General features: G+C 50.7%; 1 pseudogene; it reads right to left on the bottom strand.

Annotated features, from left to right (window-relative positions):
* Positions 1–53,268: 53,268 nt before the first annotated feature.
* LOC122901972 lies at positions 53,269–53,908 on the bottom strand (annotated as a pseudogene).
* Between the last annotated feature and the right edge of the window lie 18,181 nt (positions 53,909–72,089).

Raw genomic sequence — 72,089 nt, 5'->3', positions numbered from 1 at the left:
CCGCAGATCGACCGCCACATTAAGGTCTCCCTGGACACCAAGCAGCATTGTGACCTGTTAGACTGAGAACTTCCATCAATGCAGTTCACTTAGAACTTCGAACGAGAGTCAGTGGATCAATCTTCCCTGTTCCTCGACTGCAATGGTAACAAGAAGAAGGCTTCCCAGGCCTCCATTTAGAGAGCTCTGCTATCGAATCTTTCCATATGGAGGACACTGGAGCCTTCGAAGCGGACTTCCCCTGTCCAGCAGTAGGACACCTTTCTCTTTGGAGCAGCTTACAACCTCCTGCTTGAGAAAACCTCCAAGGCTTTTCAAAGCCATCCCACCATTCTTTGGCAATCATGGATAAAAACTCCAGCGTGAGCAGACATCTGACCCTGACCCAAAGTTAGATTCTGGAGATCTCAAAATAATTTCTGCACATTGGAACAGCTATGTGCTCGGCACTGAGCTTAACCTTTGCTTGCGTTTTCAGACTTCTGTCCTCACACTCCTCGCCTGCAAGTCCCTCCATATTGGGAATTCAGGAGCCACAATGCAGACTTCTGCCAGAAGAAGAAGGAAGTGCCTATGGGTCTGTGTAGAAACCCCACATGAGGATCCACCTGCACGGCTGTCAATGGCACCCCGATATTATAGGCCTCACTGTGCACTAATGTTCTTTCTGACACAGCCTGATCCCCGACCTCCTGTTAGCCACCCAGATATCTTGCCTCATATCCTGCAGGCCCAATATCCTCGGGTCAAGGCAATGTCCTGCCTTGGCCTGAGGCTGTCATCTCGAACCAACCTGTGCATTCAGTTACTTGTACCAGAACATAGCTCAAATTCCTGCCCATAGGGGACACTGAAGCACAAAAGAGTACTCCTCCTTCTCCATGACAGGAAAACTGAATTTTTAGATGGATGTCCAACCCTAAGTGTGGGAGCCAGGTTTATGGCCCATAAAACCATGCCCACTCAGGATGGGCAGCTGGGCACAAACAGACATTGTGACCCTCAGACTGAGACCCCTTTCCAACAAGCACCCTGGGGAGCTGTACCAGGAGCCAACAGAGCATGCCTGTCATGCCGCTAAGCCCAAATCCTAAGCCTTGGTTGGCTTATCCAGGAGCCCAGACCCAGAACCCATCTCTAGAATGCCTGTTTGGACGGGAACCCTGAAATGGAAAACCGCGCTCTCCCCTTCCCCCCAGAAAGACACCAAACTCTTGTATGCCGGGCAGAATCCCCAGAGAGGAAGAATCTCCTATGGACCCATGAAGCCACCCCTCCATTCCGTGGCCATCCTAGATACACAATCCAGAGAGAAAATCCTGTGCTCCTGCCTCCAAGCTGCCAGAATTTCCAGTCCCGAGGATTGCCCTCGGGGTCTGCAGATCGGGCCTGCCATCACCTTGCCCCTAAATATTACCCGAGTTTGTGACTGAAGACTTCGGTCCCAAAGCCCTGACCCACAAGACCTCCCAGATAGGGCATACAGAACCATACCACAACACTGGGCCTGACCTCCCGAGGAAACTCTACCCATCTCAGCTTCCCAAAACTTCCAGATTAGGAGAAACCTGCAAGGCCATTGAGCCCACCCCAATTTCATAAGCTTCTCTGGAAAAAAAGCACAGTCTGACACAGCCTCAGCACCCACCTCCAGAAGGACACGCAGGTCAAAATCATGGAGTCTGAAGACTGAACCTGCCATGACGCTAGGACCTCAACGGAACAATAGCTTACATTTTCAGGCCTCTCTCCCAAGAGGCCTGTTCTGTAAATCCAACATATAGTCAAACCTGTGGTCCATGAGCCATACAAGAAAACCCCATCTGTCCCGAGAAGGAAAACCGGCTCATGGAAACTGGGTCCTACCCTCAATTAGGAGAATCCTGCATGTCCCCAGAGCCACCACCACATTCTAAGGTCTCCCTGGACGCCAAGCAGCATTGGGACCCGTTAGACTGAGAACTTCCGTCAATGCAGTTCACTTAGAAGTTCAAACCAGAGCCAGTGGATCAAGTCTGCCTTGCTCCTTGGCTGTAATGGTAATGCGAGGTTGGCTTCCCAGGCCTCCATTCAGGGAGCTCTGCTATCGAATCTTTCCATATGGGGGACCCTGGAGCCCTCTAAGCGGATTTCACCTTTCCTGCAGTTGGACACTTTGCTGTTTGGAGCAGCTCACACGCTCCAGCTTGGGAAAACCTCCAAAGATTCTCTCGGCCACCCCACTATTTGTTGGCCATCATGGATATAAACTCCAGCATGAGCAGACATCTCACCCCCGCCCATACTCAGGTGCTGGAGATCTCGAAACAACCACTGCACATTGGAGTGACCATGTGCTTGGCACTGAGCATAACTGTACCTTGTGTTTTAAGACTTATGTCCTCACATTCCTTGCCTGCAAGCCCTCCATATTGGGAAATCTGGAGCCAAACACAGCCTGACATCCCACCAGAATAAAGAAGTGCCCTATGGGTCTTCGCAGAAACCCCACATGAGGAGCCACCTGCATGGCCCTCAACAGCACCCCAATATCATAGGCTGACCTCTGCACTAATGCTGTCTGATACAGCCCGATCCCCGACCTCCTGTCAGCCACCCAGATACCAGACCCCATATCCTGCAGTTGGGTCCTGCCTTGGCTCGAGGCTGTCATCTCAAACCAACCTGTGTATTCAGGTACCTGCCCCAGAACCTAGCTCAAATTCCTGCCCATAGGGGACCCTGAAACATAAAAGAGTACTCCTCCTTCCCCATGGCAGTAAAAACTGAATGATGAGATGTTTGTCTAATACTCAGAGTGAGAGCCAAGTCCAGGGCCTCTGAGAGCACACCCACTCAAGATGGGGAGCTGGGCACAAACAGGCATTGTGACCTTCACCCTGAGACCACTTTCCAACAAGCCCCCTCAGGAGCTGGAATAGGATCCCAAGAGTGGCCTTGTCATGACCCTGTTCCCAAATCCTAAGCCTTGGTTGGGTTATACAGTTAACTGGACCCAGAACCCATCTCTGTAATCCCTGATTCTGCACTGAGCTTAACCGATCCTCATGTTTTAAGACTTATGACCTCACATTCCTCGCCTGAAAGCCCTCCATTATGGGAGATCTGGAGTCACAACGCAGCCTACTGCCTGCCCACCAAATGAAGAAGTGCCCTATGGGACTTCGCAGAAAACCCACATGAGGATCCACTTGCACGACCATCAACATCACCCCAATATCATAAGCAGCCCTGTGCATTAATGCTCTGTCTGACACAGCCCGAGTCCCGACCTCCCCTCAGCCACCCAGATAGCTGGCCCCATATCCTGCAGGTGGGTCCTGCCTTGGCCCGAGGACCTGATCTCACACCAACCTGGGTATTCAGGTACCTGTCCCAGAATGTAGCTCAAATTCCTGCCCATGGGAAACCCTCAAGCACAAAAGAATACTCCTCCTTCCCAATGGCAGGAAAACTGAAAGTTGAGATGTTGTCCAACCCTCAGAGTGGGAGCCAAGTGCATTGCCCATGAGATCACAACCACTCAGGATGGGCAGCTGGGCAAAAACAGGCATTGTGACCCTCACCCTGAGACTCTTTTACAACAAGCCCACAGGAAGCTGGACCAGGACCCCACAGAGCAGGCCTGTCATGCCCCTAGGCCCAAATCCTAAGCCTTGGTTGGTTTATCCATGTGTCTGGACCCAGAATCCATCTCTGGAATCCCTGTTTGGAGGGGACCCCTGACACTGAAAACTGCGCTTTCCCTTTCCCCCATAAAGATACCAATATCTTCAGTGCCAGGTAGAATTCCCAGAGAGGAAGAATCTCACATGGATCCATGAGGCCACCTCTCCATACCATAGCCATCGTAGACATATAATCCAGAAAGAAAAGACTGTGCTCCTGACTCCCAGCTGCAGAATTTCCAATCCCGAGGAGCTGCCCTCAGGGTCTGCAGATTGGGAATACCATCACCTTGCCCTAACTCTTCCCATGTTAGTGACTGAAGACTTTGGTCCCAAAGGCCTGACCCACATGACCTCCATGATGGGTCCTCCAGAACCACACCACATCACTGTGCCTGCTCTCTGGAGGAAAGTCTGTGCCATCTCAGTTGCCTATACCCTCCAGATTAGGAGAAACCTGCAAGGTCCCTGAGCCCACCCCAATTTCATAGGCCGCTCTGGAGAAAATGCACAGTCTGACACAGCTTCACACCATCCTCCAGGGAGACATGCAGGTCAATGGTGCTGAGTCCAAAGATTGAACCTGCCATGCCCTTAGGACCTCATTGGAACCCTAGCTTAGGTTTTCAGTCCTCTGTGCCCAGAGGCCAGTTCTGGAAAACCAACATATGGTCCAATCTCTGGTCCGTGAGCCATACAAGAGAACCCCACCTGTCCCGAGAAGGATACCTGGCTCCTGGGAACTGAGTCTAAACCTGCATGGTCCCAGGGCCACCGCCACATTGTAATGTCTCCCTGGACACGAAGCAGCATTGTGACACATTAGTCTAAGAACTACCATCAATGCAGATCTCCTGGTACTTGGAAGAGAGCCAGAGGATCAAGCCTTCCCTGTTCCTCGGCTGCAATGGTTACGCGAGGAAAGCTTCCCAGGCCTCCATTCAGAGAGCTCTGCTATCCAATCTTTCCATATGGGGGACCCTGAATCCCTCGAAGCGGACTTACCCTGTCCCAGAGTAGGATACCTTGCTGTTTGGAGCAGCTCACCAGCTCCAGCTTGGGAAAACCTCCAAGGCTTCTTGAGGTAACTCCACCATTTGTTGGCCATCATGGATACAAACTCCAGCGTGAGCAGATAGCCAATCCTCGCCTATACTCAGGTGCTAGAGATCTCAAAGCAGCCACTGCACATTGGAAGAGTCATGTGCTCGGCACTGAGCTTATTTGTGGCTTTGTGTTTTCAGACTTCTGTCCTCACACTCCTCGCCTATAAGGACTCCATATTGGGAATTCTGGAGCCAAAATGCAGCCTTCTGCCAGCCCACCAGAATGAAGAAGTGCCCTATGGGTCTTCGCAGAAAAACCCCAGATGAGGATCCACCTGCATGGCACTCAAGGGCACCCCAAAATCATAGACAGCCCTGTGCATGAATGCTGTGTCTACAGCAGCCTGTAGCCCAACCTCCTTTCAGCCACACAGATAGCGGGCCCAATATCCTGCAGGTGGGTCCTCCCTTGGCCCAAGGCTGTCATCTCTAACCAACCTGGGTATTCTGGTACCTGTCCCAGAACTTAGCTCAAATTCCTGCCCATAGGGGTTCTTAAAGCACGAAAGAGTACTCCTCCTTCCCAATGGCAGGAAAACAGAATGTTGAGATGGCGGTCTACCCCTCAGAGTGTGAGCCAGGTGCTTGGCCCATGAGACCACACCCACTCAGGATGGGCAGCTGGGCAAAAACAGGCATTGCAAGCTTAGCCTGAGAAGCTCTTCAAACAAGCCCACTCGGAAACTGGACCAGGAGCCCATAGAGCGGGCCTCTAATGCCCCTAGGTCTAAATCCTAAGCCTTGATTCGGTTATCCAGTCACCTGGACACAGAACACATCTCTGGAATCCCTATTTGGACGGGATCCCTAAGACAGAAAACAGGGTTTTCCTCTTCCACAGAAAGACATCAAAATCTTAGGTGTTGGGCAGGATCTCCAGAGAGGAAGAATATCCCATGGATCCATGAGGCCACCCCTCCATTCCGTGGCCATCTTAGACATACAATCCAGACAGAAAAGCCTGTGCTCCAGCCTCTCAGCCACCCAAATTACAACCTCCATAAACTGCCCTCAGTGTATGCAGATCGGGCCAGCCATCACCTCGCCCCTAACTCTTACCCAAGTTTGTGTCTGAAGACTTTGGTCCCAAAGCCCTGAATCACATGCCCTCCAGGATGGGTCCTCCAAAACCACATCACATCAGTGGGCCTGCTCCCCGAGGAATTTCTGCCCGTCTCAGTTGCCTAAACCCTACAGGTTAGGAGAAACCTGCAAGGCTCCTGAGCCCACCCCAATTTCATAGGCCACTCTAGAGAAAATGCACAGTCTGACACAGCCTCAGCACCTACCTCCAGGAAGACACACGGGTCAATGGCTCTGAGTCTGCATATTGAAACTGTCATGCCCCCAGGACCCCATCGGAACCCTAACGTAGATTTTCAGGTCTCTGTGCCCAGAGGCCTGTTCTGGAAAACCAACATACGGTCCAACATGTGGTGTGTGAGCCATACAAGAGAACTGCACCTGTCCCAAGAAGGAAACCTGGCTCCTGGGAACTGGGTCTAACCCTCAGGTAGGAGAATCCTGCATAGCTCCAGAACCAACACCACATTCTAAGGTCTCCCTGGACACCAAGCAACATTGGAAACTGTCAGACTGAGAATTTGCATCAATGCAGATCACTTGGAACTTGGAATCAGAGCCAGGGAATGCAGCGTGCCCTGTTCCTCAGCTGCATTGGTAACGAGAGGTGGTCTTCCCTGACCTCTATTCTGAGAGCTCTGCTATCAAATCTTTCCATATGGGGGACCCTGGAACCCTAACAGCAGACTACCCCTAACCCGCAGTAGGACATCTTGCTATTTGGAGCAGCTCAAGAGCTCCAGCTTGGGAAAACCTCCAAGGCTTCTTGAGGCCACCCCCCCATTCATTGACCATCATGGATACAAACTCCAGCGTGAACAGATATCCGACCCTTGTGGATATTCAGGTGCTGGACATCTCGAAACAACCGCTGCACATTGGAACGACCATGTGTTCTGCACTGAGCTTAACTGTAGCTTGTGTTTTCAGACTTCTGTCCTCACACTTCTCACCTGCAAGCCCTCCGTATTGGGAATTCTGGAGCCACAACGCAGCCTTCTACCTGTCCACCAGAAAGAAGACATACCTTATATGTCTGTGCTGAAACCCCACATGAGGATCCAGCTGCAAGGCTCTCAACATCACCCCATTATCATAGCATGCCCTCTGTATGAATGTTCTGTCTGACACAGATCTAGCACTGACCTCCTGTCAGCCACCCAGATAGCGGGCCCCATATCCTGCAGGTGGATCCTCCTTTGGCCTGAGGCCGTCATCTTGAAGCAACCTGGGTATTCAGGTGCCTGTCCCAGAACTTATCTCAAATTCCTGCCCATGGGGGACTCGAAAGCACAAAAGAGTACTCCTCCTTCCCCATGGCAGGAAAATAGAATGTTCAGATGGCTGTCCAACCCACAGAGTGGGAGCCAGGTACATGGCCCATGAAACCATGCCCACTCAGGATGGGCAGCTGGGCACAAACAGGTATTGTGACCCTCAGATTGAGACCCCTTTCCAACAAGCCCCCTCGGGAGCTGGACCAGGACCTCAGAGAGTGGGCCTGTCATGCCCATAAGTCTAAATTCTAAGCCTTGGTTGGGTTATCCAGGCACCAAGACCCAGAACCCATCTCTGGAATGCCTGTTTGAACGGGACCCCTGACAATGAAAACCACGCTATCCCCTTCCCCCAGTAAGACACCAAGCTCTTGGGTACTGGGCAGAATCCCCAGAGAGGTAGAAACTCTCATGGAACCATGAGGCCACCCCTCCATTCTGTGTCCATCCTACACACACAATCCAGACAGAAGAGCCTGTGCTCCTACCTCTCAGCCGCCCGAATTTCAAATCCCAAAAAGCTGCCCTCAGGGTCTGCAGATCAGGCCTGCCATCACATCACCTCTAATTCTTACCTGAGTTTGTGTCTGAAGACTTTGGTCCCAAATCCCTGACCCACATGACTTTCAGGATGGGGCCTCCAGAACCACAGCACATCACTGGGCCTGCTCTATGGAGGAGATTCTGCCTGTTTCAGTTGCCCAAACCCTCCAGATTAGGAGAAACCTGCAAGGCCCCTGAGTCCACCCCAATTTCATAGGCTGCTCTGGAGAAAATGAACAGTCCGACAAAGACTCAGCACCTACCTCCAGGAAGACACACAGTTGAATGCCCATGAGTCCAAAGATTTAACTTGACATGCCCCAGGACCTCATCGGAAACCTAGCTAAGGTTTTCATGCCTCTGTCCCCAGAGGCCTATTCTGTAAAACCAACATATCATCCAACTTGTGGTGCGTGAGCCATACTAGAGAACCCCACCTGTCCCGAGAAGGAAACCTGGATCCTGGCAACTGGGTCTAACCCCCAGGTAGAAGAATGTTGCCTGACCCCAGGGCCACCACCACATTCTATGTTCTCCCTGGACACCAAGGAGCACTGGGACCCGTTAGACTGAGAACTTCCATCAACGAAGATCACTTGGAACTTGGAATCAGTGCCAGAGGATCAAACCTGCCCTGTTCCTCAGCTGCAATGGTAACGCGAGGTGGGCTTCCAAGACATCCATTCAGAAAGCTCTGCTATCAAATCTATCCATATGGGGGACCATGGAGACCTCGAAGCAGATTTCCCCTGTCCTGCAGTAGGACACCTTGCTGTTTGGAGCAGCTCACAAGCTCCAGCTTGGGAAAAACTCCAAGGTCTCTTGAGGCCATCCCACCACTCTTAGGCCATCATGGATACAAACTCCAGCGTGAGCAGACAGCTGACCCTTGTGGATACTCAGGGGCTGGAGATCTCAAGATCTCCGCTGCACATTGGAACAGCCACATGCTCTGCACTGAGCTTAACCGATCCTTGTATTTTCAGATTCTTTACTCACACTTCTTGCCTGCAAGCCCTCCATATTGGGAATTCTGGAGCCACAATACAGCCTTCTGCCTGCCCACCAGAAAGAAGAAGTGCTTTATGGGTCTGTGCAGAAACCCCATATGAGGATCCAGCTGCACAGCTCAACATCACCCCAATATCATAGGCTGCCTTCTGCATGAATGCTCTGTCTGACACAGCTTAAGCCCCGACCTCCTGTCAGCCAACAAGACAGTGGGCCCCATATCCTGCAGGTGGGTCCTGCCTTGGCCCGAGTGCATCATCTTGAAGCAACATGGGTATTCAAGTGCCTGTCCCAGAACTTAGCTCAAATTCCTGCCCATGAGGGACAATGAAGCAGAAAAGAGTACCTCTCCTTCCCCATGGCAGAAAAACTAAATGGTGAGATGGCTGTCCAACCCTTAGAGTGGGAGCCAGGTGCACAGCCCATGAGACCACACTCACCCTTTATAGGCATCTTGGCACAAACAGGCATTGTGACCCTCAGCCTGAGACCCTCTTCAAACACAGGTCACTCAGGAACAGGACCAGGAGCCCTCTGAGCAGGTATCTCTGCTGGTAAGCTCAAATATTAAGCCTTGGTTGTATTTTCCAGGCGCCTGAACCCAGAACCCATCACTGGAAACCCTGTATAGACAAGACCCCTGAGACGGAAAACAGCGTTTCCTCTTCCCCAGAAAGACATCAAACTCTTGGGTGCCAGACAGAATCCCCAGATAGGAGAAATATCCCATGGACCCATGAAGTCACCCCTCCATTCTGTGGCCATCCTAGACACAAAATCCAGACAGGAAATCCTGTGCTCCTGCCTCCAAGCCACCTGAATATCAAATCCCGAGCAGCTGCCCTCAGGGTCTGCAGATCGGGCCTGCCATCACCTCACCCCTAATTATTACCCAAGTTTGTGCCTGAAGACTTTGGTCCCAAAGCCCTTATCAATAAGCCTTCCAAGATGGGGCCTTCAGAACCACACCACATAACTGGGCCTGCTCTCCCAAAGAAACTCTGCCTGTCTCAGTTTCCCAAACCCTCCAGATTAGGAGAAAACTGCAAGGCTTCTGAGCCCACCCCAATTTCATAGGCCGCTCTGGAAAAAAATGCACTGTCTGACACAGCCTCAGAATATACCTCCAGGAAGACATGCAGGTCAATGGGAAGGGATGAATGGCCTAAGACCATGACGCGTCCGATTTGCTGGGTGTGCAGCCATCTGTCTCTGTTTCTGTCAGAAGGTCTGGGCTCGAGCTATGTAAGATAGAGCATTAGTGCTTAGCGTAGCCTATGCAATTGGGGTGTTGCCGAGGGACGAGCAGACTGATCCTCATTTGGGGTTTCTGGGCAACACCAAAGACAATGTTTTTCTTCTGGTGCACAGGAAGAGTGCTTCATTGTGGCCCCAGAATTCCCAGTCGGGAGGGCTTGTGAGCCAGGATTGTGAGGACAGAAGTCTGAAAACAAAAGCTAGGGTGTGGTTTAGGGTCAAGGGCATGTCAGGCCCACTCCACAGAAGCTGAATCGAGATCTCCTGCATCTGAAGTCAGGGTAATGATCAGACTTTGCCTGAGGCTGGAGTATGTGTCCATGATGGCCACTTCATGAAGTGGGGGCTTCATGAGGCCAAGGATTTCCCACACTGAATTTGTGAATTGCTCCAAACCACAAGGTTTCCTTCTGAGGGACAGTCGAGTCCTGTTGGATGGCTCCAGGATGTCTCATATGGGCAGACTGGAGAGCAGGGTTCAAAAGATGGATGCCTGTACAGCATTTCTCGCATTCCCTTTGGCTATTTGCAACATGACATGTTTGAACTGCTGGCTCTGATGTGAGCTACCCAGGGGGCTGTGTTGAAATGGACTCTCCTGAGGATGGTCATAATGTGGGTTTGTGTCATTGGAGACTTTGGAATGTTCTGGTGGTTTAGGGCTCGTGCAGAATTCGCCTACCCAAAGGGTATGATACAGCTCCAATAAGAAAGCTCCCCATGTGGAGACGAGAGAGGTTCTGTTTGGTGCCTCAGTAAAACCCCAGATGCTGGTCTTAAAAACCAGTCCTCTGAGAATGGACACCTGGAAACCAAAGCTAGGGTTTAGATTAGGGGCTAGAGTCCTGTCCATTTCAATCTCCTGTCTCTGGGGACACTGTCTAAGTGACTAAGTGGAGATGGTTGCTCAGCCAGTGTCAGAGTGCCCCTCTTAATCTAGGGCAGACTACACTATTGGGATGGCCTCGGGGGCCTTGGAGGTTTCTCCTAATCTGTAGGGTTGTGGTCAATGGATTGGGCACAGTTTCCTGGGGGAGAACAGGCATAGTCCTTCAGTGTGGCTCCAGAGGCCCTAGCCTGGAGGATTTGTGGGTCTGGGCTGTTGGCACAGAAGTCTGAAAATACAAACTCAGCTTAAATGTGGCACCGGAGTTATGGCAGGCTGGATCTACAGACCGTGAGGGGAGGTCCTCGGCTTATGAAAGAAGGGTGAGTGGGAGGCGGTCCCTTAGGCTCTTGTCTATGGATGTTGTGTCCAGGATAGCCATGGATTATAGGGGTGTTCTCAGGAGCTATGGACGAGTCACTCTCTCTGGGGATTTGGCCCAGCTCCCAAAATTTGGGGTCAATTTGTGGGAAGGTCGGAGTCTGGTGTCTGGCTCAGGTGTCTTTCCAAGAGAGGGATTACAGAGCAGAGCCCCAGGTACAGGCGACTAGAAAATTCGAACTCTGGTGAGGATTGGAAACATAGGGTCTTGGCAATCCCCATAGGCGGGTTCTTGTTCCAGGCCCTGAGAGGCCTTACATCGACATGGGGCTCATGCTGAGGTTCACAATGCAAGTTTGTGCCAAAGGCGGCACTCAACTTTGGGCGTGGCCTCAGGGGCCATTTAGGTTTCTCCTACCCTGAAGGTATGACTCCATGTCAACAGCAAGATTTACAGCCATGGGGAAGGAGGAGTTCTGATTTGTGCTTCAGGTACCCACCTGTGAGGGAATTTGATATAAGGTCTAGGTTCAGAAGTCTGATTAACCAGGTGGGAAGAGATGACGGCATAAGTCCATTGGCGTGTCCGATGTGCTGGGTGTGTAGCCAGCTGTCTCCTTGTCTGTCAGGACGTCTGGTCTCAGGCTCTGTCAGACAGAACATTAGTGCCCAGGGCAGCCTATCCAATTGGGGTGCAGTCAAGGCCCGAGCAGGTTGACCCTCATTTGGGGTTTCTGGAGAGCCCCATAAGGCAACGTTTTTCTTCTGGTGGGCAGGCAAAGGGCTGTGTTATGATTCTGGAATTCCCAGTCTGGAGGGCTTATTTGCCAGGCATGTGAAGAAGATAGTCTGAAAACACAAGCCAGTGTTAGGTTTGGTGCTGTGGGCACAGCAGGCCCACTCTGCAGAGGCTGAATCGAGATCTCCTGCATCTGAGGTCAGGGCGAGTATTAGATGTTGCCTCAAGTTGGAGTTTGTGTCCATGATGGCTCCTTCCTGAAGGGGGTGGGGGCGTCATGAGGCCAGGAAGGTTTCCCTACGCTGGGAGGTGTGAGCTGCTCCAAACCTCAAGGTTTGTCCCCGGAACCCTGAAGGATTCTCCTAACCGGACGTTTTGACACAGCTCCAATGCACAAGTTTCCCATGTGGAGACGAGATTTGTTCTGACTGGCACCTCAGGAAATCCTCATGAGCTGATATTGGAAACCAGGTCTCTGAGGAGAGATGCCTAAAACCCAAATCAATGGACCTGATTAGGGCATAGGGGCCTATTCATTCCAATATTCTTCTCTGGGGATATCTGTATATGGGTCTGAGTGGAGGTAGGCTCTCAGATGGAGTCAGATAGCCCATGTTTGTCCTGGGCGACCTAGACGATTGGGATGGCCTTGGGGATTTTGGAGGTTTCTCGTAATTGGTATGGTTCTGGCCAAAGAAATGGGCAGAATTACCTTTGAGAGGACAGGCCAGTCCTGAGGTGTGCCTAAAGGGGCCCCAGCCTGGAGGGTGTGTGGGCCAGGACTGTGGGGACAGAAGTCTGAAAACACAAACTCGGTAATTATGGCAGGTCCGATCAATAGACCATGAGGAGAACTCTTCAGGATATGAGAAAAGGGCGAGTTTGAGGAGCTTGCTCAGGCTTTTGTCTTTGCATTATGTGCCACTGAAGGCCGTGGAATGTCCGTGTGGACTCATGGGCCATGGAAGAGTCTCCCTCTATAAAAATTTGATCCGATCCCAAGAGTTTGGGGTCATTCTGTGGGATGGGAGGAGTCCATTCTGTTTTTTCACCACAGGTGTTCCACTAAAAGAGGGATTTCAGAGCAGAGCCCTGGAGAGGGGCATCTGGACAACCTGAACTCTGCTTAAGAATGGGGGCCTAGGGGCATGGCAAGCCCCATATGCGGGATCTTGGTCCAGCAAAGTGAGAGGCCTTACTTGAGGACAGGGCTCACACAGAGGGTCCCAATGCTGTTTGTGACCAACGCTGCCTTCAAACTTGGGTGGGGACTTATGAGCCACACTGGTTTCTCCTACACTGAACGTTGGACAGCATGTCAACTGCAAGGTTTCTTGCCATGGGGAAGGAAGAGTTCTGATTTCTGCATCATGTTACCCCTGGGCAGTGATTGGAAATAAGGTCTAGGTTCCGAATCCTGAAAACCATGGCTGGGAAGAGATGACAACCAAATTCCATGGCGGGTCCAAATGTGCTCAGTGTGGGACACCTGCCTGTGAGTCAGCCGGGAGTTCCAGGCTCAGGCTGTGTCAGATAGAGCATTAGTGCCCAGGGTAGACTATATAATTGGGGGTACAGTCGAGTGATGTGCAGGCTGATCCTAATTTGGGGTATCTGGGTTGCCCCAGAGTGCAACGTTTTTCTTCTGGAGGGCAGGCAGAGTGCTGCATTGTGGCTCTGGAATTGTCAAACTGGAGGGCTTGTGAGCCAAGAGTGTGAGGACGGAAGTCTGAGAACACAACCTGGGTATAGATTTCTGGGCGAGGGCACAGAAGGCACACTCTGCAGAGCTGAATTGAGACCTCATTCATCTGAAGGCAGGGCGAGGATCACATGTTGGCTCAGGTTGGAGATTCTGTCCATGATGGGCCCTTCATAAAGAGGCGTGGGGCAACATAAGACCATGGAGTTTTTCCCTCGAAGAGAGTTGTTAGATGCTCCAAACCACAGGGATTCCTCCTGCGGGACAATTGAGATCTGTTGGATGGCTTGAGGATATCCCATACCGGATGACTCCAGAGAAAAGTTCTAAAGACTGATGCTTGTGAAGTCCGCCTCGCATTCCAATTATCTTCTAGCAACAAGGGAGGTTCAATCTGCTGGCTCTGGGGGAGCAACCGAGGGTGCTGACTTGAAATGGACTCTCCTGATGATGGGTCCTCATGTGGGTTTGTGTCCATCGAGACTGGAATGGGGTGGTGGCACCGGGGCCCTGAAGGATTCTCCTAAATGGAAGTTTTGACAGAGCTCCAATGTGCACGTTTCCCATGTGGAGACGAGATTTGTTCTGATGGATGTCTCAGGAAACCCCCATAAGCTGGTATTGCAAGCCAGTCCTTTGAGGAGAGATGCATGGAAACCAAAGCAATGGTTCTGAATACGGCCTAGCGGCCTATTTGTTTAAACCTTCTTCTCTGGGGATATCTGTCTACGGGTCTGAATGGACGTAGGTGCTCACTCAGATGGAGTCAGATTGCCCCTGTTTGTCCTGGGCGGCCTACACTATTGGGATGGCCTCAGGGACTTTGGAGGTCTCTCCTAATTTATACGGTTGTGGTCAAAGGAATGGGCAGAATTCCCTTTGAGAAGTCAGGCACAGTCCTGAGGTGTGGCTCCAGAGGCCCCAGTCTGTAGGGTGTGAGGGCCAGGGCTATGGGGACAGAACTTTGAAAACACAAACTCGGCTTAGGTTTGGGGATGTAGGTATGGCAGGTCCGATCAACAGACCGTTAGGAGAACTCTTCAGGTTATGAGCAATGGACGAGTTTGAGGCACTTGCTCAGGCTTTTGTCTTTGGGTTTTGTGTCACTGAAGGACGTGGAATGTCCGTGTGGACTCATGGGCTATAGAAGAGTCTCTGTCTCTAGGGATGTAGCCTGATCCCAAGAGTTTGGGGTCATTCTGTGGGATGGGAGGAGTCTGTTCTGTTTTTTCACCTCAGGTGTTCCACTAGAAGAGGGATTCCAGAACAGAGCCCTGCGGAGGGGTGTCTGGACAACCTGAACTCTGCTTAAGAATGGGGGCCTAGAGGCATGGCAAGCCCCATATGCGGGCTCTTTGTCCAGCAACTGAGCGACCTTACTTGAGTACAGGGCTCATACTGAGGGTGCCAATGTATGTTTGTGCCCAACGCTGGCTTCAAGCATTGGCGGGGACTCATAAGCCACACTGGTTTCTCCTTCACTAAACTCTGGACAACATGCCAGCCACAAGGTTTCTTGCCATGGGGACGGAGGAGTTCTGATTTCTGCATCACATTCACCCCTGGGAAGTGATTGGAAATTAGGTCTAGGTTCTGAAGCCTGAGAACCATGGTTGGGAAGAGATGACAACCAAATTCCATGGTCGGTCCTAATGTGCACAATGTGGGAACACCTGTCTGTGAGTTGGTCAGGAGTTCTGGGCTCAAGCTTTGTCATATGGAGCATTAGTGCCCAGGGCAGACTGTATAATTGGGGTACAGTCATGTGGCGTGCAGGCTGATCCTAATTTGGGGTATCTGGTTTGTCCCAGAGTGCAACGTTTTTCTTCTGGAGGGCAGGCAGAGTGCTGCATTGTGGCTCTGGAATTGTCAAACTGGAGGGCTTGTGGGCCAGGAGTGTGAGGACGGAAGTCTGAGAACACAACCTGGGCATAGATTTCTGGGCGAAGGCACAGAAGGCACACTCTACAGAGCTGAATTGAGACCTCGTACATCTGAAGGCACAGCGAGGATCACACGTAGGCTCAGGTTGGAGATTCTGTCCACAATGGGCCCTTCATAAAGGGGCATGGGGCAAAAAAAAAGGACATGGAGTTTTTCCCTCGAAGAAAGTTGTTAGATGCTCCAAATCGCAAGAATTCCTCCTGAAGGACAATTGAGATCTGTTGGATGGCTTGAGGACGTCCCATACGAAATGACTCCAGAGAAAAGTTCTAAAGACTGATGCCTCTGAAGCCTGCCTCACATTCCAATTGTCTCTTAATGAAAAGACAGGTTCGATCTGCTGGCTCTGGGGGAGCAACTGAGGGGGCTGAGGTGAAATAAACTCTCTTGAAGATGGGTCCTAATGTGGGTTTGTGTCCATGCATAACTTGGAATGGGGCGGGGGCACTGGGGCCCTGAAGGATTCTGCTAACCGGAGGTTTGCACACAACTCCAAAGAGCACATTTCCCATGTGGAGACGACATTTGTTCTGATCGGTGCCTCAGGAAACCCCATATGCTTGTAGTGGAAACCAGGCCTCTGAGGAGAGAAGCTTGGAAACCCAAGCCACCTTGATAGCCAATTCTGGAGCCAAAAAGCAAAAATTATGCCTTGCCCATAGAAAGAAGAAGTGACAGATGTGTCTGCCCATAAACGCCATATGAGGATCATCTGCTCAGCCCTCGAGAATCCTCGATTTATAAGCTACCCTGGCCACTAGTGCTGTGTATGCACAGCCTGAGACCCATCCTCGTATCAGCCCCCCAGAGAGTGGGACCCATATCCAGCATGTGAGACTGGCCATGGCCCAATCCGTCCTCTCAACCCATCCTTGATATTCAGACATCTGTCCTCAGACCTTGGCTAGAATCCCTGCCAATGGGGTAATGTGCAGCCCAATAGAGTACAACTTCTTCCACACGGCAGGAAAGCTAGCTGTTGGGATTGGTGTCCAGCCCGCAGAGAGGGAGCCAGCAGCATGGGCAATGAGACCATGCCCACTCCTATGGGGCGCCTGGGGAACAAACAGGCATTGTGACCCTCCGTCTGAGAATGCTTTCAAACAAGCCCTCTCAGTTACACCACAAGGATCCTGCATTGCAGGCCTGTTATGCCCCTGGTCCCAAACCCTAACCCTTGGTGAGATTTCCAGGGGCCCAGACCCAAAACCCGTCTCTGGAATCCCTGTTTGGGGCACCTCTAAGAAGGAAAACAGCACTCTTCCCTTCCCTAGAAAGCCACCAAACTATAGGGAGCTGCAAGGAACTTTAGAGAGGAAAATTCTCCCATGGACCTATGAGACCACAACTATATTCTGAGGCCATCCTGGACACACAATCCAGATACAAAAGCCTTTGCCTTCCAGTCACCCGAATTAAAGTTCATGATGAGCTGCGCCCAGGTCTATGCATTGGGACTGCCATCACCTTGCCACTAACCCTAAGCCGAGTTTGTGTTTGCAGACTACTCTCCCAAAACTATGGCTCACATGCCCTCCAGGATGGAGTCTCTGGAGCCACACCACAGGACTGTGCCTGCCATCCCCAAGGAAACTGTGCCAGTCACAGTTGCCGAAACCCTCTAGATTACAAGAAACCTGCAAGGCCCCTGAGCCCACCCAAATAATTGAAGCCACTCTGGATGCAAATGCGCAGTCTGGAACACCCTGATCACCTCCATGCAAGCAGACATCCTAGTCAATGGTCCTGAGTCAGAAGATTGAACCTGACATGCCCCTAGGACTTCATTGGTACCCTAGATTATGTTTTCAGGCATCTGTCCTCAGGGGCCTATTCTGGAATACCAACTTAGGATATAACATGTGGTCCATAAGCCACACAACAGAACAGCTCCTGTCCCCAGAAGGAAACCGTGCTCTTAGACCTGTGCCAATTTCTCAGGGTAGGAGAATCCTGCATGGTACCTTAGCCACCAGCACATTCTATGACCACACTGATAACAAACCAGCATTGTGTCCCATCTTCAAGAGATCCCATGTCAACTCAAGACCTCAGTACTTCGCCTCAGAAACACCAGAACTATCCCGCTATGTTCCTCAGCTGCAATAGTCAATGGAGGTGTGCTTTCCAGGCATCCATGCGGGAGAGCTCTGCTACCAAACTTTCCACATGTAGGACCCACCCTGGGGTCAACAAACCAGACACCCCCTCTCCAGTACAAGGAAACCTTGCTGTTTGGAGCATCTCACAAGCCCCAGAGTGGGAAATCCTCCACGGTCTCTTGATGTCACCCTTCCATTTGTCAGTCTTCATAGACACAATCTCCAGCATGAGCAAGCATCTGACATCCACCCTTACTCAGGTGCTGGATATTCAAATCTGCTGCTGCACACTGCAACTGCCTTCATCTTGGCACTGAATTAAACTGTAGCTTGGGTTTACAATTCCATCCTCACACTACTGGTCCCCAAGCCCTCTTGATAGGGAATTCTTGAACCACAGCCCCGCATTCTGCTTTCCCCATAGAAAAAAGAAGAGCCTGGTGAGCCTGTCCAGAAACTCGACATGAGGATCAATCTGCTCAGACCTCGAGGACAAGCAGATAGGCTGCCTTGGCCACTAGTGCTGTGTCTGACACAGCTTTAGCCCTGACCTAGTGTCAGCCACCCAGAGAGCGGGGCCCAATTCCAGCGTGTGAGACTGGCGATGACCCAAGTTCTTCATCTCTACCCATCCTTGGTATTCAGGCATCTGTCCCCAGTCCTTTCACGGATTCCCTTCCAATGGGGAAACCTGAGGTACAATAGAGAACTCCTCCTTCGCCATAGCAGGAATCCTGGCTGGCTTACCCTTAGATTGGGATCCAGCTTCATGGCCAATGAGATTACGACCCTCATGAGAGACACCCTGGGCACAAACAGGCATGGCGACCCTCAGACTGAGCATGCTTTCAAACAAGCTCTCTCAGTTGAACCTCCAGGATCCGGCATTGCAGGCCTAGGATGTCTTTTGGTGCAAATCCTAACACTTGTTGGGACTTTCTAGACGCCCAGACCCAGAGCCCGTCTCTGAAATCCCTCTTTTGTGGCAAGCATAAGATGGAAAACAGCACTCTTCCCTACCCTGAGAAATCCACCAAACTATTGGGACCCACCAGGATCCTTAGAGAGGAAAAATCTCCCATGGACCCATGAGACCACACCTGCATTCCGAGGCCTTCCTGGACACAATCCAGATACAAAAGCCTGTGCTACCACCTTCGAGTGTCCTGATTTTCAGTTCCTGACAAGCTGCCTTCCAGGTCTACGCATTGGGCCTGCGATCACCTTGCCACTAACCCTAAGCCGAGTTTGTGTTTTCAGACTTCTCTCCCAAAAACATGGTGTACATGACCTCCTGTATGGGGCCACTGGAGCCACACCACAGAACTGTGCCCATCACAGTTTCCCCAAACCTCCAGATGGGAGAAACCTGCAAGGCCCCTGGGCCCACCCCAATATTAGAGACCGATCTGGACGCAAATGTGCAGTCTGAAACATGCTGATCTCCACCATCCAGGCAGACACCCAAGTAAATGGGCCTGAGTCAGAAGATTTAAATGACATGCCCCTATGACTTCATTGGAACTCTAGATAAGGTTTTCAGGCATCTGTTCTCAGGGGTCTGTTCTGGAATACCAACTTATAATACAACATGTGGTCCCTGAGACACACAATAGAACATCTCCTGTCCCCAGAAGGAAACCGTGCTCTTGAACCTCTGTCAAACCCTCAGGGTAGATGAATCCTGCACGTCCTCTTAGCCACCAGCACACTCTAAAATCCTCCTGGTATCAAACAAGCATTGTGACCCATCTCCATGAGACTCCATGTCAACTCCAGGCCTAGGTACTTCGCCCCAGAGCTACCAGAACAAACCTGCCATGTTCCTCAGCTGCAATGGTCAATGGAGGTGTGCTTTCCAGGCATCCATGTGGGAGTCCTCTGCTACAGAAATTTTCCTCATGTGGGACCCCGGAGCAAACAAACCAGACTCCCCCTGTATGGTATAAGGAAACCTTGCTGTTTGGAGCATCTCACAATCCTCAGCGTGGGAAATCCTCCATGGCCTCTTGAGGCAACCCCTCCATTTGCTGGTCATCAAAGACACAAACTCCTGTGTGAGCAAACATCTAACATCCGCCCTTACTCAGGTGTTGGATATCTCCAATCAGCCACTGTACCCTGGAACTGCCTACCCTTTGGTACTGAATTTAAGAGTAGCATGTGTTTACCTTTCATTCCTCACCTTCCTCGTCCACAAACCCTCTTGATAGGGAATTCTGGAGCCACAATGCAACATTCTGCCTGCCACATAGAAAGAAGAAGTGCCTGGTGAGTCTGTGCAGAGACCCCACATGAGGATCCACCTGCAGGACCCTGAATGACACCCTAATATCTTAGCCCACCATTGGAACTAAGGCTGTGTCTGACACAGCCTGAGCCATGACCTTCAGTCAGCCACCCAGACAGTGGACCCCATATCCTGCAGTTGGGACTTGTTGTGGCCCAAAGACCTCATCTCTACTCAATCTGGATATTCAGTCCTCTGTGCCCACGCTGTAGCTCAAATCCCTGCCTACAGGGAACCTGAAGCACAAGGGTACTCCTCCTTCTCTATGGCAGTAAATCTGGCTAGTGAGATGGGTGTCCAACCCTCAGAGTGGGAACCAGCCATTTGACATAGACCACAGCCACACATGGGAGCCTCCCTGGGCACAAACAGGCATTGTGACCCTCAGTGTGAGCCTGCTTTCAAACAAATCCCCATGGTAGCTGGACCATGAGCCCACAGAGTGGGCCTTTCAGGTCCCTAGGGGAAAATCCTCACCCTCGTTGGTGTTTTTCAGTCACCTAGACCCAGAATCTGTCCCTGGAATCCCTCTTGTGGGGGTCCATTGAGACGGAAAACAGCAGTCTTCCCTTTCACCAGAGACACCAAACTCTTGGAGCTGGGCAGAATCCCCAGAGATGAAGAATGTTCTATGGCCCCATGAAGCCATCCCTACATTTTGCGACCATTCAGGACACAAAACCCGGACAGAAAAGCCTGCCCAACCACCTCCATGATACCTTCATTTCACTACACAATGAGTTTCCCTCAGAGCCTGAATTTCGGGGCTGTGATCACCTCGGGCATCACCCTAACCCTAGTTCACGTTTGCAGGTTTCTGTCTCCAAAACCCTGGCCGTCAGGACCTCAAGGATGGGGCCTCTGGAGCCACACCAGATGACTGTGCCTACCCTCCCGAAGGAAAATCTGCCCTTCACTGTTGCCCAAACCCTGAAGCTTAGGAGCAAAGTATAAAGCCCCTGAGCTCACCTCAATTTCCACGAATGGTCTGCACTCAAGTGTACATTGTGACACACAGTGAGCACCTGCCTCAAGGGAGACATCCAGGTCAAAGACCCTGAGTCAGAAGATTGAACATGACTTGCCCCTGGGACTTCATCGATGCCCTAGCATAGGTTTTTAGATGCCTGTCTGAGAGGCCTGTTCTCCCATACCATCTTATGTTCCAACATGTGGTCCCTGAGCCACACAAAAGAACCCCTCCTGTCCCCAGAAGGATACCTTGCTATTGGTAGCTGTGTCCAAGACTTAGTGTATTAGAATGCTGCATAGCACCTGACCATCCCAACATTCCAGTGTCCTCCTGGATACACACCAGCATTGAGATCGAACAGCATCAACTCCATGTCAACTCAGCCCCCTTGGAATTTTACCCCAGAGCAATGAGATCGAACCTGCCATGTTCCTGAGCTGTAATAGTCAATGGAATAGTGGTTTCCAGGCATCCATGAGGGAGAGCTCTGCTACCCAACCTTTCTATATGGGGGACCCTGGAGCAAAAAAAAAAAAAAAAAAAAAACAGACTCCCCCTGTCCAATAGAAGGAAACCTTGCTGTTTGGAGCAACTTACAAGCCGCAGCATGGGAAATCCTCCATGGCCTCTTGACGCAAACCCCCCATTTGTCCGTCATCCTAGACACAAACACCAGTGTGAGCAAACATCTGACATCTGCCCTTACTCAGGTGCTAGATGTCTCGAATCAGCCACTGCACACTGGAAGTGCCTTCCGCTTGTCACTGAATTGAACCATATCTTGTGTTTACAATCCATCCTAACCCTCCTTGTCCCCAAGCCCTTTTGATAGGGAATTCTGGAGCCACAACACAGCATTCTGCCTTCCCCATAGAAAGAAGAAGTGCCTGGTGAGTCTGCCCAAATACTCCACCTGAGGATCCACCTTCATGGCCCTCGATGGCACCCTAATATCTTAAGAAGCCAAGGGTTCTCAGGCTCTCTCTGACACAGCCGGAGCCACGACCTCCAGGTAGCCACACAGACAATAGGACCCATATCCTGCAGGTGGGACCTGTCGTGGCAGGAAGCCGTCATCTCTACTCAACCTTTTTTTTTCAGCCATCTGTCCCCAACCGTAGCTCATATCCCTCACTATGGGGGAATCTGAAGCACAAGAGTACTCCTTATTCCCAATGGCAGGAAACCTGGCTGTTCAGATGGGCACTAAGACTCTGTCTGACACAGCCTGAGCCATGACCTAGAGTCAGCCATGCAGATAGTGGACCCCATATCCTGCAGGTTGAACTGGTTGTAGCCCAAGGCTGTCATCTCTACTCAATCTGGATATTCAGGCATCTTACCCAGATTGTAGCTCAATCCCTGACTACAGGGGAACCTGAAGCACAATTCCTGATGGCAGGAAGCTTAGCTGTTGGGATAGGTGTCCAACCCTCAGAGTGGTAATCAGCTGCATGTCCCCTGAGACCACAGCCACTCATGGGAGCCACTCTGGAAAGAAGCTGGCATTGTTACCCTCAGCATGAGTCTGCTTTTAAACAAAGCCCCACGGTAGCTGGACCAGGAGCCCTCAGAGCACGTCTGCCACCCTAGGGCCAAACACTCAACCTCATAGGTGTTTTCCAGGTGCCCACACCCAGACTCTGCCTCTGGAATCCCTCTTTTGGGAGTCCCCTAAGACGGAAAACAGCAGTCTTCTTTTCTCCTAGAAACAACAAACTCTTGGGAGCTGAGCAGAATCCCCAGAGCCGAAGTATCTCCCATGGCCCCATTAAGCCACCCCTACATTTTGCAACCGTCTTGGACAAACAATGCAGACAGAAAAACCTGCGCTACCACCTCCATGACACCTTAATTTCAGTACACTATGAGCTGCCCAAAAAGCCTGCAGATCGGAACCGTGATCACCTCGGCTCTCACCCTAACCCTAGTTCCCATTTGCCGATTTGTTCCCCAAAGCCCTGGTCCAGAAATCCTCCAGTATGCGGCCCCTGGAGCCAAACCGAACGACTGTGTTTACCCTTCCGAAGGAAACTCTGCCCCTCACTATTGCCCAAACCCTGAAGATTAGGAGCAATGTACAAAACCCCTGAGCCCACCTCAATTGCGAGGAAAACTCTGGAACTAAATGTGCATTCTGACACAAAATGAGCACCTGCCTCCAGGCAGACATCCAAGTCAAACGCCTTGAGACAGAAGTTTGAACCTGACATGCCCCTAGGACTTCATCGATGCCTTATTTTAGGTTTTCAGGCGAGAGTCCCCAGAGGCATGTTCTCCAATACCAACTTATATTCCAACATGTTGTCCCTGAAACACAACAGAACCTCTCCTGTCCCCAGAAGGATACCTTGCTCTTGAGAGCTGTGTCCAAAATTCAGTGTAGGAGAATCCTGCATGGCCCCTGACCACCCCAACATTCTAACCACTCTCTGGATACAAACCAGCATTGTGATCCAAGAGCATGAAACTCCATGTCAAGTCAGGCCACATCAAACTTCGCCCTAGAGCCACCAGATCGAATCTGCCATGTTTCTCAGCTGCAGTGGTCGATGGAGTTGTGCTTCTCAGGAATCCAGGCTGGAGAGCTCTGCACCAAACTTTCCATATGGGGTACACTGGAGCAAACAAGCCAGATGCCCCCTGTCCAGTAGAAGGAAACCTTGCTGTTTGGAGCATCTCAAAAGCCCCAGGGTGGGAAATCCTCCATGGCCTCTTGACGCCACCCCTCCATTTGTCGGTCATCATAGACCCAAAATCCAGTGTGAGCAAGCATCTGACATCCACCCTTACTCAGATGCTGGATACCTCGCATCAACCTCTGCACACTGGAAGTGCTTTCCGCTTGGCACTGAATTGAACCGTAGCTTGTGTTTACAATTTCATCCTCACCCTCCTTGTCCCCAAACCCTCTTGATAGGGAACTTTGGAGCCACAACGCATCATTATGCCTACCCCACAGAAAAAAGACGTACCTTTTTTTTTTTTAAGATTTTTTATTTATTATTTATTTGACAGACAGAGATCACAAGTAGGCAGAGAGAGGAGGGAAGCAGGCTCACCACTGAGCATAGAGCCCGATGCGGGGCTCGATCGCAGGACTCTGGGATCATGACCTCAGCTGAAGGCAGAGGCTTTAACCCCCTGAGCCATCCAGGTGCCCCAAAGACGTGCCTTTTGAGTCTGCCAGAAATGCCACATGAGGATCCACCTGCCTGGCCCTCGACAACACCTTAATATCATAGGCCACCATGGGCAGTCAGGCTCTGTCTGACACAGCCTGAGCCATGACCTCCAGACAGCCATGCAGACAGTGGGCCTCATATCCTGTAGGGGGGACCTGCCATAGCCTGAAACCATGATCTCTACTCAACATGGTATTCAGGCATCTTTGCCAGGCCATTGCTCAAATCTCTGCCAATGGGGGAACCTGAAGCACAAGATTACTCCTTATTCCCGATGGCAGGTAACCTGTCTGTTGGGATGGGTTTCCAACCCTCAGAGTAGAAACCAGTTGCATGGCCCATGAGACCACAGTCACTCATGGAAGATACCCTGGGCACAAACAGGCATTGTGATTCTCAGTGTGAGCCTGCTTTCAAAAAAACCCCTCAGAATCTGGACCAGGAGCCTGCAGAGCGGGCCTACAGGTCACTAGGGCCAAATGCTCACGATTGTCCATGTTTGCCTGGCGCCCAATCCAAGAACCTGTCTCTAATGCCTCCTTTGGGGGATCCCCTGAGACGGAAAACAGCAGTCTTCCCTTCTCCCAGAGACACGAAACATTTGGGAGCTGGGTAGAAACCCCAAAGATGATGATTCTCCCATGACCTCATGAAGCCACCCCTACATTTTGTGACCGTCCTGGACAAACAATCTCAACAGAAAAGCCTCCGCTTCCACCTCTATGACACCTTAATTTCATTACTTGATGAACTACCCTCAGGGGCTGCAGATTGGGCCCGTGATCACCTCAGCCCTCACCCTAAGCCTAATTCGCATTTGCAGATTTCTGTACCCAAAGCCCTGGCCCACATGCCCTCCAGGGTGGGGCCCCTGGTCCCATACCGGACGAGAGTGCCTACCCTCCCACAGCAAACTGGCTTCACTTTTACCCAATCCCTGAAGATTAGGAGCAAAGTACAAAGCCCCTGAGCCCACCTCAATTTTGAAGAACGCTCTGGACCTAAATGCATATTCTGACACACAATGAGCACCTGCCTCCAGGCAGACATCCAAGTGAAAGGCCCTGAGTCAGAAGATTAAACCTGGCATGCCTCTAGGACTTCATTGATACCCTTATTGAGATTTTCAGGCGCCTGTCCCCAGAGGCCTGTTCTCCAATACCAAGTTATATTCCAACATGTGGTCCCTGAGACACACAACAGAACCCTTCTTGTCCCCAGAAGGATACCTTGCACTTGATAGCTGTGTCTAAGACTCAGGGAAGGAGAATCCCGCATGGCGCCTGAACACCCTAACATTCTAACCACTCCCTGGATACAAACCAGCATTGTGATCCAACAACATGAAGCACCATGTCAACTCAGGCCACTTGGAATTTCGCAACAGAGCCACCAGATCGAAACTGTCATGTTCCTAAGCTGCAATGGCCAACGGATGTGTGCATTCCAGGCATCCATGTGGGAGAATTCTGCTACCCAAACTTTCCATATGGGGGACACTGCCACAAACAAACCAGACTCCCCCTGTCTAGTAGAAGGAAGCCTTGCTGTTTGGAGCATCTCACAAGCCCCACCATGGGAAATCCTCCATGGCCTCGTGACGCCACCCCTCCATTTGGCTGTCTTCATAGACACAAACTCCAGTGTGAACAAACATCTGACCTCCGCCCTAACTCAGGTGCTGGATATCTCAAATCAGCCACTAAACACGGGAACTTCCTACTGCTTGGCCTGAATTGAACCATAGCTTGTGTTTTAATTCCAACCTCACCCTCCTTGTCCAAAAACCCTCTTGAAAAGGAACTCTGGAGACAAAACGCAGCATTCTGACTACCCCACAGAAAGAAGACGTGCCTGATGAGTCTGCTCAGAAATCCCACATAAGGATCCACATGCATGGCCATCGACAGCACCCTAATATCATAGGCCGCCATGGGCACTCAGGCTCTGTCTGATAAAGCCTGAGCCACGAACTCTAGACAGCCACGCAGACAGTGGTCCCTATATCCTACAGGTGGGACCTTCTGTGGCTTGAAGCCATCATATCTACACAACCTGGATATTCAGGCATCTCTCCCCAGGCCGTAGCTCAAATCCCTGCCTATGGGGGACACTGAAGTAAAGGAGTACTCCTCCTTCCCGATGGCAGGAAACCTGGCTGTTGAGATGGGTGTCAAACCCTCAGAGTGGGAACCAGCTGCATGGCCCATGAAAACACGGTCACTAATGAAAGCCGCCTTGGGCACAAAGAGGCATTGTGACTCTCAGCTTGAGCCTGCTTTCAAACAAACCCCCTCGGTAGCTGGACCAGGAACCCACAGAGTGGGCCTTCCAGGTTCCTAGGGCCAAATACTCACACTTGTTCATGTTTTCCAGGTGTCCATACCCAGGATCTGTCTCTGGAATCCCTCTTTTTGTGGTCCCCTGAGATGGAAAACAGCAGTCTTTCCTTCCCTCAGAGACACCAAACTCTTAGGATCTGGGCAGAATCCCCAGAGACGAAGTATCCCCCATGGCCCCATGAAGACTCCCCTACATTTTGAATCTGTCCTGGACACGCAATCCAGACAGAAAAGCCTGCACTACCGTCTCTATGACACCTTAATTTCAGGACACTATAAGCTGCATTCAGGGCCTGCAGATCGGGTCTGTAACCACCTTAGCCCTCACCCTAACTCTAGTTTGCATTTGCAGATTTCTCTCTAAAACCCTGGCCCACATGCCCTCCAGGATGGGGCCTATGGTGCAACACCAGACGAATGTGCCTATCCTCCCAAAGGAATGTATACCCTTCACTGCTGCCCAAACCCTGAAGATAAGGAGCAAAGTACAAAGCCCCTGAGTCCACCTCCATTTTAAGAAATCTCTGGACCCAAATGCGAATACTGACACAGAATGAGCACCTGCCTCCAGGCAGACATCCAAATCAAAGGCCCTGAGTCAGAATATTGAGCCTCACATGCCTCTAGGACTTCATCGATACCCGAGCTTAGGTTTTCAGGTGCCTATCCCCAGGGACCTGTTACCCAATACCAACTTATATTCCAACTTGTGGTCCCTTAGCCACACAACAGAACCACTCCTGTCCCCAGAATGATATGTTTCTTTTGGCAGCTGTGTCCAAGAAACAGTGTAAGAGAATCCTGCTTGGCCCTCTGACCACACCAACATTCTAAATTCTCCGTGGATACCAACTAGCACAGTGATCCAACAGCATGAAACGCCATGTCAACTCAGGCCTCTCGGAACTTAGCCCCAGAGCCACCAGAATGAACCTGCCATATTCCTCAGCTGCAGTGGACCATGGAGGTGTGCTTTCATGGCATCCATGTGGGAGAGCTCTGCTACCCAATCTTTCCATATGGGGGACCCTGGAGCAAACAAACGAGAATCCACCTGTCCTATAGAAGGAAACCTTGCTGTTTGGAGCATCTCACGAGGCAGTGTGGGAAATCCTCCATGGCCTCTTGTGCCACGTCTTCATTTGTCAGTCATCATAGACTCAAGCTACAGTGTGAGCAAACATCTGTCATCCGCCCTTACTCAGGTGCTGGATAGCTCGAATTAGCTGCTGCACATTGGAACTGCCTCCCACTTGGCATTGAATTTAACTTTCAGAGAGGGAGCCAGCTGCATAGCCGATGATTCCACGCCGCCCTCTCCTGAGGGCTGCTCTGGGCCCAAACAAGCATTGTGTCCCTCACCCTGTGCATTCTCTCAAACAGCCCTCTCATTTTCACCATCAGGATCCCGCAATGCAGGCCTGGTACGCCCCTAGCCCCAAAACCTAACCATTGGTGGGATTTTCCATAAGCCCAGACACAGAGGCCGTCTCTGGAATTCCTGTTTTGGGGCACCACTATGATGGAAGAAAGCACTCTTCCCTTCCCCGAAAAACCGTTAAAACTATTGGGAGCCACCAGGATACTTAGACAGGAAAAATCTCCCATGGACCAATGAGATGACACCTGCATTCTGAGGCCATCCTGGATACACAATCCAGATAGAAAAGCATGTGCTACCGCTATCCCATCACCCTAGTTACAGTTCCTGACGAGCTACCCTCCAGGTCTATGTCCTGGACCTGCTATCACCTCACCACTAACCCTGACTGGAATTTGTGTTTGCAGACTTTTTTCCCAAAACCATGGCTCTCATGCCTTCCAGGATGAGGTCTCCAGAGCCACATCACAAGACGCTGCCTGCCATCCCCAAGAAACTGCCTGTCACAGTTGCCCAAATCTACAATATTAGGAGAAACCTGACAGGCCTCTGAGCCCACCCCAATATTGGCGGCCACTCTGGATGCAAATAGGCAATCTAAAGCAACCTGACCACGTACATCCATGGAGACAGCAAAGTCAGTGGTCCTTAGTCAGAAGATTGAATCTGACATGCCCCTAGGACCTCATTGGAAACCTAGATTAGGTATTCTGGAATCTGTTCTCAGAGGTCAGTTCTGGATTACCAATTTATGATACAACATGTGGTTCCTGAGCCACACAACAGAACATCTCCTGTCCCCAGAAGGAAACCGTGCTCTTCGACCTGTGCCAAACCTTCAGGTTTGGAGAGTCCTACACTGAACCTTAGTCACAAGCACAATCTAAGATCTCCCTGGTAACAAACCAGCATTGTGACCCATCTGCAAGTGATTCCATGTCAACTCCAGGCCTTTGTACTTCACTCCAGAGCCACCAGAATGAACCTGCCATGTTCGTCAGCTGCAATGGTCAATGTAGGTGTGCTTCCCAGGCATCCATGTGGGAGAACTCTGCTACCCAACTTTCCACATGGGGGACCCTGGAGCAAACAAACCAGGATCCACCTGTCCAGTAGAAGGAAACCTTGCTGTTTGGAGCATTCAGAAGCCTCAGCGTGGGAAGTCCTCCACGGACCCTTGATGCCACCCCTCCATATGTCGGTCATCATAGACACAAATTCCAGTGTGAACAAACATCGACAACTGCCCTAACTCAGGTGATGGATATCTCGAGTAAGCCGTTGCACACTGGAGCTACCTTCTTCTTGGCACTGAATTCAACCCTAAATTGTGTTTACCATTCCATCCTTACCCTACTGGTCCTCAAGTTCTGTTGAAAGGGAATTCTGGAGTCACCACCCACCATTCTGCCTTCCCCATAGTAAAATGAAGTGCCTGGTAAGTCTGCCCATGTACACCACTTGAGGATCAATATGCTCGGCCCTCGAGAGTACCCCAATTTATAGGCTGCCCTGGACACTAGAGCTTTGACTGACAGAGCCTGAGCCCAGATCTAGTGTCATCCACAAAGAGAGCAGTCACCATATCCAGCATATGAGACCAGCCATGACCCAAGTCCGTCATCTCTACACATCCTTGGTATTCACGACCCTGTCCCCAGACCTTTGCTGGAATTCCAGCCAGTTGGGGAACTTAAAGCAGAATAGAGAAGTCCTCCTTCATCATGGAAGGTAACCTGGCTTTTCGGATGGTTGTCCAACCCTCAAAGGGGGCACAAGCTTCATGGACAATGAGACTACGCCCAGTGCTGAGGGCTGCCCTGGACACAAACAGGCATTGTGACCCTCAACCTGAGCATGCTTTTAAAAAATCCCTCTCAGTGGCACCACCAGAATCCCGCATTGCAGGCCTGGTACGCCCCTAGGCCCAAATCCTAACACTTCATGGGATTTTCCAGGGGCCCAGACAGAGAGCCCGTCTCTGGAATCCCTGTTTTGGGGCACCCCTAAGATGGAAAACAGCACACTTCCCTTCCCTGAAAAAGCACCAAAATATTTGGAGCCACCAGGAAACTTAGGGGAAAAATCTTCCAGGGAACCATGAGATCACAACTGCATTCTGAGGCCATCCTGGACACACAATCCAGATAGAGAAGCCTGTACTACCGCTTTCCAGTCACCCTAATTACAGTTCCTGACAAGCTACATTCCAGGTCTACACATTGGGCCTGCTATCACCTTGCCACTAACCCTAAGCCGAGTTTGTGTTTGCAGACAACTCTCCCAAAACTATGGATCACATGCCCTCCAGGTTGTGGTATCTGGAGCCACACCACAGGACTGTGCCTGCCATCCCCAAGGAAACTGTGCCAGACACAACTGCCCAAACTTTTCATATTTGGAGAAACCAGCAAGGACCCAAGCCCACTCCAATATCGGCAGCCCTTCTGCATGTAAATGCCCATTCGGAAACACTCTGATAACCTAAATCCGGGAGACAGCCAAGTCAGAGGTCCTGAGTCAGCAGATTGAAACTGATATGCCCCTAAGATCTCACTGGAACCCTAGATTGGGTTTTCAGGCATCGCTCTTCGGTGACCTGTTCTGGAATACCAATTTATAATACAACAGGTAATCCCTGAGGCCCACAACAGAACATCTCCTCTCCCAAGAACAACACCATGCTCTTCGAACTATGCCAAACCCTCAGGGTAGGAGAATCCTGCCAGGCACCGTTGCTACCTGCACATTCTAAGATATCACTGGTAATAATCCAGCATTGTGACCCATCTGCAAGAGATTCCATGTCAACTCAAGGCCTTGGTACTTCACCCCAGAGCCACCAGAACATACATGAAATATTCCTCAGCTGAAATGGTCAATGATGGTGTGCTTTCCAGGCATCCATGTGGGAGAGCTCTGTTACTCAAACTTTCCACATGGGGGAAACAAACCCCTGGAGCAAACAAACCAGGCTCCAATGTCCAGTAGAAGGAAACTTTGCTGTTTGGAGCATCTCACAAGCCTCAGCGTCGGAAATCCTCCATGGCCACTAGACGCCACCCTTTCATTTGTCGGTCATCATAGACACAAACTCCAGTGTGAGCAAACATCTGACATCCGCCCTTACACAGGTCCTGGATATCTCGAATAAGCTGCTGCACATAGAAAATGCCTTAAGCTTGGCACTTAATTGAAGTGTAGCTTGTGTTTACAATTCCATCCTCATCCTACTGGGCACCAAGCCCACTTGATGAGGATTTCTGAAGCCACAACGCAGCATTCTGCCTTATCCATAGGAAGAAGAAGTGCCTGGTGAATCTGTCCAGAAATCCCACATGAGAATCAATCTGCTTGGCCCTCGAGGGAACCCCGATTTATAGGTTGCCCTGGCCACTTGTGCTGTGTATAGCAAGCCTGAGACCAGACCTATTTTCAGCCACCCAGAGAGTGGGCCCCATATCTAGCAAGTGAGAACGGTCAATGCCCAAGTCCTCATCTTTAACCATCCTTGGTATTCAGGCACCTGTCCCCAGAACTTTGCTGGAATCCCTGCCAATGAGGGAACCAGAAGCACAATAGAGAACTCCTCCATCCCCATGGCAGGAAACCTGGCTTTTGGGATAGGTGTCCAACCCTCAAACTGGAAGCCAGCTTTATGGCCAATAAGACCACACTCACTCCTGAAGTCTGCCCTGGGCACAAACAGGCATTGTGAAACTGAGCCTGAGCATGCTTTCAAACAAGCCCTCTCAGTGGAACCACCAAGATCCTACATTGCAGGCCTGGTATGCCCCTAGGCCCAAATTCGAACCTTTGAAGGGAATTTCTAGGCATCCAGACCCAGAGCCTGTCTCTGGAATCCCTGTTTTGAGGCACCACAAAGATGGAAAACAGCACGCTTTCCTTCACAGAAAAAGCCACCAAACTCTGGGGAACTTCCAGCATCCTTAGAGAGGAAAAATCTACCATGGACCCATGAGACCACACCTGCATTCCAAGGCCATCCTGTACACACAATCCAGATAGAAAAGCCTGTGCTACTGCCTTCCAGTAACCCTAATTACATTTCCTGATGAGCTGCCCTCCAGGTCTACACATGGGGCCTGTGATCACTTCACCACTAACGCTAACGCGAATTTGTGTTTGCAGACTTCTCTACCAAAGCCCTGGCTCACATGCCCTCCAGGACTGTGTCTCTGGATCCAGACCACAGGACTGTGCCTGCCATCCCCAAAGAAACTGTGCCCGTCACGGTTGCCCAAACATTTCAAATGAGGAGAAACCTGCAAGGCCACTGAACCCACCCAATATTGATGGCCCCTCTGCACGCAAATGCACACTCTGAAATGCCCTGACCACCTACATCCAGGAGCAAGCCAAGTCAATGGTTCTGAGTCAAAAGATTGAACCTGACATGCCCCTAGGACCTCATTAGAACTCTAGATTAAGTTTGAAGGCATATGTCCTCAGGGGCCTGTTCTGGAATAACAACTTATGATACAACATGTGGTCCCTGAGCCACACAACAGAACATTTCCTGCCCCCAGAAGGAAACTGTGCTCTTCTTCCTGTGCCAAGCCCTCAGAGTAGGAGAATCCTGCCGGTCAACTTAGCCACCAGCACATGCTAAGATCTCCCTGGTAACAATTCAGCATGTGACCCATCTTCAATAGATTCCATGTCAACTCAAGGCTTTGGTATTTCACCTCAGAGCCACCAGAACAAACCTGCCATGTTCCTCAGCTGCAATGGTCAATGGAGGTGTGTGTTCCAGACATGCATGCAGGAGTGCTCTGCTACTGAAACTTTCCACATGGGGGACCCTGGAGAAAACAGACCAGGCTCCACCTGTCCAGTAGAAGGAAACCTTGCTGTTTGGAACATCACACAAGCCTCAGCATGGGAAATCATCCATTGCATCTTGACACCACCCCTCCCTTTGCCATCATAGACACAACTCCAGTGTAAGTAACATCTGACATCTACCCTTACTCAGGTGCTGGATATCTTGAATTAGGACCTGCAAACTGGAAATGCCTTCTGCTTGGCACTAAATATAACTGTAGGTGTGGTTTACAATTCCATCCTCAAACTACTGGTCTGCAAGCCCTCTCTTTAGGGAATTCGGAAGTCACAACGCAGCATTTTGCCTTCCCCATAGAAAGAAGAAGAGCCTAGTGAGTCTTCCCAGAAACTCCACCTGTGGATCAACCTGTTTGGCCCTCTAGGGAACCCTGATTTATGGGCTGCCCTGGCTACTAGTGCTATGTCTGACAGAACCTGAGCCCCGACTGTGTGTCAGCCACCCAGACAGGGGCTCATATCCAGCATGTGAGACCATCCAAGGACCAGGGCCATCATCTCTATCCATCCTTGGTATTCAGGCATCTGTCCCCACACCTTAGCTGGAATCCATGCCATTGGGGGAACCTGAAGCACAATAGCGACTCCTCCTTCCTCATGACAGGAATCCTGGCTGTTGGGATAGGTGTCCAAACCTCAGAGTGGGAATCAGCTGCATGGCCAATGAGAACAAGCCCATGCATGAGGGCAACCCTGGGCACAAACAGGCATTGTGACCCTCAGCCTGAGCATGCTTTCATACAAGCCCTCTCAGCTGCACGTCCATGATTCTGCATTGCAGGCCTGGTATGCCACTAGGCCCAAATCCTAACCCTTTGTGGGATTTTCCAGGTGCTTTACCAGGAGTGTGAATCTGGAATCCCTGGTATGGGACACCCTTAAGATGGAAAACAGCACTCTTCCTTTCCCGGAGAAAGCCACCGAAATATTGGGAGCCGCCAGGATCCTTAGAGAGGAAAAATCTCCCATGGAACCAAGCGACCACACCTGCATTATGAGGCCATCCTGGACACACAACCCATATCCCAAAGCCTGTGATACCATCTTTGAGTCTCCCAAATTACATTTCATGACGAGCTGCCCTCCAGGTCTATGCACTGGGCCTGAGATCACCTCACCACTAACCCTAAACCAAGTTTGTATTTGCAGACTTCTCTCCCAAAACCATGGCCCTCCAGGACGGGGTCTCTTGAGCTACACAATAGGACAGGGCCTGCCATTCCCAAGGAAATTGTGCTTGTCACATTTGCCCAAAACCTCCAGATTAAGAGAAACCTGAAAGGTCCCTGAGCCCACCCCAATATTGGAGGCTGCTCTGGACACAAATGTGCAGTCTGAAACACCCCGAACCTCTGAAACCAGGCAGACACCCAAGTCAATTGTCCTGAGTCATAAGATTGAAACTGACACACCCTAGGACTTCATTGGACCCCAAGATACGTTTTCAGGCATTTGTCCTCAGAGGCCTATACTAGAATACCAACTTATGATACAACATGTGGTCCCCGAGCCACACAACAGAACAACTCCTGTCCCCGGAATGAACGCATGCTCTTGGACCTGTGTGAAACCCTCAGGGTAAATGAATCCTAAAGGGTCCCTTAGCCCCATCACATTCTATGATCTCCCTAGTAACAAACCAGCATTGTGATCCATCATCATGAGACTCCATATCAACTCAAGGCCTTGGTACTTTGTCCTAGAGCCACCAGAACAAACTTGCCACGTTCTGCAGCTGCAAGGGTAAATGGAGGTGTGCTTTCCAGGCATATATGTGGGAGTGTTCTGATACACGGACTTTTCACATAGGGAACACTGGAGCAAACAAACCAGACTCACCCTGTTCGGTAGAAGGAAACCTCGCTGTTTGGTGCATCTCACAAGCCCCAGCGTGGGAAATCTTCCATGGCCTCATGATGCCACCCCTCGATTTGTCAGTCATCATAGAAACAAACTCCAGCGTGAACAAACATCTGACCTCCGTCATTACTCAGGTGCTGGATATGCGAATCAGCCGCAGCACACTGGAACTGTCTTTTGCTTGGCACTGAATTGAAAAGTAGCTTGTGTTTACGAATCCATCCTCACCCTCCTGGTCCGCAAGCCGTCTTGATAGGGAATTCTGGGGCCACAACGTAGCATTCTAGCTTCCCCATAGAAAGAAGAAGTGCCCAGTGAGTCTGCCCAGAAACTCCCCATGAAGATCAATCTACTCAGCCCTCGAGGGAAACCCGATTAATTGGATGCCCTGGCCACTAGTGCTGTGTCTGACAGAGCCTGAGTCCCGACCTCATGTCAGCCAACCAGGGGGCAGGGCCCATATCCGCATGTGAGACTGGCCATGACTCAGGGTCGTCATCTCTACCTAACCTCAGTATTCAGGCATCTGTACTCAGACCTTTGCTGGAATCCCGGGGAATGGGAGAACCTGAAGCACAGTAGAGATCTCCTCCTTCCCCATGACAGGAAACATGGCTGTTGGGATATTTAGTCCAAACGTCATAGTGGAAGCCAACTGCAAGGCCAATGAAACTAAGCCTACTCTTGAGGGCCACCCTGGGCACAAACAGGTCTTTGAACCTCAGCCTGAGCATGCTTTCAAATAATCGCTCTCGGTTGCACCTCCAGGATGGTTCATTGCAGCCCTGGTACGTCCATAGGCCCAAATTCTAACCCTTGGTGGGATTTTCTAGGGGCCCAGACCCAGAGCCCATCTCTGGAATCCTAGTTCTGAGGCACCCTTAAGATGGAAAACAGCACTCCTCCCTTCCCCCGAGAAAGCCACCAAACTATTGGGAGCAGTCAGGAACTTTGAGAGGAAACATTTCCCATTAACTCATGACACCCCACTTGCATTCTGAGCCCATCTTGGAAACAAAATCCAGACAAAAAAGCCTGTGCTACTACCTTCCAGTCGCCTGATTTATATTTCCTGACGAGATGCCCTCCAGGTCTTATTGGGCCTGTGATCACCTCGTCTCTAACCATAACCTGAGTATGTGTTTGCAGACTTTTCTCCCAAAACCATGACTCACATGCCCTTCAGAATGGGGTCTCTGGAGCCAAACCACAGGACTGTGCCTGCCATCCCCAAGGAAATGGTACCCGTCACAGTTGCCCAAACCCTCAAGATTAGGAGAAACCTGCAAGGACCATGAGCGCACACCAAAATTGGAGGCCACACTGGATGCAAAAGTGAATTCTGAAACACCCTGATCACCTTCATCCAGGCAGATATCCAAGTCAATGATCCTGAGTCAGAAGAGTGAACCTGACATGCCCCTAGTAACTCATTGGAGCCATAGATTAGGTGTTGAGGCATCTGTCCTCAGAGGCCTGTTCTGGAATACCAATGTATGATACAACAGGTAGTCCCTGAGGCCCACAACAGAACATCTCCTGTCCCCAGAATGAAACCGTGCTCTTTGAACTGTACCAAACCCTCAGGGTAGGAGAATCCTGCCAGGCACCGTTGCTACCTGCACATTCTAAGATATCACTGGTAATAATCCAGTCTTGTGACCCACCTGCAAGAGATTCCATGTCAACGCAAGGCCTTGGTACTTCGCCCCAGAGCCACCAGAACATATATGAGATGTTCCTCAGCTGAAATGGTCAATGGAGGTGTGCTTTCCAGGCATCCATGCGGGAGAGCTCGGCTACCCAAACTTTCCACATGGGGGTCCCTGGAGCAAACAAACCAGGCTCCAACTGTCCAGTAGATGGAAACCTTGCTGTCTGGAACATCTCACATGCCTCAGCGTGGGAAATCCTCCATGGCCACTAGACGCCACCCTTCCATTTGTCGGTCATCATAGACACAAACTCCAGTGTGAGCAAACATCAGACATCCACTCTTAAACAGGTCCTGGATATCTCGAATAAGCTGCATAACATAGAAAATGCCTTCAGCTTGGCACTTAATTGAAGTGTAGCTTGTGTTTACAATTCCATCCTCACCCTACTGGGCACCAAGCCCTCTTGATGAGAATTTCCAAAGCCACATCACAGCATTTTGCTTTCTCCATAGAAAGAAGTGCCTAGTGAGTCTTCCCAGAAACTCTACTGTGGATCAACCTGTTTGGCCCTCTAGGGAACCCTGATTCATAGGCTGTCCTGGCTACTATTGCTGTGTCTGACAGAGCCTGAGCCACGAACTTGTGTCAGCCACCCAGACAGGGGCTCATATCCAGCATGTGAGACCTGCCATAGCCCAGGGCCGTAATCTCTATCCATTCTTGGTATTCCCCCCTGTGCAGGGACTGGAGATAAGGTCTAGTTTCCGATGCCTGAAAACCCAGGTTGGGAATGGATGATGGCTTAAGGCCGTGGTGGGTCCAATGTGCTGGGTGTGCAGCCAGCTGTCTCGGTGTCTGTTGGAAGGTCTGGGCTCAGGCTATGTAAGACAGAGCATTAGTGCTTAGGGTAGGCTATGCAATTGGGGCGTAGCCGAGGGCCAAGCAGTTTGATCCTCATTTGGCATTTCTGGGCAATGCAATAAACAATGATTTTCTTCTGGGGGGCAGGCAGAGTGCTTTGTTGTGGCCCCAGAATTCCCAATCAGGGTGGCTTGTGGGCCAGGAGTGTGAGGAGGTAAGTCTGAAAACACAAGCTAGGGTGAGGTTTGGAGCCAAGGACACAGGACGCCCACTCTGCAGAGGCTGAATCGGGATCTCCTGCATCTGGGTTCAGAGTGATAATCAGACTTTGGATGATGCTAGAGTTTGTGTCCGTGATAACCCCTTGATGAAACGGGGGCTTCATGAGGTCAAAGCGGTATTCCCACACTGAGTTTGTGAGTTGCTCCAAACCATAAGGTTTCTTTCTGCAAGACAGTTGAGTCCTGTTGGATGGCTCCAGGACTTCCCATATGGAAGGACTGGAGAGCAGGGTTCGAAGGATGGATGCCTGTACAGCATACCTCGCATTCCCATTGGCTATTTGCGACAAGACATGGTTGGTCTGCTGGCTCTGGGGCAAGCTACACAGGGTGCTGAGTTGAAAAGGACTCTCCTGAGGATGGGTCGTAATGTGGGTTTGTGTCCATGGAGAATTTGAATGTGCTGGTGTTTCAGGGCCCCTACAGAATTCGCCTACCTGAAGGGTTTGATAAAGCTCCAATAAGAAAGTTCCCCATGTGGAGATGAGAGAGGTTCTGTTTAGTGCCTCAGGAAAGCCCCATATGCTGTTCCTCGAACCCAGGGCTCTGAGGAGTGACACCTGGAAACCAAAGCAAGAGTTCAGATTAAGCCTAGGGACCTGTCCGGTTCAATCATCTGTCTCTGCAGACATCTGTCTGCATGTCTGCATGGATGTAGCTGCTCAGCTTGTGTCAGAATGTCCCTGTTTGTCCAGGGTGGCTTACAGTAGTGGGATGTGCCTATGTGTCTATCCGGTTCAATCTTCTTCTTTGTGGACATCTGTCTACGGGTCTGAGTGGAGGTAGTTTTACAGCTGTTGTCAGATCGCCCTATTTGTCCTGGGCAGCCTACACTATTGGAAGCACCTCGGTGACTTTGGAGATAATCTCTTAATTTGCAAGGTTGTGGCCAATGAAATGGGCAGAATTCCTTTGGAGAGGGAAGGCACAGTTTTGAGGTGTGGCTCCAAAGTCCCAAGCATGGAGGGTACGTGGACCATGACAGTGGGGACAGAATTCTGAAAACACAAACTCGGCTTAGGTTTGGGGACATAGGTATGGCAGGCCCTATCTATTGACCGTGAGGAGAACTCTTCAGGATATGAACAAATGGCGAGTGTGAGTCTCTTGCTCAGGCTTTTGTCTCTGGATTTTGTGTCAACGATGGCTGTGGAATGTCAGGGAGGCCTCATGGTCCATGGATGACTCTCGCTCTCTTTGGATTTGTCCCATTCCCAAGAGATTTGGGTCAATCTGTGGGATGGGATGAGTCGTTTCTGTCTTGTTACCTCAGGTGTCCCACCAAAATAGGGATTCCAGAGCAAAGCCCTGGTGAGGGGTGACTGGACAACCTGACCTCTGGGTAAAAATTTGGGCCTAGGGGGATGGCAAGTCCAATATGCAATCTCTTGTTCCAGCCACTGAAAGGCCTTACTTGAGGAGAGGCCTCACGCTGAGGGTCCCAATGCATGTTTGTGCCCTCGCGGCAATCAAGCATGGGCGGGGCTTCATTGGCCACGCTGGTTTCTCCTACACTGAATGGTGGACAACATGCCAACCACAAGGTTTTTTGCCATGGGGAAGGATGAGTTCTCAGTTCTGCATCACTTTCACCCCTGGGCCTTGATTGGAGTTAAAGTCTAGGTTCTGAAGCCTAAAGGCTAGGTTGGGAAGAGATGACGACCTAAGGCCATGGCGGGTCCGATGTGTTCAGTGTGCGGCCAGCTGACTGTTTCTTGGTAGGGAGTGTCGGGCTCAGGCTGTGTCAGACAGGGCATTAGTCCCCAATGTAGGCAGTATTATTGAGGTAGAGTCGAGTGGCGTGCTGGTTAATAATCACTTGGGGTTTCTGGGTAGCCCCATAGGGCAACGTTTTTCTTCTGGAGGACAGGCAGAGTGTTGCACTATGGCTCTGGAATTGCCAAACTTGAGGGCTTGTGGACCAGGAGTGTGAGCATGGAAGTCTGAGAACACAAGACAGGCTTAGGTTTTGGGGCGAGGGCACCGCAGGCACACTCTGCAGAACTAAATCGAGATTCCATGCATCTGAAATCAGGTCGAGGATCAGACGTTGGCTCAGTTCGGTGTTTCTGTCCATGATGGCCCCTTCATAAAGAGGACGGGGTAACATGAGGCCATGGAGTTTTTCCCTCAATGGGAGTTTTGAGATGCTCCAAACCACAAGGATTCCTTCTGCGGGACAATTGAAACCTGTTGGAGAGCTCCAGGATGCCCCATACGAATGACTCCAGAGCACAGTTCTAAGGATGAATGCCTGGGCAGCCCACGTCGCATTCCAGTTGTCTCCTAGTGACAAGAGAGGTTCTATTGGTTGGCTCTTATAGAGAAAGCAAGGGGGTTGAGTTGAAATGGACTTTCCTAAAAATGGATCTTAATGTGGGTTTGTGTCCATGCAGACCTTGGAATGGGGTGGTGGCACCAAACCCCTGAAGGATTCTCCTAACTGGAGGTTTTGACAAAGCTCCAACATGCAAGCTTTCCCATATGAAGATGAGATTTGCTCTGATGGTGCCTCAGGAAACGCCATATGCTGGTATTGGAAACCAGGCCTCTGAGGAGTGATGCCTGGAAAACAAAGCAATGGATTCAATTACGGCCTAGAGGCCTGTCCGGTTCAATCTTCTTCTCTGGGGACATCTGTCTATGGGTCTGAATGGAAGTAGTTCCTCAGCTGGTGTCAGATCGCCCTTGTTTGTCCTGGGCAGCATCCACTATTGGGATGACTTTGGGGACTTTGGAGGCTTCTCCTAATTTGTATGGCTGTGGCAAATGTAATGGCAGAATTCCCTTGGAGAGGAAAGTCAAAGTCCTGAGTTGTGGTACCAGGGGCCCCAGCCTGGAGGGTGTATGGGCAGGACTGTGGGGACAGAATTCTGAAAACACAAATTCGGCTTAGGATTGGGGACATAGGTTTGGCAGGCCTGATCTACAGATCGTGAGGAGACATCTTTGGGATATGAACAAAGGGCGAGTGTGAGGTGCATGCTCAAGCTTTTGTCTCTGGATTTTGTGTCACTGATGACCATGTAATGATGGGGTGGCCTCATGGGACATGGACGAGTCACCAAACTGTGGGGATTTGGCCCGATCCCAAGAGTTAGGGGTCATTCTTGGGATGGTAGGAGTCCTTTCTATTTCCTAACCAGGTCTCCCACCAAAAGAGGGATTCTTGAGAAGAGCCCTGGGGAGAGGTGACTGGACATCCTGATCTTTGGTTAAGATTAGGGAACTAGGGGTGTCGCAAGCCCAATATGCAGGCTCTTGCTCCAGCCACTGAGAGGCCTTACTTGAGGACAGGGCTCATGCTGAGGGTCACAATTCGTGATTGTGCCCAATGCTGCCCTCAAGCATGGGCGGGGCCTCATGGGCCACAATGTTTCTCCTACACTGAATGTTGGACAATATGCCAACTACAAGGTGTCTTGCGATGGGGAAGGATGAGTTCTGATTTCTGCATCATGTTCAACCCTGGGCAGTGATTGGATATAAGGTCTAGGTTCTGAAGCCTGAAAAAGGAAGTTGGGAAGAGATGATGACCTAAGGCCATGGTGGGTTCGATGTGCTCAGTGTGCGGCCAGCTGTCTGGTTGTCGGTAGGGAGCTCCAGGCTCAGACTGTGTCAAACAGTGCATTAATTCCCAGGGTAGACTGTATAATTGGGGTACATTCAAGTGGCGTGCAGGTCGATTCTCATTTGGGGATTCTGGGTAGCCCCAGAGGGCAACTTTTTTTCTTCTTGAGGGCAGGCAGCGTGCTGCACTGTGGCTCCGGATTTCCCAAACTGGAGGGTCTGTGGGCCAAGAATGTGAGGACAATAATCTGAGAACAGAAGCTAGGCATAGGTTTCGGAGTGACGGCATGGCAGGCACACTCTACAGAGCTGAATCGGGATCTCGTGCATCTGAAGTCTGGTCGAGGATCAGACGTTGGCTCAGTTTGGAGTTTCTTGCCATGATGGCCCCTTCATGAAGGGGGGCGGTCATCACGAGGCCATGGAGGTTTTCCCACGATGAGAGTTGTGAGATGCTCCAAACTGCAAGGATTCTTTCTGCGGGAAAATTGAGACCTGTTGGAATGCTCCAGGACGTCCCATATAGAACAACTCCAGAGCAGGTTTCTGAGGATGGATGCCTGGGCATCCCACCTCGCATTCCAATTGTCTCCTAGTGACAAGACAGGTTTGATCTGCTGGCTCAGGGGGAGCAACAGAGGGGGCTGAGTTGTAATGGACTCTCCTGTGGATTTGTCCTAATGTAGGTTTGTGTCCATAGTGACATTGGAAAGGGAGAATTTTCTTCTAGGGACAGGAGATGTTCTGTTGTGTGACTCAGAGAACAGATGATGCATCATAGGTTGGTCTTAGAGAACAGCCATCTGAGGACAGATGCCTGAAAACCTATTCTTGGGTTCCAATGGTGTCCTAGGGCATGTCGGGTTCAATTTTCTGACTTAGGATCATTGACTTGGGTGTCTGCCTGGATGTAGGTGATCAGGGTTCTTTCAGACTGTGCATTTGCATGCAGAGCCACTTCCAATATTGCAGTGGATCAGGAGCCTTGGAGGTTTCTCCTAATCTGGAGGGTTTGGGCAAATGTGATGGGCAAAGCTTCCTAGGGATGGCAGGCATAGTCCTGTGGTGTGGCTCCAGAGACCCCATCCTGGAAGACATGTGAGGCATGGTTTTGGGAGAGAAGTCTGCAAACGAAAACTAGGTTTAGGCTTAGTGGCTCGGTGATCACAGCCCAGTGTGTCGACCTGGAGGCCAGCTCATCAGGAACTGTAACTAGGGTGACTTGATGACGGTAGCACAGCCTTTTCTATCGGCATTGTGTGTCCAGGATTACCTCGGAATGCAGGTGTGGTCTCATGGTTCCATGGGAGATTTTTCCTCTCTAAGGATTCTGGTGGATCCCCACAGCTTGGTGGCTTTTTCTTTGAAGGGGAGAGTGCTGTTTTCTGTCTCAGGGGTGCCCAAAAAGAGGGATTTGAGAGATGGGCTCTGGGTCTGTGCACCAAGAAATTCCCACCAACAGTTAGGATTTGGGCCTAGGGGCATACCTGGTCTGCAATGCTATATCCTGGTGGTGCAACTGAGAGGGCTTGTTTGAAAGCCCGCTCAGGCTGAGGGTTAAAGTGCCTGTTTGTTCCCAGGACACCCTAAGGAGTGGGAATGGTCTCATTGCCCATGCAGCAGGCTCCCTCTCTGAGGGTTGGAAACCCATCCCAACATCTAGGTTTCCTGCCATGGGGAAGGATCAGTTCTCTCTTGGGCTTCAGGTTCCCCCCATTGGCAGGGATTCCAGCCAAGTTCTGGAGACAGATGCCCGAGTACCAAGGATGGGTAATGAGGAGAGATTGGGCCATGGCTGGTCTCACATGTTGGATATGGGCCGTGCTCTCTGGGTGGCTGACATGAGTTCGGGTTCAGGCTTTGTCAGACACAGCACTAGTGGCCAGGGAAGTCTAAAAATCAGGGATCCGCGAGGGCCGAGCAGATGATACTCATGTGGGTGTTTTTGGCTGTCTTATCAGGCACCACTTCTTTCTATGGGGAGGGCAGAAGTCTGCGTTGTGGCTCCAGAATTCGCTATCCAGAGGGCTTTGGGACCAGTAGGGTGAGGATGGAATTGTAAACACAAGCTAGGGTTAAATTCAGTTCAAAGCAGAAGGCAGTTCCTATGTGTAACAACTCATTCAAGACGTCCAGCACCTGAGTAAGGGCAGATGAAAGATGTTTGCTCACACTGGAATTTGTGTCTATGATGACCGACAAATGGAGAGGTGGCATCAAGAGGCCATGGAGGATTTCCCATGCTGAGGCTTTTGAGATGTTCCAAATAGCAAGGAACCTTCTACTGGACAGGTGGAGTCTGGTTTGTTTGATCTGGGGTCCCCCATGTGGACATTTTTGGTAGCAGAGCCCTTCCGCCTGGATGCCTGGAAAGCACAAGTCCAATGACCATTGAAGCTGACGAACATGACAGGTTCGTAATGGTTGGTCTGGGACCAAGTACTAAGGCCTTGAGTTGACATGGAATCTCTTGCAGTTCGGTTACAATGCTGTTTTGTTACCCAGTAGGTCTTAGAATGTGCTGGGGGTTAAGGGGCCATGAAGGATTCTCTTACCCTGAGGGTTTGGCACAGGTCGGAGAGCACAGTTTCCTTCTTGGGACAGGAGATGTTCTGTTGTGTGGATCAGGGTCCACATGTTGTATCCTAACTTGGTATTCCAGAACAGGCCACTGAGGATTGATGCCTGAAACCTAATCTAGGGTTCCAATGATATCCTAGGTGCATGTCAGTTTCAATTTTCTGTCTCAGGAACATAGTCTTGGGTGTCTGCCTGGATGTAGGTGATCCAGGGTGTTTCAGACTGTGCATTTTTGTCCAGAGCAGCTTCCAATATTGGGGTGGGATCAGGGACCTTGCAGCTTTCTCCTGATCTGGAGGGTTTTGGAAAATGTGATGGGCAAAGTTTCCTTGGGGATGGCAGGCACAGTCCTGTGGTGTAGCTCCAGAGACCACATTCTGGAGGGCACGCGAGCCATGGTTTTGGGAGAGAACTCTGCAAATTAAATCTCGGGTTAGGCTTAGTGGTGCGGTGATCGCAGGCCCAATGCATCGACCTGGAGGGCAGCTCGTCAGAAACTGTAATTAGGGTGATTCAATGGTGATAGCACAGGCTTTTCTATCTGCATTGTGTGTCCAGGATGGCCTTGGAATGCAGGTGTGGTCTCCTGGGTCCATGGAAGATTGTTCCTCTCTAAGGATCCTGGTGGTTCCCAATTATTTGGTGGCTTTTTCGGGGAAGGGAAGAGTGGTGTTTTTCCATCTTGGCGTGCTGCAAAACAGGGATTCCAGAGACGGGCTCTGGGTTTGGGCACCAAGAAATTCCCACCAAGGGTTAGGATTTGGGCCTAGGGGTGTACCGGGCCTGCAATGTGATATCCTGGTGGTGCAATAGAGAGGGCTTGTTTGAAAGCTTGCTCAGGCTGAGGGTCACAATGCCTGTTTGTTCTTAGGGCACACCTTAGGAGTGGTCTCATTGCCCATGCCGCTGTCTTCCTCTGTGAGGGTTGGACAACCATCCCAACAGCTAGGTTTCCTGCCTTGGGGAAGGAGCAGTTCTTTATTGAACTTCAGGCTCCCCCTTTGGAAGGGATTCCAGCAAAAGTCTGAAGACAGATGCCTGAATACCAAGGATGCAGAGAGAGGATGGATTGCTTCATGACCAGTATCACATGCTGGATATGGGCCCCGCTTTCTGGGTGGCTGACACGAGGTTGGTTGTCAGGCTCTGTCAGACACAGCACTAGTGGCCAGGGCAGCCTATAAATCGGGGATCCTCGAGGGCCGATCAGATGAACCTCATGTGGGGTTTTTGGGCAGTCTCTCCAGGCACTTCTTTTTTCTATGGGGAAGGCAGAATGCTGTGGTTTGGCTCCAGAATTCCCTATCAAGATGGCTTAGGGATGAGTAGGGTGAGGATGGAATTGTAAATACCAGATATGGTTAAATTCAGTGCCAAGCAGAAGGCAGTTCCAATGTGCAGCAGCTTATTTGAGATATCGAGCACCTGAGTAAGGGCATATGTCAGACGTTTGCTCACACTCGAGTTTGTGTCTATGATGACCAACAAATTGAGGCGTGTCTCAAGAGGCCATGGAGGATTACCCATGCTTAGGATTGTGAGATGCTCCAAAAAAAAAATTTCCTTCTACTGGACAGGTGGAGTCTGGTTTGTTTGCTCCGTTTCCTCCATGTGGAAAGTTTGGGTAGCAGAGCTCTCCCGCATGGATGCCTGTAAAGCACACATCCAATGAACATTGCAGCTGACGGACATGACAGGTTAGTTTTGGTAGCTCTGGGGCCAAGTACCAAGGCCTTGAGTTGACATGGAATCTCTTCCAGATGGGTCCCAATGCTACTTTGTTACCATGGAGATCATAGAATGTGCTGGTGGCTAAGGTGCCATGCAGGATACTCCTACCCTGAGGGTTTGGCACAGGTCGAAGAGCACAGTTTCCTTCTTGGGACAGGAGATGTTCTGTTGTTAGGTCAGGGACCACATTTTGTATCTTAACTTGGTATTCCAGAACAGGCCTCTGAGGACAGATGCCTGAAAACCTAATCTAGGTTTCCAGTGAGGTCCTAGGGGCATGTCAGGTTCAATCTTTTGACTCAGGACCATTGACTTGGGTGTCTGCCTCAATGGAGAAGATCAGGGTGTTTCAGAGGCAAATTTGCCTCCAGACCGGCCTCCAGTATTGGGAGGGTCTCAGAGGCCTTGCAGGTTTCTCCTAATCTGGAGGGTTTAGGCATATGTGATACCCACAGTTTCCTTGGGGATGGCCAGCACAGCCCTCTGGTGTGGCTGCAGAGACAACATCCTGGAGGGCATGTGAGCCATGGTTTTCTGAGAGAAGTCTGCAAATACGAACTCAGGTTAGGGTTAGTGGCGAGGTGAATGCAGGACCAATGCATAGAACTGGAGTACAGCTGATCAGGAACTGTAGTTAGGGTGACTCGAAAGTGGTAGTACAGGCTTTAGCATCTGGATCTGTCCAGGATGGCCTCAGAATTCAGGTCTGATCTCATGGGTCCATGAGGGATTTTTCCTTTCTAAGGATCCCAGTGGCTCCCAATACTTTGGAGCCATACTTTTTTTTCGTGGAAGGGAAGAGTGATGGTTTCCAACTTAGGGGTGACCCAAAATAGGGATTCCAGAGATGGGCTCTGGGTCTGGGCACTTGGAAAATCCTACCAAGCGTTAGGATTTGGTCTTAGGGGCATACCAGACCTTTAATGCCTGCTCCTGGTGGTGCAACTGAGAGGGCTGGCTTGAAAGCATGCTCAAGCTGAGTGTCAAAATGCCTGTTTGTGCCCATGACAGCCCTCATGAGTGGCCGTGGTCTCATAGGCCATGCAGCTGGCTCCCCCTCTGAGGGTTAGAAACCCACCCCAAAACCCACGTTTCCTGCCTTGGGGAAATAGAAGTTTTCTATTGTGCTTCAGGTTCCTCCATTGGCAGGGATTCCAGCAAATATCTGGGTACAGATGACTGAATACTAAGGATGGGTAGAGATGACGGACCCGGGACATGGCGGTCCTAACATGCTATATATGGGCCCGGCTCTCTGGATGGCTGACAGTAGGTCAGGGCTCAGGATCTCTCAGACACAGAACTAGTGGCCAGATTAGCTATAAATCGAGGCAGCCTATAAATCCCTCGAGGGCCGAGCAGATTGAACCTCATGTGGGATTTCCTGGCAATCTCACCAGACACTACTTCTTTCTGTGGGGAAGGCAGAATGCTGCATTGTGGATGCAGAATTCCCTATTAAGAGGGCTTGGCGACCAGTAGGTTGAGAGTGGAATTGTAAACACACCCTATGGTTAATTCAGTGCCAAGCAGAAGGTAGTTCCAATGTGCAGAAGCTGATTCAAGATAACCAGCACCTGAGTAAGGGCGGATGTCAGATGTTTGCTCACACTGGAGTTTGTGTCTATGATGACCAACTAATGGAGGGGTGGCGTCAAACGGCCATGGAGGATTTCTCAAGCTGAGGCTTGTGAGATGCTCTAAAGAGTAAGGTTTCCTTCTACTAGACAAGAGGAGAGTGGTTTGTTTGCTCCATGGTCCTCCAGGTGGAAAGTTTGGGTAGCAGAGCTACACCGCATGGATGGCTGGAATGCACATCTCCATTGACCATTGCAGCTAAGGAACATATCAGGTTCGTTCTGATGGCTCTAGGGCGAGTGCGAAGGCCTTGAGTTGAGAGGTAATCACTTGCATATGGGTCAAAATGATGGTTTGTTACCAGGGAGATCTTAGAATGTGTTGGTGGCTAAGAGGCCATTCAGGATTCTCTCATCCAGAGACTTTGACACAGGTCTAAGAGGACGTTTTCCTTATGGGGATAGGAGATGTTCTGTTGTGTGGCTCAGGGACCACATGTTGTATCATACACTGATATTCCAGAACAGGCCTCTGAGGACAGAGGCCTGAAAACCTAATCTAGGGTTCCAAAGAGGTCCTAGGGGCATGTCAGTTTCAATTTTCTGACTCAAGAAGATTGACTTGGGTGTCTGACTCGATGGAGGTGATCAGGCTGCTTCAGACTGCACATTTGCATCCCAAGCGGCCTCCAGTATCGGGGTTGTCTCAGAGGCCTTGCAGGTTTCTCCTAATCTGGAGGGTTTGGGCAACTGTGAGGGGCACATTTTCCTTGGGAGTGGCAGGCAGAGTCCTGTGGTGTGGATCCAGAGACCCAATCCTGGAGGGTATGTGAGGCATTGTTTTGGGAGGGAAGTCTGCAAACACAAATTCAGGTTAGGGTTAGTGGTGAGGAGATCACATGCTCAATGCATAGACCTGGATGGCAGCTCATCAGGAACTGTAATTACAGTGACTCGAAGGTGGTAGCACAGCCTTTTCTATCTGGACTGTGTGTCCAGGATGGCTTGGAGTGCAGGTGTAGTATCATGGATCCATGGGAGATTTTTCCTCTCTAAGGATCCCAGCGGTTCCCAATACTTTGTTGGCTTTTTCAGGGAAGGGAAGAGTGCTGATTTCCATCTTAGGGGTGTCTGAAAACAGGGACTCCAGAGATGGACTCTGGGTTGGGCACATGGAAAATCCCACCAAGGGTTAGGATTTGGTCCTAGGGGCATACCAGGCCTTCAAAGCGAGATCATGGTGGTGCAACTAAGAGGGCTGGCTTGAAAGCATGCTCAGGCTGAGGGTCTACATGCCTGTTTGTGCCCATGGTGGCCTCCATGAGTCGGCGTGATCTCATTGGCCATGCAGCTGGCTCCAACTCTGAGGGTTGGAAAAACTTCCCAAATGCCACGTTTCCTGCCTTGGAGAAATAGGAGTTCTCTATTGTGCTCAAGGTTCCCCCATTGTCAGGGATTCCAGCACAGGTCTGAGTACAGATGCCTGAATACCAAGGATGGGTAGAGAGGATGGACGGTATTACCTGCTGGATATGGGTCCGACCTGCTGGATATGGGTCCGACTCTCTGGGTGGCTGAAATGAGGTCGGGGCACAGGCTCTGTCAGACACAACACTAGTGGCCAGTGAACCTATAAATCGGGGTTCCCTCGATGGCCGAGCAGACAGATCCCCATGTGGGATTACCTGGCAGTCTCTCAGGTACTTCTTTCTATGGGGAAGGCAGAATGGTGCGTTTTGGGTCCAGAATTCCCTATCAAGAGGGCATGGCTAAGAGTAGGGTGAGAATGGAATTGTAAACCGAAGACACGGTTAAATTCAGTACCAGGCTGAAGACAGTTCTAATGTCCAGCGTCTTATTCGAGATATCCAGCATGTGAGAAAGGGCGGATGTCACATGTTTACTCACACTGGAGTTTGTCTCTATGATGAGCAACAAATAGAAAGGAGGCATAAAGAGGCCCTGGAGGATTTCCCACGCTGAGGCTTGTGAGATGCTCCAAACAGCAAGGTTTCCCTCTACTGGACAGGTGGAGTCTGATTTGATTGCTCCAGGGTCCCCCATGTGGAAAATTTGGGTAGTAGAGCTCTCCCACATGGATGCCTAGAAAGCACATCTCCATGAACCATGCAGCTTAGGAGCATGGCAGCTTCATTCCGATGACTCTGTGAAGAAGTACCAAGGCCTTGAGTTGACATGGAACCTCTAACAAAGGGGTTACCATGCTGGTTTGTTACAAGGGAGATCTTAGAATGTGTTGGTGGCTAAGGTGCCATGCAGGATTCTCCTACCCTGACGGTTTGACACAGGTCCAAGAGCACGGTTTCCTTCTAGGGACAGGAGTTTTTCTGCTTGTAGCTTAGGGACCACATGTTGTATCATAAGTTGGTATTCCAGAACAGGCCTCTGAGGACAAAAGCATGAAAACCTAATTGGGGTTCCAATGAGGTCCTAGTGGCATGTGTGTTTCAATCTTCAGTCTCCGGACCATTGACTTGACAGTCTGCCTAGATGTAGGGACTAAGGGTGATTCAGACTGCGCATTTGCATCTAGAGCAGCCTCCAATATTGGGGTGGGCTCAGGAGACTTGCAGGTTTTTCTAATCTGGAGGGTTTGGGCAAGTGGGTTGGGCAAACTGCCTTTGGTATGGCAGGCAAAGTCCTGTGGTGTGGCTCCAGAGACACCATCCTGGAGGGAATGTGATCCATGGTTTGAGAGAGAAGTCTGAAAACACAAACTAGGGGTAGGCTTAGTGGCGATGTGATCACAGGCCCAGTGCATAGACCTGGAGGGCAGTTCGTCAGGAGCTGTAATTAGGGTAATGCGAGGCAGTAGCACAAGCTTTTATATCTGGACTCTTGTCCCAGATGGCCTCGGAATGCAGATGTTGTCTCATGGGTACATGTGAGAATTTTCCTCTCTTAGGATCCTAGCGGCTCCCAATAGTTTGGTGGCGTTTTTGTGGAAGTGAAGAGTGCTGTTTTCATATTAGGGGTGACACAAAACAGGGATTCCAGACAGGCTCTGGGTATGGGCCCCTGGAATATCCCAACAAGGGTTAGTATTGGGACTAGGGGCATACCAGGCCTTCAATGTGGGATCCTGGTGGTGCAACTTAAAGGACTTGTTTGAAATCATGCTCAGGCTGAGGGTCACAATGCCTCTTTGTGCCCAGGGCGGCTTCCATGAGAGACCGTGGCCTCATGGGCCATGCAGTTGGTTCCCACTCTGAGGGTTGATCACCCTTCCCAATAGCCAGGGTTCATGCCATTGGGGAGGAGGAGTACTCCTGGGATTCAGGTTCCCCCATAGGCAGGGATTTGAGCTACAGTCTGGGGAGAGATGCCTGAATATCCAGGCTGAGCAGATGTGAGGGCTTTGGGCCACGACAGGTACCACCTGCAGGCTATGGAGCAAACTGTCCGTGTGCCTGACTAGAGGTACACACATCTCTAGTACTAGAGGTACACACAACTCAATGGTACCCTAATATCATAGGGTACCCATGGCGGCCTATGATATTAGGGTACCATTGAGGGCCTGGGAAGACTCACCAGGAACTTCTTCTGTCTGTGGGATAGGCAGAATGCTGCATTTTGGCTCCAGAATTACCTGTCAAGAAGGCTTGTTGACAAGGAAGGTGAGTATAAAATTGTAAACACAAGCTAAGTTTAAATTAAGTGCCAAGGAAAAGGCAGTTTGAGTGTGCTGCGGCTGATTGGAGATACGAGCACCTGAGTAAGGGTTGATCTAGGTTGTATGCTTACACTGGACTTTGTGTCTATGTTGGCCACCAAATGGAGGGGTGGCCTCATGAGGACATGGAGGATTTCCCCCACTTGGGCTTGTGTGATGCTCCAAACAGCAAGGATTCCTTGTACTGGACAGGGCGAGTCTGGTTTGTTTGCTCCACCGTACCCCACATGGAAAGTTTGGGTAGCAGAGCTCTCCAAAATGAATGACTGGAAAACACACCTCCAATGACCATTGCAGGTGAGGAAAATAGCAGGTTCGTTCTGGTGACGCTGAGGCGAAGTTCCAAGTGGCCTGAGTAGACATGGAGTTTCATGCTGTTGGATCATAATGATGGTTTGTATCCAGGGAGATGTTAGAATGTTGGGGTGGTCAGGGGCCATGGACATAGCTACCAAGAGCAAGCTATCCTTCTGGTGACAGGAGGGATTCTATTGTGTGGCTCATGGACCATATGTTGGAATTTAAGTTGTTATTGGAGAAAAGGCTTCTGGTGACAGGCGCCAGAAAATCTAATCTATGGTACTGATGAAGTCCTAGGGGCATGTCAGGATCAGTCTTCTGACTCAAGGTCTTTGACATGGATGTCTGCGTGAAGGCAGGTGCTCATGGTATGCCAGAAAGCACATTTCGATCCAGAGTTTTCCTCGCAATTGAGGTGGACTCAGTTATTTTGTATTTTCCTCCTAATCTTCAGGGTTTGGGCAACAATGAGTGGCAGAGTTTCCTTAGGGAGGGTAGGCACAGTCGTCCAGTGTGGCTCCAGAGGCCCCATCCTGGAGAGCATGTGGGCCAGGGCTTTGGGGACAGAAATCTGCAAACGGGAACTAGGGTTAGGGTGAGGGCCAAGGTGATCACAGGCCTGATATGCAGGCCCTGCGGGCATTGCATAGTGTACTGAAATTAAGATGTCTTGGAGGCATTAGCGTAGGCTTTTCTGTCAGGATTATGTGTCCAGGATGGTCTCAAATGGTAGGTGTGGCTTCATGAGGCCATGGGAGCTTCTTCATCTCTGGGGATTCTGCCCAGCTCCTATGAATTTGGTGTCTCTGGGGGAAGGGAAGATTGTTGTTTTCCGTCTCAGGGTACACCCAAATGTGGGATTCCAGAGACAGGTTCTGTGTCTGGGCGCAATTAAACACGAACTAGGGTAAGCATTTGGTATTAGTGACCTGGCAGTCACGCTCGGCGATCTCCTGGTCTAGCTACCAAGGGCGTTTGTTTCACAGCAGGCTCACGATGAGGGTCACAATGCCTGTTTGTGCTCAGGGAGGATACCAAGAGTGGCCGTGGAATCATGGGCCTTGTAGCTATTTCCCACTTTGAGGGTTGGACACCGATGTCAACAGCCAGGTTTCCTGCCATATGGAATGAGGAATATGCTTGTGCATGAGGTTCCCCCATAGTCAGGGATTTGAGCTACAGTCTCGGGAGAGATGCCTGAATATCCAGGTTGAGCAGATGTGACGGCTTCAGGCCAAGGCAGGTCCCACCAGCAGTTTATGGGGTCCACTGTCAACGTGCCAGACTAGAGGTCATGGCTCAGGCTGTGTCAGACAGAGCCTGAGTGCTCTTGGTGTCCTATGATATTACGGTGCCATCAAGGGCCAGGCAGGTGGATCCTCATGTGGGGTCTCTGGGCAGTCTAACCAGGCACTTCTTCTTTCTGTGGGGCATGAAGAATGCTGTGTTGTGGCTCCAGAATTCCCTATCAAGGGGGCTTGGGGACCAGGAGGGTGAGGATGGAATTGTCAACACAAGCTACAGTTAAATTCAGTGCCAAGCAGAAGGCAGTTCCAGTGTGTAGTGGCTGATCCAAGATATCCAGCACCTGAGTAAGGCAGATGTCAGATTTTTGCGCATACTGGAGTATGTGTTTATGATGACCACCAAATGGAGGGGTGGCATTATGAGGCCATGGAGGATTTCCCACGCTGGGGCTTGTGAGATGCTCCAAACAGCAAGGATTCCTTCTACTGGACTGGGTGAGTCTGGTTTTTTTGCTCCACTGTTCTCCATATGGAAAGTTTGGGTAACAGAGCTCTCCAGCATGGATGCCCGGAAAGCACACCTCCATTGACCACTACAGATGAGGAACATGGAAGGTTCGAATGGTTCGAATGGGGAAAAGTTCCTTCCGGCCTGAGTTGACATGGAGTTTTATGCTGTTGGATTACAATGCTGGTTTGTATCCAGGGAGATTTTAGAATGTTGGTGAGGTCAGGGGCAAGGCAGGATTCTCTTTATTTTTGTAACTGAGTTTTAATTGGTTGTTCTGAGGATCAGTACAGACATTTCAATTTGTACACAATTCCTAACGTACATACCAAAAATCTAAAAAAAATCACGTAGTTGTGATTCTTTTCTAAAAGTAATTCCAGTGACCTTCCAGCTTAAAATTTGGAGACAATTTTTCCTTAACAGTGTATCAAGTACCAATAGATTCAAATGCTGATACACTGTTAATAGTGTTAAGTCCCATTAATTCACAATTTAATATCATATACACTACATACTCAAATTTTCAATCTTGCACAGCACATTAACAGAGTTACTAGGAAAACTGGACTACCACAACCAAGATGTTACAGAGCGCACAAGAATTCTGACAGGGAGAGCCAAGATCTAGGAGTAGTTTTCTTTAGGCAACAATTCTACCAAAACAACATGGGAAAAGGAGTAATTAAAAATACTCAAGACATATTAAATGCACGGCTGACTCCAAATTGCCGTTTAGTATGCTTGGTATTACAGGATATAAAAACTACCTCATCTATGGAATGTTGAGCTGACACCCAAGACAATCAAAGCCTCCCACATTCAATATCCCACTATTTTCTGGTTGTACCAAAAAATAAACAACCAGCAAATTATTTCACCTCTTAAAAAAAAGCATTTACACTTAAAAAATGGGATGAGGTGGGATTCCCTCCTTCTTAAAAATGTTTCTAGAGCTACTAAAAAACTTGCATTTACAAAATAGTTGATAAAAATATTCCTCTGGATTGTACAAGAAGGGAGACAGGGACCACTGATAAGACATGGTATGTGATATTAATCAGACTTGGCTTCTTTCTCTCCTGCTTCATCGGATGCTGGACTCTCCTCATTTTTAGTTTCTCCATTTTCTGCAGGTAAGTCTTCTTTCGTTTCTTGGTTAGCCACTTCAGCCTGTTTTCCCTTTGCTCCTCTTTTCCCCTTTGTTTGCACTTTTTTGTCTGAAGATTTATCCTTTGCTGCCGCCTTCTTGGGCTTCGCTTCCACTTTCGCAGGCGCGGGCTTCGCGGACAACCGCGCCTACCTCCTCTTGGGCTCCTCCTTCGCCGCGCCCTCAGCGGAGCTCACCTTCCTCTTGGGCATTGTGGCGGCGGGGCGGGCGCGTGCCGAGTGCCTCCGGGCAGCGGCGCGCCGAGAGCCTTCGCGAAGCTGGGCTGCCTGGCAGCTGCTGCTCCTCCTGCTGCCCGAGCTGCTGTGACCCGCCAAGGCAGGATTCTCTTACATGAGTCTTGGACAAAGCTACAAGAGCAAGGTATCATTCTGGGGACAGGAGGGGTTCTGTAGTGTCGCTCAGGGACCACATGTTGGTATATAAGTTGGTATTGGAGAACAGACCTCTGGGGCTGGAACCTGAAAATCTAATTTAGGCTATTGATGAAGTCCTAGGGGAATGTCAGGTCAAATCTTCTGACTCAGGGCCTTTAACTTGGATGTCTGCCTGGAGGCAGGTGCTCATTGTGTGTCAGAATGCACATTTTGGTCCGGCGCATCCTTCAAAATTGACATGGGCTCGGGGCATTTACTTTGCTCTTAATATTCAGGGATTGGGCAACAGTGAAGTGTATAGTCTCCTTCAGGAGGGTTGGCACAATCATCTGGTATTGCAACAGAGGCCACATCCCGGAGGGCATGTGGGCCGGGACTTTGGGGACAGATCTGCTAACACGAATTCGGGTTAGGGTGAGGGCCAAGGTGATCAAAGGCCCGATCAGCAGGCCCTGAGGGCAGCTCATAGTGTATTGAAATTAAGGAGTCATGGAGGCGGTAGTGAAGGCTATCTTGTCTGGATTCTGTGTCCAGGACAGTCGCAAAATATAGGGGTGGCTTCATGGGACCATGGAGATTCTTCATCTCCGTGTATTCCGCCCAGCTCCCAAGAGTTTGGTATCTCGGAGGGAAGGGAAGACTGCTGTTTTCAGTCTCAGGGGAACCGTAAAAGAGAGATTCCAGAGAGAGTTTCTGGGTCTGGGTGCCTAGAAAACACCAATGAGGTAGAGGATTTGACAGTAGCAACCTGGTAGGCCTGCTCTGCAGACTCCTGGTTCATCTACTAGGGCCGTTTGTTTGAAAGCAGGCTCACGCTTAGGGTCACAATGTGTTTGTGCCCAGGGCGTCTCCCATGAGTGACCGTGGTCTCAAAGCCCATGCAGCTTGTTCCCACTCTGAGGGTTGGACATCCATTTCACAGGCCAGATTTCCTGCCATCAGGAAGAGGGGAACACTTGTGACTCAAGTCCCCCTATAGGAAGGGATTTGAGCTAAATTCTGGGGACAGATGCCTGAATAGCCAGGTTGAGAAGAGATGTTGATTTTGGTCCATGGAAGGTCCTACCTGCAGGATATGGGGCCCAATGTCTAGGTGGCTGACTGGAGGTCGTGGATCAGACTATGTCAGACAGAGCTTTAGTTCCCATGGTGGCCCATGATATTAGGGCATTGTCGAGGGCCATGCAGGTGGATCCTCATGTGGGGGATCTGGACAGACTCACCAGGCACTTTTTCTTTCTATGGGACAGGCAAAATGCTGCGTTGTGCCCCCAGAATTCCCTATTAATAGGGCCTGGGGACAAGTAGGGTGAGGATGGAATTGTAAACACAAACTATGGTTAAATTCAGTGCCAGTGGAAGGCAGTTCCAATGTGCAGTGGCTGATTCGACAGATCCAGCACCTGAGTCAGGGCAGTTGTTCAATGTTTTCTCACACTGGCATTTGTGTCTATGATAACTGAAAATTGGAGGGGTGGCGTCAAGAGGCCATGGAGGATTTCCCATGCTGAGACTTATGAGATGTTCCAAACAGTAAGTTTTCCTTCTACTGGGCAGGTGGAATCTGATTTGTTTGCTCCAGGGTCCCCCATGTAGAAATTCTGGGTAGCAAAGCTCTCCAACATGGATGCCTGGAAAGAACACCTCCATTCTCCATTGCAGCTGAGGAACATGGCAGGTGCATTCTGGTTTCTCTGGTGTGAAGTACCAAGGGCAATGAGTTAACATGGAATCTCTTTCAGATGGGTCACACTGCTGGTTTGTTACCAGGGAGATCTTAGAATGTGCTGGTGGCTAAGGTGCGGTACAGGATTCTACTCTTCTGAGGGTTTGGCACACGTCAGGTGCACGGTTTCATTCTGGGGACAGGAAATGTTCTGTTGTGTGGCTCAGGGACCACATGTTGTATCATAAGTTGGTATTCCAGAATAGGCCTCTGAGGACAGATGCCTGAAAGCCTAATCAAGGGTTCCAATGAGGTCCAAGGGCATGTCAGGTTCAATCTTCTGACTCAGGACCATTGACGTGTCTTTCTAGCTGAATTTATCTGATCAGGGTGTTTCAGACTGCGCATTTGTGTCCACAGCAGCAGCCAAAATTGGGGTTGGCTCAGGGGCCTTGCAGGTTCCTCTTAATCTGTAAGGTTTGGGCAACTGTGATAGGCACAGTTTCCTTGGAGAATGCAGCCAGAGTCCTGTGGTGCACCTCGAGTGACCCCTCCTGGAGGGCATGTGAGCCATGATTTTGGGAGAGAAGTCTGCAAACACAAATTCGGGTTCGGGTTAGTCGCAAGGCGATCACAGGCCAAATGCATAGACCTGAGGGTCAGCTCGTCAGGAACTGTAATTAGGGTGACTGGAAGACGGTAGCACAGCCTTTTCTATCTGGATTGTGTGTCCAGGATGACCTCAGAATGTAGTTGAGGTCTCATGGATCCATGGGAGACTTTTCCTCTCTAAGGATCCTGGTGGCTTTTTCGGGGAAGATAAGAGTGCTGTTTTCCATCTTAGAGGTGCCCCTAAACAGGGATTCCAGAGATGGGTTCTGGAACTGGGCGCCTGGAAAATCCCACCAAGTGTTAGGATTTGGGTCTAGGGGCGTACCAGGCCTGCAATGCAGGAACCTTGTGGTGGAACTTAGAGGGTTCGTTTGAAAGCATACTCGAGTGAGGGTCACGATGCCGTTTGTGCCTCGGGGAGCCCTCAGGAGTTGGCGTGGTCACATTGGTCATGTACCTTGCTCCCACTTTGAGGGCTGGATATCCATCCCAACAGTCAGATTTCCTCCCATGGGGAAGGAGTAGTACTCTATAGTGCTTCTCCCATTTGAAGGATTTCAGCAAAGTCTGGGGAAAGGTGCCAGAATACCATGTGTGGGTAGAGATGACAGTTGGGCCATGGCCAGTCCCACATGCTACATATGGGGCCCGCTCTCTGGGTGACTGACACTAGGTCGGGGCTCAGGCTCTGTCAGACACAACACTAGTGGCCAGGGAAGTCTATAAATCGGGGTTCCCTCCAGGGCTGAGCTGATTGATCCTCATGTGGGGATTCTGGGAAGACTAACCAGGCACTTCTTCTTTCTATGGGGAAGGCAGAATGCTGCATTGCAGCTCCAGGATTCGATACCAAGAGAGCTTGGGGAGCAGTAGGGTGAGGATGGAATTGTAAACACAAGCTACTGTACAATTCAGTGCCAAGCGGAACACAGTTCCAATGTGAAGCGGCTTATTCAAGATATCCAGAACCTGAGTAAGGGCGGGTCTCAGATGTTTGCTCACACTAGAGTTTGTGTCTATGATGACCAACAAATGGAGGGGTGGCATCAAGAGCCCATGGAGGATTTCCCACGCTGAGGTTTCTGAGATGCTCCAAACAGCAAGGATTCCTTCTACTGGACAGGTGGAGTCTGGTTTGTTTGCTCCATGGTACCCCATGTGGAAAGTTTGGGTAGCAGAACTCATCAGCAGGGACACCTGGAAAGGACACCTCCATTGACCATTGCAGCTGAGGAGCATGGCAGGTCCGTTCTGGTGACTCTGGAGCGAAGTACCAAGGCCTTGAGTTAATATGGAATGTCTTGCACATGGGTCACAATGCTGGTTTGTTACCAGGGAGATCTTAGAATGTGCTGTTGGCAAAGGGGCCTTGCAGGATTCTCCTACCCTGAGCTTTTGACACAGGTCCAAGAGCACGGTTTCCTTCTGGGGGGAGGAGGTTTTCTGTTGTATGGCTCAGGGACCACATGTTGTATCATAAGTTTTTATTCCAGTATAGGCCTCTGAGATCATACGCCTGAAAAACTAATGGAGGGTTCCAGTGAGGTCCTAGGGACATGTCTGGTTCAATATTCTGACTCAGGACCATTGACTTGGGTGTCTGCCTGGACATAGGGAATCAGAGTGTTTCAGAGTGTGCATTTGCGTGCAGAGTGTCCTCCAATATTGGCGTGGTCTCATGGACCTTGCAGGTTTCTCCTAATCTAGAGGTTTTGGGCAACTCTGGGGAAACTGTTTTTTTTTTTTTTTTTCAGTCTTTCTCTGGCGGTTTTTATGCTTGTTCACTTTTTTTTCCTCTCACCTTGACCGCCTTTGATGGTTTCTGTAGTATTAGAAGAAATCAAACCGCACCCTGATCTCCCTCTCAGAGAGAAGCCTCAGTCTGGGTGCAGAAGTTGAATAAATTCCCCCTTGGCCGCTGGCAGAGCAGGTTCCAAGTTGCAGACCCTGGGGGCGCAGGATCTTTTGCTCGTACCCAAAACCAAGGCAGTGGCGGCTGTCTAGGATCTCCCGACCGCCATAGAGGTTCCAAGCAGCGATCGCACACTGAGATTTTGCCGCCGGCCCGGGCTGGGAGTGCCCGGCTTGCGCGCACCTCTTTTTAGAGGCGGCTGTGGGTCGGGCGCGCGTCTGGGGCACTAAGAACGGGGCGCTGGTCCATAAGCCGCAGGCTGGGCTTTTGCGTGCCTCTGTCCGGGGAAGAGTTTCGGGCGCGCGGCTTAGGCTTTGAAACAATGGCGCGGGTCAAAGAGGCTGGCCGGGCCTTTGTAACTCAGGGGAGCATGAGGGATGTGCGCGCGTATCTCAAGCTTTGTGGTAGGGCTAGCACACATTCTGCAGACCGGCGCAGCTCCCATCCCCTCACTGGAACTAGAACCCACGCATTCTCTGGCGCGCTGGTGGCTTAGGGACCAAGAGCAGTTTCTCTGCCGCACTCTCTCTGCCTCTGCGCCGGGGAGGCTGTCTGGGGCCGGGGACTTAAGCCCCTGTCCCTAGTCGCCCCGATTCCCACAATTTCCCCCTGCAATCCTTTGCTCTTTTGGAGTGCTTTCAACCAGTCTCCAAGTTACTTCTGGTCCCCAGACGCAGGGCACTCTCGCTCATATTAGGGTATTACTTTCCAACCGGTCGCCTCTGGTGGCTCCCTCCCCCTTTGGTTTATCTTCCGATATCAGTCCACTGTTCCCATTCCGCTTTACCTGCCCACTGGCGTCTTCTGCCCCTGTAGAGATCCAGACGTGTATAATTCTGATCTCAGGCTGGTTTCATGGGTGATCGGAGTTCTTTGGTAGGTAATCAGCTCACTTTGGGGTACCGGCTGAAAAGGCGCCTCTTCCTACGCCCCCGCCATCTTGTCCTTCTTGGGAAACTCTGATGGGCAAAGTTTCCTTGGGAATGGCAGGCAGAGTCCTGTGGTGTGGCTCCAAAGACAAGACCCTGGAGGGCATGTGAGTCATGGTTTGGGAGAGATGTCTGCAAAGAAAAATTGGGGTTAGAGTTAGTGTCGAGGCAATGGCAGGTCCAATACTTAGACCAGGAGAGCAGCTCCTCAGGAAATGTAAAGAGGGTGACACGAATGTGGTAGCACTGGCTATTATATCTGGATTGTGTGTCCTGGATGGCCTCGGAATGCAGATGTTGTCTCATGGATACATGGGAGATTTTTCCTCTCTAAGGATTCTAGCGGTTCCCAATAGTTTGTTAGCCTTTTTGCGGAAGGGAATCGGGCTGTTTTCCATATAAGCAGTGCCTCAAAACAGGGATTCCAGAGACGGGCTCTGGGTCTGGGTGCCTGGAATATCCCACCAAGTGTTAGTATTTGGGACTAGGGGAGTACCAGGCCTGTAATGCGGTATCCTGGTGGTGCAACTGAGAGGGCTTGTTTGAATGCATGCTCAGGCTTAGGGGCACAATGCCTGTTTTTGCCGAGGGTGGCTCCCATGAATGACCATGGTCTCATGGGCCATGCAGCTAGTTCCCACTCTGAGGGTTGGACACCCATCTCAACAGCCAGGTTACCTGCCATCGGGAATGAGGATTACTCTTGTGCTTCAGGTTCCCCCATAGGAAGGGATTTTGAGCTATGGTCTGGGAAAGATTCCTGAATACCCATGTTGGATAGGGATAATGGTTTTGGGCTATGGCAGGTCCCACCTGCAGGATATGGCGCCCACTGTCTGCATGGCTGTCTGGAGGTCATGGCTCAGGATGTGTCAGACAGAGCCTTATTGCCCATAGCTGTCTATGATATTACGGTGCTGTCGAGGGCCAGGCAGGTGGATCCTCAGGTGGGGTTTCAGGCAGACTCAACAGGCACGTCTTCTTTCTTTGTGGTAGGCAGAATGCTGAGTTGTGGCTCCAATGTTCCTTATCAAGAGGGTTTGGGGATGAGGAGGGTGAAATGGAATTGTACACACCATCTATGTTTCAATTCAGTGCCAAGCAGAAGGCAGTTCCAGTGTGCAACTGCTGATGCAAGTTATCCAGAATCCGAGTAAGGGGGGATGTCAGATGCTTGCTCATGCTGGAGTTCGTGTCTACATTGACCACCAAATGGAGGGGTGGCGTAACAAGGCCATGGACGATTTCCCACCCTGGGGCTTGTGAGATGCTCTAAATAGCAAGGTTTCTTTCTACTGGACAGGTGGAGTCTGGTTTGTTTACTCCAGTGTCCCCCATATGGAAAGTTTGGGTGCAGAGCTCTCCTGCATGGATGCCTGAAAAGCACAATTCCATTGACCACTGCATCCGAGGAACATGGCAAGTTCGATCTGGTGGCTCTGGGGAGAAGTTCCAAGTGGCCTGAGTTGACATGGCGTTTCATGCTGTTGGATCACAATGCTTGTTTGTATCCAGGGATCGTTAGAATGTTGGGGAGGTCAGGGGCCATGCAGGATTCTCCTATACTGAGTCATGGACACAGCAACCAAGAGCAAGGTATCCTTCTGGGGACAGGAGGGGTTCTGTTGTGTGGCTCAAGGACCACATGTGGGAATGTAAGTTGGTATTGGAAAACAGGCGTTTGTGGACAGGCGCCTAAACATCTAAACTAGGGTATTGATGAAGTCCTATAGTCATGGCAGGTTCAAACTTCTGACTCAGGGCCTTTGACTTGGATGTCTGCCTGGAGGTAGGGGCTCATTGTGTGTCAGAATGCACATTTGGGTCCAGAGCCTTATTCAAAATTGAGGCGGGCTCAGGGGATTTTACTTTGCTCCTAATCTTCAGGATTTGGGCAACCATGAAGAGCAGAGTTTCCTTTGGGAGCATAGGGACAGTCGTTTTGTGTGGCACCAGAGGCCCCATCCTGGAGGGCATGTGGGCATGCCCTTTGGGGAGAAAAATCTGCAAAAGCAAACAAGGGTTATAGTGAGGGTCGATGTGATCACTGGCCCGATGTGCAGGCCCTGAGGGCAGCTCATAGTTTACTGAAATTAAGGTGTCATGGAGGCGGTAGCACAGGCTTTTCTGTCGGGTGTGTGTCCAGGATGGTTGCAAAAGGTAGGAGTGGCTTCATGAGTCCATGGGAAATTCTTCGTCTCTGAGGATTCTGCTCAGCTCCCAAGAGTTTGGTGTCTGGGTGAAGGGAAGACTGTTGTTTTCCATCTCAGTGGACACCCAAAGAGGGATTCCAGAGCCAGGTTCTGGGTCTGGGCGCCTGGAAAACATGAACAAGGGTGAGGATTTGGCCCTAGGGACCTGGCAGTCCCACTCTGTGGGCTCCTGATCCAGCGACTGAGGGGTTTTGTTTGAAAGCAGGCTCATGCTGAGGATCACAATGGCTGTTTGTATCCAGGGAGTCTTCCATAAGTGACCGTGGTCTCATGGGCCATGCAGCTGGTTCCCAATCAGAGGGTTGGGAAGGAGGAGTACTCTTGTGTGTCAGGTTCCCCCATAGGCATGGATTTGAGCTACAGTCTAGGACAGAGTTCTGAATATCCAGGGTGAGTAGAGATGTTGGTTTCAGGTCACAGGAAGTCACAACTGCAGGAAATGTGGCCCACCGGCTGGGTGGCTGACTGGAGGTCGTGCCTCAGGCTTTGTGATATGGAGCCTTGGTGCCCATGGAAACCTATGATATTACAGTGTCGTCGAGGGCCATACAGGTAGATCCTCATGTGGGGTTTCTGGGCAGACTCACCAGGCACTTCTTCTTTCTTTGGGGGAGGCAGAATGTTGCATTGTGGCTCCAGAATCGCTATCAAGAGGTCTTGTGGACCAGGAGGTTGAGGATGGAATTGTTAAAATAAGCTATGATTAAATTCAGTGACAATCAGAAGGCACTTCCAGTGTGCAGCTGCTGATTCAAGACATCCACCACCTGAGCAAGGGCAGATGTCAGATGTTTGCTCACACTGGAATTTGTGTCTATGATGACTGACAAATGGAGGGGAGTCTTCATGAAGCCATGGAGGATTTCCCACCCTCGGGCTTGTGAGATGCTCCACACAGCAAGGTTTCCTTCTAATTGACTGGTGGAGCCTTATTTGTATGCTCCAGGGTTCCCCATGCAGAAAGTTTGGGGAGCAGAGACATCTGGAGCAGACATCCAGACTGCATGGATGTCTGGAAAGCCCACCTCCAGTGTCCATTGCAGATGAGGAAATGGCATTTTCGTACTGGTGACGCTGGGGCGAAGTTCAAAGTCGCCGGTGTTGACATGGAGTTTCATGCTGTTGGATCACAATGCTGGTTTGTATCCAGGGAGAAGTTAGAATGTTGGGGCGGTCAGGGGCCATGCAGGATTCTCTTACACTGAGTCTTGGACACAGCTACCATGACCAAGATATCCTTAAGTGACAGGAGGGTTTCTGTTGTGTGGCTCAGGGACCACATATTGGAATATAAGTTGGTATTGAAGAACAGGCCTCTGGGGACAGGTAACTGAAAATCTAAGCTAGCGTATTGATAAAGTCCTAGAGGCATGACATGTTCAATCTTCTGGCTCAGGGCCTTTGACTTAGATGTCTGCCTGGAGGCACGGGCTCATTGTGTGTCAGAATGTGCCCTTGGGTCCAGAGTTTTTGTTGGAATTGAGGTGGGCTACGGGTTTTGTACTTTGCTCCTAATCTTCAGGGCTTCGGCAACCGTTAAGGGCAGAGTTTCCTTCGGGTATGTAGGTACAATCATCTGGTGTGGCTGGAGACTGCTTCCTGATGGGCATGTGGGCAGGTCATTGGGAAAGAAATCTGCAAACACGAACTAGGGTAGGTTGAGGACTGAGGTTATCACAGGCCCGAACTGCAGGCCCTGTTGGAAGCTCATAGTGTACTGAAGTAAAGGTATCATGGAGGCGGTAGTGCAGGATTTTCTGTCTGCATTGTTTGTCCTGGACTTTCACAAAATGTAGGGTTGGCTTCATGGGGCCATGAGAGATACTTCGGCTCTGGGGATTCTGCTCAGCTCCCAAGAGATTGTTGTTTTCTGTCTCAGGGAACCCCAAAAGAGGGATTGCATAGAGAGGTTCTAGGTGTGGGTGCCTGGAAAACACCTACAAGGGTGAGTGTTTGGCCCTAGGGTGGTAGGCATGCTCTGCGGGCTCCTGGTCCAGCTACTGAAGGGTTTTGTTTGAAAGCAGCCTCACACTGAGGGTAATAATGCAAGTTTGTTCCCAGAGTGGCTCCCATGAGTGGCCGTGGTCTCATGGGCCATGCAAGTGGATCCCACTCTTTGGGTTGGACACCTACCTCAACAGCCAGGCTTTCTGCCTTCAGGAAGGAGGAGTACTCTTGTGCTTCAGGATCCTCCGTAGTCAGGGATTTTAGCTACAATCTGGGAAAGATGCTTGAATATCCAGGTTGAGTAGAGATGACGGCTTTGGGCCACAACAAGTCCAACCTGCAGGATATGGGGCGCACTATCTGCATGGCTGACACTAGGTCGTGGCTCAGGCTGTGTCAGACAGAGTCTTAGTGCCCATCTCAACAACCAGGTTTCCTGCCATTGGGAATAAGGATTCTCATGTACTTCAGGTTCCCCCATAGGCAGGGATTTGAGCTATGGTTTGGGAAAAATGCCTGAATACCCAGGTTGAAAAGAGATGACGGCTTTCGGCCATGGCAGGTCCCACCTGCAGGATATGGGGCCCACTGTCTGCGTGGCTGCCTGGAGGTCGTGGCTCCGGCTGTGTCAGACAGAGCCTGAGAGCCTGTGGCGACCTAAGATATTAGGGTGCCATCGAGGGCCATGCAGGTGGATCCTAATGTGGGGTTTCTAGGAAGACTCACCAGGCACTTCTTCGTTCTGTGGGGGGAGGCAGAAAGCTGCGTTGTGGCTACAGAATTCCCTATCATGAGGGCATGGGGACCAGGGGGGTGAGGTTGGAATTAAAAACACATGTTACAGTTCAATTCAGTGACAAGCGGAAGGCACTTTCAGCGTGCAGCGGCTGATTCGAGACATCCAGCACCTGAGTAAGGGCGGATGTCAGATATTTGCTCACACTGGTGTTTGTGTCTAGGATGACGGAAATATGGTGGGTTTGCATCAAGAGGCCATGGAGGATTTCACACTCTGTGGCTAGTGGGATGCTCCAAACAGTAAGGTTTCCTTCTACTGGACAGGAGGAGTCTCGTTTGTTTGCTCCAATGTCCCCCATATGGAAAGGATGGTAGCAGAGCTCTCCCTCATGAATGCCTGAAAAGCACTACTCCATTGACCATTGCAGCTCAGGAACATGGCAGTTTCGATCTGGTGGCTCTGGGGCACAGTTCCAAGGGGGCTGAGTTGACATGAAGTATTATGCTCTTCGATCACAATGCTAGTTTGTATCCAGGGAGACACTGGAATGTTGGGATGGTCAGGGGCAATGCAGGATTCTAATGCACTAAGTCTTGGACACAGCTACCAAGAGCAAAGTATCCTGCAACAGGAGGGTATGTTGTGTGGCTCAGGGACATGTTGGAATATAAGACAGTATGTGGGAACAGTCCTCTCGGGACAGGCGCCTGAAAACTTAAGCTAGGGCATAGATCAATTCCTAGGAGCATGTCAGGTTCAATCTTCTGACTCAGGGCCTTTGACTTGGATGTTTGCCTGGAGGCAGGTGGTAACTGTGTGTCACAATGTACACTTGCGTCCAGACCATTCTTGGAAATGGAGGTGTGCTCAGGGGCTTTGTACTTTGCTCCTAAACTTCAGGGTTTGGGAAACAGTGAAGGGCAGATTTTCCTTAGGGAGGGTAGGCACAGTCGTCTGTTGTGGCTCCAGAGGCCCCATCCTGGAGGGCACTGTGACAGGGTTTTGGAGACAGAAATCTGCAAACACGAACTAGCGTTAGGGTGAGGCCCGAGGTGATCACTGCCCCGATCTGAAGGCTCTGAGGGCATCTCATTGTGTAGTGAAATTAAGGTGCCATCGAGGCAGTTGGGCAGACTTTTCTGTCTGGATTGTGAGTCCAGAATGGTCACAAAATGTAGGGGTGGCTTCATGGTGCCATGCAACCTTCTTCATTTCTGGGGATTCTGCGCATCTTCCAAGAATTTGCTGTCTCTGGGGAAGGGAAGACTGCTGTTTTCCGTCTCAATGGACCCCCACAAAAGGGATTCTGGAGACAGTTTCTGGGTCTAGGAGACTGAGAAACACCAACAAGGGCAGGGATTTGCCCCTAGAGGCCTGGATGTCCCACTCTGCGGGCTCCTGGTCCAGCTACTGTGGGGGTTTGTTTGGAAGCAGGTTCACACTGATGGTCACAATGCCTGTTTGGCCCACAATGTGTTTGCAGCTCCCATGTGTGGCCGTGGTCTCATGTCCTTGCAGCTGGTTCCCACTCTGAGGGCTGGACATCCATACCAACGGCCAGATTTCCTGCCATCAGGAAGGAGGAGTACCCTTGTGCTTCAGGTACCCCATAGGCAGGGATTTGAGTTACGGACTGGGCACAGAGGCTTGAATATCCACATTGAGTAGACATGACGGCTTTGGGCCACAACAAGTCCCACCTGCAGGAAATGGGGCACTGTCTGGGTGTCTGACTGCAGGTCGTGGCTCAGGCTCTGTCAGAGAGAGCCTTAGTTCCCATGGTGGCCTAAGATATTAGGGTGTCATCGAGGGCCCTGCAGGTGGATCCTCATGTGGGGTTTCTGGGTAGACTCACCAGGCAATTCTTTTCTTGGGGCAGGCCGAATGCTGCGTTGTGGCTCCAGAATTCCCTATCAAGAGGGCTTGTGGACCAGGAGGGTGAAGATGGAATGGTAAACACACGCAACTGTTAAAGTAATTACCAAGTGGAAGGCAACTCCAGTGTGCAGTGGCTGATTGGATATATCCAACACCTGAGTAAGTGCGAATGTCAGCTGTCTGCTCACACAAGAGTTTGTATCTATATTGACCAACAAATGGAGGGTGGCGTTAAGAGGTCATGGAGGATTTCCCATGCTGGGGCTTGTGAGATGCTCCAAACAGCAAGGTTTCCTTCAACCGGACAGGGGGATTCGGGTTTGTTTGCTCCAGGGTCCCTCATGAGGAAAGTTTGTGTAGCAGAGCACTCCCATATGGATGCGTGGAAAGCACACCTCCATTGACCATTGCAGCAGAGGAACATGGCAGGTTCCTTCTGGTGGCTCTAAGGAGAAGTACAAAGGCCTGGAGTTGACATGGAGTATCATGAAGATGGGTCACAATGATGGTTTGTTACCAGGGAGAACTTAGAATGTGTTGGTGGCTAAGGGGCCATGCAGGATTCATTAACCCTGAAAGTTTGACACAGGTCCAAGAGCACGGTTTCCTTCTTGGGACAGGAGGTGTTCTGTTGTGTGGCTCAGGGACCACATGTTGAATCATAAGTTGGTATTCCAGAACAGGCCTCTGACGACAGGTGCCTGAAACCTAATCTAGGGTTCCAATGAAGTACGTGGGGCATGTCAGGTTCAAACATTTGACTCATGCCCATTGACTTGGATATCTGCCTGGATGTAGGTTATCAGGGTGTTTCAGACTGCGCATTTGAGTCCACAGCGGCCTCCAAAATTGGGGTGGGCTCAGGGGCCTTGCAGATTTCTCCCATCTGGTGGGTTTGGGCAACTTTGATGGCACAATTTCCTTGGGGATGGCTGGAACAGTCCTGTGGTGTGGCTACAGAGACCCCATCCTGTAGGGCATGTAAGTTATGGTTTTGGGAGAGAAATTTGAAAACACAAACTCGGCTTAGGGTTAGTGGCGAGGGGATCACAGGCCCAATGCATAGACCTGGAGAGCAGCTAGTCAGGAACCATAAGTCGGGTGACTCCAAGGCGGTAGCACTGGCTCTTGTTTCTGGATTGTGTGTCCAGGATGGCCTCGGAATGCCCGTGGGAATCATGGGTCCATGGGAGATTTTTTAGCTCTAAAGATCCTGGTGGCTCCCATTGTTTGGTGGCTTTCTCGGGGAAGGGAAGAGTGCTGTTTTCCCTCTTATGCGTGCCCCAAAACAGGGATTCAAGAAACGGGCTCTGGGTCAGGGTTCTTGGAAAATCCCATCAAGGCTTAGGATTTGGGCCAAGGGGCATACCTGGCTTGCAATGTAGGATCCTGAAGGTGCAACTGAGAGGGCTTGTTTGAAAACATGCTCAGGCTGTGGGTCACAATGCCTGTTTGTGCCCAGCGTTGCTCTCATGTGTGGGCGTGGTTTCATTGGCGATGCAGCTGGCCCCCACTTTGAGGTTTGGACATCCATCCCAAAAGCCAGGTTTCCTACCATGGGAAGGAGTAGTTCTCTCTTGTGCTTCAGGTTCCCCCATTGGCAGCGATTCCAGCAAAAGTCTGGGGACAGGTGCCTAAACACCAAGGATGGGTGGAGATGGCGGACTTTGTCCATGACCAGTCTCACATGCTGGATATGGGGCCCGTTCTCTGGGTTGCTGACACTAGGTAAGGGATCAGGCTCTGTCAGACACAGCACTAGTGGCCAGGAAGCCTATAAATCAGGGTTCCTTCGAAGGCTGAGCAGATTGAATCTCATGTGGGGTTTCTGGGCAGACACACCATGCACTTCTTCTTTCTATGGGGAAGGAAGAATGCTGTGTGGTAGCTCCAGAATTCCCTATCAAGAGGGCTTGGGGACCAGGAGGGTGAGGATGGTACTGTAAACATAAGCTATGGATCAATTCAGTGCCAAGTAGAAGGCAGTTTCTTTGTGCAGCGGCTTATACGGGTATCTAACACCTAAGCGTGGATTTCAGATGTTTGCTCACACTGGAGTTTGTATCTATGATGACCAACAAATGGAGGGGTGGTGTCAAGAGGCCATGGAGTATTTCCCATTCTGAGGCTTGTGAGATGCTCCAAACAGTAAGGTTTCCTTCAACTTGACAGGTGGAGTTTAGTTTGTTTGCTCCAGGGCCCTCATGTGGAAAGTTTGGGTAGCAGAGCTCTCCCACATGGATGCCTGAAAAGCGCACCTCCATTGATCATTGCAGTTGAGGAACATGCAGGTCCGTCTGGTGGCTCTGAGGTGAAGTACCAAGGCCTTGAGTTGACATGGAATCTCTTGCAGAGGGGTCACAGTGGTGGTTTCTTACTAGGGAGATCTTAGAATGTGCTGTTTTAAGGTGCAGTGCAGGATTCTTCTATTCTGAGGCTTTGGCAGAGGTTGAGGAGCACGGTTTCCTTCTGGGGACAGGATATCTTCTGTTGTGGGGCTCAGGGAACACATGTTGTATCATAAGTTGGTATTCCAGAAAGTTCACTGAGGACAGATGCCTGAAAACCTAATCTAGGGTTCCAGTGTGCTCCTAGGGCATGTCAGTTTCAATCACCTGACTCAGGACCATTACCTTGGGTGTCTGCCTGGATGTAGGTGATCAGGGTGTTTCAGACTGGGCATTGCGTGCAGAGGGGCCGTCAATATTGAGGTGGGCTCTGGGGCCCTGCAGATTTCTCCAAATTTGAAATGTTTGGGCAACTGAGACGGGCACAGTTTCCTTGGGGACAGCAGGCACAGTCCTGTGCTCTGGCACCAGAGACACCATCCTGGAAGGCAAGTGAGCCATTGTTTTGGGAAAGAAGTCTGCAAGCACAAATTTGGGTTAGGGTTAGTGGCGAGGTGATCGCAGGCCCAATGCATACACCTGGAGGGTAACTCATGAGGAACTGTAATTAGGGTGACTCGAAGGTGGTAGAACAGGCTTTTCTATCTGGATTGTGTTTGCAGGATGGCCTTGGAATGAAGGTGTGGTCTCATGGGTCCATGGGAGATTTTTCCCCTCTTAGGATCCTGGTGGCTCCCCATGTTTGGTGGCTATTTCAGGGACAGGAAGTGTGCAGTTTTCCATCATTGGTTGCCCCAAAACAGGGATTCCAGAGACGGACTCTCAGACTGGGTGCCTGGAAAATCTCAGCAAGGGTTATTATTTGGGCCTAGGGGCACACCAGGCCTGCAATGCTGGATTCTGGCCATGCCAATGAGAGGGCTTTTTTGAAAGCATGCTCAGGCTGAGGGTCAAAATGCCTGTTTGGGCCCAGGGCGGCCCTCAGGAGTTGGCATGATCTCATTGTTCATGAAGCTGGCTCTCACTGTGTGGGACACATGCCTTCCAGTTTTGGAATTCCAGAGCCACAAAGCAGCACACTGCCTGCCTTACAGAAGGAAAACATTGCCCTATGGGGCTACCCAGATACCCCAAATGAGGATCAACATGCAGGCCACTCGACCTACCCCAATTAATCAGACTAGCCTGAGCACTAATGCCCTGTCTGACATAGCTTGAGCCCGGACCTCCTGACCGACACCCATACAGCTAGGCGCACACTGAGCACATTGGACCCGTCAGGGCCTTAGGTCATCATCTCTCCCAACCTCAGTTTTCAGGCTTCAGAACCTAGACCTTATCTCCAATTACTGTCCAGGGGTGAACGTGATGCTGAAATCAGAACTCCTCCTTCTCCGTGGCAAGAAACCCTGTGGCTGGCATGTTGTCCAATGTTCAGTGTAGGAGAAAAAGGCATGGTCCATGAGGCCATGTCCATGCTTGAGGGCCGCGTTGGTCACAAACATGCATTGTGACCATCAGCGTAAGCCCTGTCCTCAAGTAATCCCTCTCACTGGCTGGACCAAGAGCAAGCACATGAGGCTTGCCATGTCCCTAGGCCCCCAATCTTAACCAGAGGTCAGGTTGTCCAGTCACCCCTCCCCAGGGCTATGCTCTGGAATGCCTCTTTTTTGGGGACACCTGAAGTAAAAAAACAGAAAGGACTCCTTCCATCCCACAGAATGACCCCAAACTCTTAGGATCGGGCCAAATCTCCAGAGAGGGAGACTCATTCATGGACCATGAGACCACACCATCATTCTGCAGGATCGTTGACACAAAATCCAGAGACAAAAGCCTGAGCAAGCACCTCACACTCGCCATTAGTTCATATCCCGAAGAGTTCTCCTTACGGTCTGTATATTTGGCCTGCCATTCCTAAGTGCCCAGACATAAGCGAGTTTGTATTCAGACTTCTGTCTTCTCAGCCCGAGCCTACACACCCTCCAGGCTGGGGCCCCTGGAGCCACACCTCAAGACTGTGCCTGGCCTCTCTAAGGGAATTCTACCCATTGCCTTGGCAACAAACTTTCAAATTAGGAGAAACATCCAAAGTCCCTGAGGCCATTCCCATAGTGTAGGCTGCCCAGGACAAACAGGGGTTATCTGACACTAGCTGAGCAACTATCTCACTCAGATCCATAGACTGATATCCACAGAGAAGTAGTTTGAAACGGACAGGCCCCTAGGCCCTAATCGGATCCATTGCTTTGGTTTCCAGGCATCTCTCCTCAGGGGCCTGGTTTCAGTCTAATGGGTCCCAATGCTTCTTGGTGTCCAGGGAGAACTTAGAATGTGGTGGTGGCTCTGGGGCCATGCAGTATTCTCCTACCTGAGGTTTAGACCCAGTTTCCAGGATCCAGGTTTCCTTCTCGGGACAGGAGGGGTTCTCTTGTATGGCTCAGGGACCACATGTTGGATCATATGTTGGATTTGAAGAGCAGGCCTCTGGGCACAGAGGCATTAAAACATAAGCTCGGGTTCTGATGAGGTCCTAGGGGCATGTCAGGTTCAACCTTCGGACTCAGGGCCCTTGACCTGTGTGTCTTCCTGGAGGAAGGTGCTGAGTCTCTGACAGACTGTGCATTTTTTTCCAGAGCGGCCTATGAAATTGAGGTGGGCTGAGGGGCCTTGCAGGTTTCTCCTAATCTGAAGGGTTTGGGAAACTGAGACGGGCAGAGTTTCCTCCAGAGAGCAGGCCCAGTGATGTGGTGTGGTTCTGGAGGCTCCATCCTGGAGGGCATGTGGGTCAGGGCTCTGGGACCAAAGTCTTCAGACCCAACCTCAAGTAAGAGTTAGGGGCGAGGTGATAGCAGGCCCTATCTGCAGACCCTGAGGGGAGCTCCTTGGGACTGTAAATTCCGTGGCTGGGAGGCAAAGGCAAATGCATTTCTGTCTGGAATGTGTCTAGGATGGCCATGGAATGGAGGGGTGGCCTCATGTGTCCATGGGAGATTCTTCCTCTCTAGGGATTCTAGCCGGCACCCAAGAGTTTGGTGTCTTACTGTGGTAAGGGAGAGCGTGTTTTACCGTGTCAGGGTTCCTTTCAACACAGGGATTAAAGAGATGATTCTGGGTCCTGGTTCCTGGATAACCCCACCAAGGCTTAGGATTTGGACCTAGGGGCATGACAGGCCCCCTCTGTGGGGTCTTAGTCCAGCTCCCATGGGGTTTTGTTTGAAATGGGTCTCAGGGTGAGGGACACAATGCCTATTTATGCCCAGCTGCCCATCCTGAGTAGGCGTTGTCTCTTGTTCCTTGCACCTGGATCCCAATCTGAGGGTTGGACAACCATCTCAACATTTAGTTTTCCTGCCATGGGGAAGGAGGAGTACTCTTTTTTTTTTTCTTTTTTTTTTTTTAAAGATTTTATTTATTCATCAGAGAGAGAGAGTGAGAGTGAGCACAGGCAGACAGAGTGGCAGGCAGAGTCAGAGGGAGAAGCAGGCTCCCTGCCGAGCAAGGAGCCTGATGTGGGACTCGATCCCAGGACGCTGGGATCATGACCTGAGCCGAAGGCAGCCGCTTAACCAACTGAGCCACCCAGGCGTCCCTGCTTCAAGTTCCCCCATGGGCAGGGATTTGAGCTATATTCTGGGACAGGTATCTGAATACCCAGGTTACTTCGAGATAAGGGACTCACGTCAAGGCAGGTCACACCTACAGGATATGGTGTCCGCTGTCTGGTGGCTGCCACAAGGTCGGGGCTTGGACT

This window comes from Neovison vison, chromosome 3 (assembly GCF_020171115.1).
Source record: "Neovison vison isolate M4711 chromosome 3, ASM_NN_V1, whole genome shotgun sequence".
In the NCBI taxonomy this organism is placed as follows: domain Eukaryota; kingdom Metazoa; phylum Chordata; class Mammalia; order Carnivora; family Mustelidae; genus Neogale; species Neogale vison.
Note: the sequence above shows the minus strand (reverse complement) of the source record. Positions and strands in the feature narration are given on the sequence as shown.